The following is a 55,712-nucleotide window of genomic DNA, read 5'->3' on the forward strand; positions in this document are numbered from 1 at the left end:
TCGCGGTCGAGATAGTTCCGGGAGGCGGGGTGTACGCAGGGGCGTATTAGCCGCGAGGCAAACAAGGCATTTGCCTTGGGCGGCATTTTCCAGGGGGCGGCAAAAAAAGCCGCCCCCAAATGCCCAAGGCAAATGTCTTGTTAGCCTTGCGGCTAACAGACATGCCGGCGGGCTGCTGGGCGATCGGGCGACACTGCCTGGTGGGCGGCCGGCCGGCCGGCGAGGGAGCACTTCCCCTGAGCTGTCTGCTCAGCTCCCTCGCCAGCCGCAGAGTGAGGCTGGGAGCCGGAATATGACGTCATATTCCGGCTCCCAGCCTCACTCTGAGGCGCGCGAGGGAGCTGAGCAGACAGCTCAGGGGAAGTGCTCCCTCACCGGCCGGCCGGCCGCCCGATCGCCCAGCAGCCACTGGACCACCAGGAAGGAAGAGACACCCCCCTCCCCAGCATTCCCAAAGGTAAGGAGGCTGGGGGGGGGGGTGTTAAATAAAAAAAAAAATGTGTTAAAAATAAATTTAAAAAAAATGTGTTACAAATAAATTAAAAAAAACGTATTAAAAAAAAAATTAAAAAAATGTGTTAAAAAAAATTAAAAGAAATGTGTTAAAAAAAATAAAAAAAAAAGTGTTAATGTGGGTGGGTAAGTGTGTGTCTGTGTCTGTTGGTGTGTGTGTCTGTTAGTGTGTGTCTGTGTCTGTGTCTGTTAGTTTGTGTGTCTGTTAGTGTGTGTGTCTGTTAGTGTGTGTCTGTGTCTGTTAGTGTGTGTGTCTGTTAGTGTGTGTCTGTGTCTGTTAGTGTGTGTGTCTGTTAGTGTGTGTCTGTGTCTGTTAGTGTGTGTGTGTGTGTGTGTGTGTCAGTGTGTGTGTGTGTCAGTGTTTGTGTCTGTTAGTGTGTGTGTGTGTGTGTGTCTGTTAGTGTGTGTGTCAGTGTGTGTGTCTGTTAGTGTTTGTGTCTGTTAGTGTGTGTGTCTGTGCCTGTTAGTGTGTGTGTGTGTGTGTGTCTGTTAGTGTGTGTGTGTTTCTGTTAGCGAGTGTGTGTGTGTGTATTTAGAATGCGGGGCGGGGGGAAAGGTTGGGTGGGGTTGGCGCGGGGGTAATACAGACAAGGACCGGGGGCTGGCAGGAAGCTGTTACTTACCTTCACCGCAGCTCCTGTCAGCTCCCTTCTCTCTCCTCCGTCCGTGCAGCTCCCAGGTCAGCTCCCTCTGCAACTCTGGCGAGAGCCGCGGGGTCAGAGCTTTGCCACGGGTTACCATGGCAACGCTCCGCGCGGCCGCGAGAGTTTCAGAGGGAGCTGACCTGGGAGCTGCACACACCGGAGAAGAGAGAAGGGAGCTGACAGGAGCTGCGGTGAAGGTAAGTTACAGCTTCCTGCCAGCCCCCTCCTACACAGTCCAGTGAGTGAGAGCCCCCCTCCCTGGCCAGCTAACAAGCAGGAAGGGGGGACGAAAAAAATAAAATAAAAAAATATTGCCAGGCACAAAGTTTGTCTAGACTTATGTTTACACCGCAATGTCTTTGTTCCATTTGTTTATAGTAATTACTGTTTTTTTTTGAGAGATGGATAACTTGGATTTTATTTTTTCCCCTTCTGACCCTGTTGTAGCGGAGAGCCGATCTTGCACAGCTATTCTCCACTAGAGATCCCAGGGAGGCTCAGGAACAAGGTGATGTTAAGTCCATAGGCAAGGTTTCCAGCAGGTAAAGTAATACAGCAGTATCCCAACAGCAATCCCAATAACTGGACGACACACAGTTTCAGGAGCAGAACTAACTAGCTTTATTCCACAGTGCCTTATAAAGCCCTCTCCCATGCAAGGGAGGAGGTTCTATCAATCAATACATTGTCCAATCTGTGAACAGTAACCTCCCACACATCTCCTCCCCTCCTCTAGCATCATAATCCCCTTATAATGTACATGAATTTCCACAGTTTCTGGATGCACCCCTAAACGTAGGGGTACCCCTTTAAGAATGGTATCCCCTGGTAGCCCTGATCTGGGTGAGCAACATACTCAAAAATCACCCAGATCGGACCAGGGGTTCGGGAGTTATGACTAGGTGTAGTTTTGACCGACCGCTGGGGAAAAGTGTCCGAAAACAGTTCCATGTATTTTGGCCCTGCGGTCGGTCACAAACAGGAGAATATAAACAGGCGAATTATTGATGTTCTGTAGCCTGACGAGGATTCGGATGAATCCCCAGTTCGTGGGGTTCTTTCTACCGAATAGCGGGCCGTTCGGTAGTTTCCCCATGAAGTATTGGGAGTCTGGAGGTCTCAGCGGTGTTTGCCTAGTCAAGTGTCCGATTTCGGTTCCAGACACTCGATGGCAAAACACCGCTGTTCGGCAGTCTAAGATGGCCGCCGCCACGTGTTCGTATCCCGAATGGCGGCCACCCAGAGAACAAAGACCACACTGCACGGATAGTTAATTACCCGTTTGCAACATTGTTGCAAACGGTAATTGAAGGCACACTTTACACAAGGTGGTCTGGTTGTTCGGTAGTTTCATTCCCTTGTTTTATTCGAATGATTCTACCGAACAACCAGAGGAATACAGTAGTTTACACACATTAACTGGCAATATAAACGAATACCATTATTCCCATGAATGTTGTAGGACAGCCCAGTACCAATCCGCTACACCTGTTAGTGATTTTTAATTTTAACCCTTCGAGTGCTGGGTGTAAGTTGGGCACATCTGTGACACTCAAGTGTTAACTCTAGTTCCCCCTAACCTGAAGATCAGACTGTTGCTTATGCATGATGTATGTTATCGTGTCATGACTGGAGTTTTCCTTTGTTTTATAGTACCTGTATGTAACGGACCGTTTCAGCAGACAAGGGGTTTGTAACGGACCGTTTCACTTACAGGAGGATAAAACCCAGTTTAGGCGATAATCCCCTTTTCTAGAGACAGGCACAGCTACTGCAGAACACCAAACTCCCGATCTGGATACGAAATAACACTCCGAACTGGAACAGCTGAACAAGAAAAGCATACAATCCGCTTACACTCTTGGCAGTCAGCTTACAATCCAATTCCCCCCAAGAACGAGACGACACTTCATTTTGAGGGTTAAGCAGGAACTCTGGACTGGCTCATCCAGCCTGGCTTTTATTGAGGTTACATGCAAATAGGACACTCCCAGGGGGAGGTATAAAATCACCAATCACACATCTGGTGCAGCCCACACATTTCCTCCCCTCAGATAAACAGTTAAACCAATTATTACATACAATAAAAATACAGTTTTTTTACACACACACTGTAACTTTAAAACCATACATTCAATTTCAATAAAAGTATATATATCAATTTCGCATATTCAGACTCAGCATACATCAAACATAAACCCTTCCAAAAATCAGCCAAATCCCCCCAGTGGATCAAAAGTTAGCTGGAAGTCCTTTATGACCGACCGCAAGCACAATTTCCTGCCCAAAACAGTTCCATAGATTTGGGCTGTGCGGCCGGTCAATTTCATGCCGAAAAAACGACTAAGTCCCATTTCGAACGGAACTTAGTCTTTGGAGCTGCAAGTTCCGTATGGGAGAAGGTAAGGGTCAGCGGTGTTCGGCAAAATGTGTAGCCGATTTTAGTTCCACAGAATCTTTAGCATACACCGCTGACCGCGTTCGACTGAACAAAGATGGCCGCCGCCACGTGCAATTAACCGGCAGTAACCTCACAGCCTGGGAGGTAAATTGCCTGCACACTTTAGCTTCTGGGTGGTCCGCCTGTGTGGTACTTGGTTCAGTAAGCCCTATTTACTGAACCAAGTGGGGGAAAGCCAGGAACAAGTTATTTTACAGGTCTGGGGACATAGTCTTAAAGGGGCATTGTTCAGCAAAGTCACAATATGTCCCCAGACGGTTCTTAAAGGGCCATACACACCAATAAAAGTCCATACGTTTTCAGGGGCCATAGTCTTAAAGGGTATTGTTACCCAAAGTTTGTCCCCAGACAGTTCTTAAAGGGCCAGCAGTCGCACAATAAAATACAATATGCCCCAAATATGTCCAGGGGCCATAGTCGCAGGGCAGGAGGCTAGCAACCAGGCTTCTCCAGTTCACAGTGGCGAAGTTGGTTTCGCCACAGGGTTAAAATCCGTTTAGGCGCTATGCCCCTTTCTGAGAGACAGGCACAGCTACTGCAGAACACCAAACTCCCAAACTGGATACAAAATAGCACTCCAAACTAGAACCTCACGAATAGCTGCTAGCAGACGAACAGGAAAAGCAGACAATCAGCTTACACTCCTGGCAATCAGTCTCTATCAGCATACAGTGAATCCCCCCAAGAACGAGACAAGGCTCCGTGTTGAGGGTCAAGCAGAGGTCTGAGGTCTGGAACACCCAGCCTGCTTTTTATTACAGTTGTGCACACACAGGACACACCCAGGGGGAGGCATAAAACAACCAATCAAGTAACAGTACAACCCACACATCCCCTCCCCTCAGATAAGCAATTAACATAATTATTACATACAGTAAAAATACAGTTTCCACACATACTCGGTAACTTTAAAACCATACATCACATTCACATAAAAATACATATCCACAATCAATCCATTCAGGGGAACAAATATTAAAAAATGGCATGAATCAGACCAGGGGTTCAAAAGTTAGTAAAGTATCTTTTAAAACCCCTGTCAGCATGGCTTTCCAGTTTAGACCGGTTTTACAGAGTCTTCTCTCCTGGAGACACAATGGAGAAGTAATCCAATTACCTCCCAGTACAGAGACAGACTCCATTGAGCACATGGGGAAACAAAGACAGTAAAACACTTTAAAATACATAAGTCCCCTTTTACACATAACACACAGACATTTCACATACCCCGAGATAGCTGTGAACTGGGCGCACAAAACTACCAAATAGCGCGCAGGTCCTATTCACACAGTTCAATTGCCATGGAGCTAAAGTCTTTCCCATAGTCTTTCATTATATGAATAGGCTCCATGGCATAGCTATCTGGGGTATCACCGCTCACACAGGGCAAGTACCCAATGGCCCCACTGTATTTAAAGGGCCAGAATGAGTGACATGCACTCTGTTAGGGCCGAATACTGTTTTTAAAGGGCCCAATTTCCCAGGGACCATAATCACATGGCAAGAGGCTGGCAAGCAGTCCTCTCCAGGCCCAAGTGGTGAAGGGCACTTCGTCACACTGTATTCCTTGTATTTTTCAAAAGCTATTTTGTAAAGAGATGTATTTCTCCATTGAAAATAAACAATAAACTGAACAATCAAAATAATAATTAAATAATAAAAAAATGCCCACCCCCCATTAATGCTCTGCATCACACACACACACACACACACACACTGCACTCATATACACACTGCATTCATACACATACACACTGCATTCATACACACACACACTGCACTCATACCCACACACTGCACTCATACACACACACTGCACTCATACACACACACACACACACTGCATTCATACACACACACACTGCATTCATACACACACACACACACACACTGCATTCATACACACACACTGCATTCATTATATACACACACTGTAAATAAATATTCAATTAATATAATTTTTTTAGGATCTAATTTTATTTAGAAATTTACCAGTAGCTGCTTCATTTCCCACCCTAGTCTTATACTCGAGTCAATAAGTTTTCCCATTTGTTGGGGTAAAATTAGGGGCCTCGGCTTATATTCGGGGTCGGCTTATACTCGAGTATATACGGTACATGTTCATAAATTCTCTTGTGTAACGGATGAATAGTGCGACCCACAAATTGTAGGCCGCAGGAACAAGTTAAAAGATAAATAACGTTCTTGCTAAAACAGGTAATAAAATCCTTTATATAAAAGTCCTCATCATTATATTTTGTCCTAAATTTACGAATACCCTTAAGGGTTCTATTTTACTGCATTTACATCCTGTATATAATCCACATGAATAAAATCCTTTTTTTTATCATTTAAAAAAGATTTCTGTGTATCTACTTTGGAGTGGTTAAAACTTAAAATCTGTTTGAAACTGGGTGCCCCTCTAAAAGTGATAAAAGGTCTACTGGGGAGAATTTGACAAAGTTCATTATCTTTTTTTAAAATATGCCAATGTTTCTTTAGAATTGATTTGATCTTTTTACAGTCATTATTCCTAAATATAAGGAAAATATGGTCCTATGGTGTTCGATTTTAATCATGACTGTAAAAAGATCAAATCAATTATAAAGAAACATTGGCATATTTTAAAAAAAGATAATGAACCCAGCGGCAGGGTGAGTTATTGGGGGTGAAGACAACAGGTCTCACTTCCCAGCAGCAGTGTGCAACCCAGGGAGAGAAGAGTATTGCCCGCCATCCCCAGCGGCTGGGTGAGTTACAGGGAGTGGAGATGGTCGGTCCCTCTCCCCAGCAGCAGTGCAAGTTACTGGGAGTGGGCCAGATTAAGAGCCCAGTGGGCCTGGTTCTGACAATTATGATGGGCCTAATTACAAACTCTTATCGACCAAAAACACTAAAACAGTCCTACCTCCCAAGCGTCATGTATCTGATGGAGATGGTGCTGGAGGGAAACTCATTGGATGCAGCTATGAGAAAACACATACTCTATGCTAATCTCATGCTTTCATCTTGCAAGTAAACCCATACCCCCTAACAGCAGGGTCCAGTAAAGCAGGAAGTCTATGGACGGGGTAAAAGGGTGGGCCAATGCCGCAAATCACATAACCAGAACTGCCGAGAGCAGCGAACATACCCAAGTCCCTTAGTGTCTGTGTCCCCATGTCTCTCAGTGTCCCCATTTCACTAGGACACTAGGGGACATTGATAAAAATTGTGACACTGGGAGATATGGAGACACTGAGCTACTAGGGAACACTGGGAGACCTTGGGACACTGAGACACTTGGGGACACTGGGAGACAGAGACATGTGGACACTGGGTGACTTTGAGACACGAGAGGACACTGGGAGACATGGGGCACTGTGACACAAAGGGATATATAGGGGACACTGGTGTAGCGGACTGGACCCTGCACCAGAGTCTGCCCCAGTTTCCTGGAGGGGACTGCTTGCTCGCCTCCTGCCCAGTGATTATGGCCCCTGGGAGACAGTGCCCTTTAAGGGACTGAGTTGGGGCTTATGGACTGCTATTATACTGTACTGACCCTTTAAGAACTGTAGTTGGGCATAATGGATTGTATAATACTGTTCCTAGCCCTTTAAATACTTTGGGGAAAGATTGGTACTTTTTATATGGCACTTCGGACACAGTCGAAGCAGTCAAAGTGCCGAAGTTACTGAAGTTGTCGAAGTCGTCGAAGTGACCGGCATCGGACAAAGGACCACGTGGCGGCGGCCATTTTCACGTCGAACACCGCCGACCCTTACCATCGCCTCCACTTCGACTAAAGTCGAAGTACCGGCAACTCTTCGAACGGGACTTAGCCGTTTTTATGCAGGAAATTGACCGACCGCACAGCCCAAATCCATGGAACTGTTTTAGGCAAGAAAATGTGCTTGCGGTCGGTCATAAAATAACTTCCGTGTAACTTTTTATCTACTGGAGGGATTTGTATGATTTTTGAGATTGTTTATGTTTAAAGTATGCTGAGTCTGAATATGTATAATATTTTAATGGAGATTGGATGCATGGTTTTAGAGTTATGAATGTTGGTTAAAAAGTATGTTTTAAACTGTATGTGTAATTGGATTACCTCGCAGGCTATGGAGAGGGAATCTGTGGGATGTAACCATAGTGTGATTGGTGTATTGTAAATCCCTCCCTTGCATGGGAGAATCCTTTATAAGACAGTGTGTGAATAAATCTGGAGTTCCTGTTTTAACCCTCAAAGTGAAGTGTTGTCTCATACTTGGGGGAGGATTTATTGCATGCTGTTTCAGTTTGACTGCTAGGAGTGGAAACCTATTCGTATGGTTCCTATTCAACTGTCTACAGCATTCAGAGGCTTGAGAGGATTCATATGCTTCTCAGATTCGGTGATTGTGGTGTCTGCCAGAGTGCTTGGAGTCCTCAGGAAACGCTAGGAGCATCCTTCAACGGAGGTACCCAGTCGGGGTGCCAGGCGATCCGTTACAACTGGAGACTTGATAAAGACCTGAGTACAGGTCAAAACGTTGCGGTGTCCAATAAAACTGATTAAATCTATCACAGTGAGTGCCTGAGATTTTTTTCTTTTATACTAGGGGACACTGAGACACTTGGGGGCACCAGACGAGTTGCCAACCGTGTGGCCTACCATGCCATCCCAAACTATGCCCAGCTCTTCTGGTTGTGGGCAGATAATGGGAGTCCTTTCCCTTCATCTTTTAGGTGGTGAATTAACAAAAATTGTATATTATCATTCCATTCACTGCCAGCCAGGGCCTGGACCTCTAACTTGTTCTATTAACGTAGCCAGGCCTTTTCCTGTGATAAACACCAAGCAATGCGGTCACATAGAGATCACAGGTAATAATGTGACAGGTAAGGGGCGCCAATTATTATTAAAGGTAATATGCGCCAATTATTTTATGGTATCTATTTCCATATAATCAGTTTCTTTATTTATTGCCGGACTCCAATCGGCAGTGTTAATAAGCTGACTGTGGTGTGCCAAATCTCTGGGGTCAGTCATGACCTCAGTATTAAATAAACGATTCATTTGTCTTCCAAGCCGGGAAACAAGCTGCCCGCCTGGCTGGTATTGTGTGAAGGCTCCGACTCCTGCTCTAAATTAAAGGACAGCTGTCACCATACAAAAAATATTTTAATACAATGATCCATTCATCGGAAAGGAAAATGATTGTGTGTCAATTGAAGTATATTAAAAAAAAATATGGAAACCTCATCCTACTTTTAGGATATGACGGGATCCTACAGCCATATACATCCACCTTGTGTCAGACAGAGTTTGAATGTTAGAACTACCTCTCCTATCATCCCCTACCCAGAGTATTAACTCCTCCACCCTGGGAACTACCTCTCCCATCATCCCCTACCCAGAGTATTAACTCCTCCACCCTGGGAACTACCTCTCCCATCATCCCCTACCCAGAGTATTAACTCCTCCACCATGGGAACTACCTCTCCTATCATCCCCTACCCAGAGTATTAACTCCTCCACCCTGGGAACTACCTCTCCTATCATCCCCTACCAGAGTATTAACTCCTCCACCCTGGGAACTACCTCTCCCATCATCCCCTACCCAGAGTATTAACTCCTCCACCCTGGGAACTACCTCTCCCATCATCCCCTACCCAGAGTATTAACCAGAGTATCCCATCATCCTCTACCCAGAGTATTAACTCCTCCACCCTGGGAACTACCTCTCCCATCATCCCCTATCCAGAGTATTAACTCCTCCACCCTGGGAACTACCTCTCCCATCATCCCCTACCCAGAGTATTAACTCCTCCACCCTGGGAACTACCTCTCCCATCATCCCCTACCCAGAGTATTAACTCCTCCACCCTGGGAACTACCTCTCCCATCATCCCCTACCCAGAGTATTAACTCCTCCACCCTGGGAACTACCTCTCCCATCATCCTCTACCCAGAGTATTAACTCCTCCACCCTGGGAACTACCTCTCCCATCATCCTCTACCCAGAGTATTAACTCCTCCACCCTGGGAACTACCTCTCCCATCATCCCTTACCCAGAGTATTAAATCCTCCACCCTGGTAACTACCTCTCCCATCATCCCTCTACCTGATAACTACCTCTCCCATCATCCCCCTCCCTGATAACTACCTCTCCCATCATCCCTATCCCTGATAACTACCTCTCCCATCATCCCCCTCCCTGATAACTACCTCTCCCATCATCCCTCTCCCTGATAACTACCTCTCCCATCATCCCTCTCCCTGATAACTACCTCTCCCATCATCCCTCTCCCTGATAACTACCTCTCCCATCATCCCTCTCCCTGATAACTACCTCTCCCATCATCCCCTCCCTGATAACTACCTCTCCCATCATCCCTCTCCCTGATAACTACCTCTCCCATCATCCCTCTCCCTGATAACTACATCTCCCATCATCCCCTCCCTGATAACTACCTCTCCCATCCTCCCCTCACTGATAACTACCTCTCCCATCATCCCCCTCCCTGATAACTACCTCTCCCATCATCCTCTCCCTGATAACTACCTCTCCCATCATCCCCTCCCTGATAACTACCTCTCCCATCATCCCCCTCCCTGATAACTACCTCTCCCATCCTCCCTCCCTGATAACTACTTCTCCCATCCTCCCCTCACTGATAACTACCTCTCCCATCATCCCCCTCCCTGATAACTACCTCTCCCATCATCCCTCTCCCTGATAACTACCTCTCCCATCATCCCTCTCCCTGATAACTACCTCTCCCATCATCCCCCTCCCTGATAACTACCTCTCCCATCACCCCCTTCCCTTGTAACTACCTCTCCCATCATCCTCTCCCTGATAACTACCTCTCCCATCATCCCCTCCCTGATAACTACCTCTCCCATCATCCCCCTCCCTGATAACTACCTCTCCCATCACCCCCTCCCTGATAACTACCTCTCCCATCCTCCCCTCCCTGATAACTACCTCTCCCATCCTCCCCTCACTGATAACTACCTCTCCCATCATCCCCCTCCCTGATAACTACCTCTCCCATCATCCTCTCCCTGATAACTACCTCTCCCATCATCCCTCTCCCTGATAACTACCTCTCCCATCACCCCCCTCCCTGATAACTACCTCTCCCATCATCCCCCTCCCTGATAACTACCTCTCCCATCATCCCTCTCCCTGATAACTACCTCTCCCATCATCCCTCTCCCTGATAACTACCTCTCCCATCATCCCCCTCCCTGATAACTACCTCTCCCATCATCCCCCTCCCTTACAACTACCTCTCCCATCATCCTCTCCCTGATAACTACCTCTCCCATCATCCCCTCTCTGATAACTACCTCTCCCATCATCATCCCCCTCCCTGATAACTACCTCTCCCATCCTCCCCTCACTGATAACTACCTCTCCCATCATCCCCTCCCTGATAACTACCTCTCCCATCATCCCCCTCCCTGATAACTACCTCTCCCATCATCCTCTCCCTGATAACTACCTCTCCCATCATCCCTCTCCCTGATAACTACCTCTCCCATCATCCCCTCCCTGATAACTACCTCTCCCATCATCCTCTCCCTGATAACTACCTCTCCCATCATCCCTCTCCCTGATAACTACCTCTCCCATCATCCCCCTCCCTGATAACTACCTCTCCCATCCTCCCCTCCCTGTTAACTACTTCTCCCATCCTCCCCTCACTGATAACTACCTCTCCCATCATCCCCCTCCCTGATAACTACCTCTCCCATCATCCCTCTCCCTGATAACTACCTCTCCCATCATCCCTCTCCCTGATAACTACCTCTCCCATCATCCCCCTCCCTGATAACTACCTCTCCCATCATCCCCCTCCCTTATAACTACCTCTCCCATCATCCTCTCCCTGATAACTACCTCTCCCATCATCCCCTCCCTGATAACTACCTCTCCCATCATCCCCCTCCCTGATAACTACCTCTCCCATCATCCCCTCCCTGATAACTACCTCTCCCATCCTCCCCTCCCTGATAACTACCTCTCCCATCCTCCCCTCACTGATAACTACCTCTCCCATCATCCCCCTCCCTGATAACTACCTCTCCCATCATCCTCTCCCTGATAACTACCTCTCCCATCATCCCTCTCCCTGATAACTACCTCTCCCATCATCCCCCTCCCTGATAACTACCTCTCCCATCCTCCCCTCACTAATAACTAACTCTCCCATCATCCCCCTCCCTGATAACTACCTCTCCCATCATCCTCTCCCTGATAACTACCTCTCCCATCATCCCCCTCCCTGATAACTACCTCTCCCATCATCCCTCTCCCTGATAACTACCTCTCCCATCATCCCTCTCCCTGATAACTACCTCTCCCATCATCCCCCTCCCTGATAACTACCTCTCCCATCATCCCCCTCCCTTACAACTACCTCTCCCATCATCCTCTCCCTGATAACTACCTCTCCCATCATCCCCTCCCTGATAACTACCTCTCCCATCATCCCCCTCCCTGATAACTACCTCTCCCATCTTCCCCCTCCCTGATAACTACCTCTCCCATCCTCCCCTCACTGATAACTACCTCTCCCATCATCCCCCTCCCTGATAACTACCTCTCCCATCATCCCCCTCCCTGATAACTACCTCTCCCATCATCCTCTCCCTGATAACTACCTCTCCCATCATCCCTCTCTCTGATAACTACCTCTCCCATCATCCCCTCCCTGATAACTACCTCTCCCATCATCCTCTCCCTGATAACTACCTCTCCCATCATCCCTCTCCCTGATAACTACCTCTCCCATCATCCTCTCCCTGATAACTACCTCTCCCATCATCCCTCTCCCTGATAACTACCTCTCCCATCATCCCCCTCCCTGATAACTACCTCTCCCATCATCCCCCTCCCTGATAACTACCTCTCCCATCATCCCCCTCCCTGATAACTACCTCTCCCATCATCCTCTCCCTGATAACTACCTCTCCCATCATCCCTCTCCCTGATAACTACCTCTCCCATCATCCCCCTCCCTGATAACTACCTCTCCCATCATCCCTCTCCCTGATAACTACCTCTCCCATCATCCCCCTCCCTGATAACTACCTCTCCCATCATCCCCCTCCCTGATAACTACCTCTCCCATCATCCTCTCCCTGATAACTACCTCTCCCATCATCCCTCTCCCTGATAACTACCTCTCCCATCATCCCCCTCCCTGATAACTACCTTTCCCATCATCCCCCTCCCTGATAACTACCTCTCCCATCATCCCCCTCCCTGATAACTACCTCTCCCATCATCCCCCTCCCTGATAACTACGTCTCCCATCATCCCCTCCCTGATAACTACCTCTTCCATCATCCCCCTCCCTGATAACTACCTCTCCCATCATCCCCTCCCTGATAACTACCTCTTCCATCATCCCCCTCCCTGATAACTACCTCTCCCATCATCCCCCTCCCTGATAACTACCTCTCCCATCATCCCCTCCCTGATAACTACCTCTTCCATCATCCCCCTCCCTGATAACTACCTCTCCCATCATCCCCCTCCCTGATAACTACCTCTCCCTTCATCCCTCTCCCTGATAACTACCTCTCCCATCATCCCTCTCCCTGATAACTACCTCTCCCATCCTCCCCTCCCTGATAACTACCTCTCCCATCATCCCTATCCCTGATAACTACCTCTCCCATCATCCTCTCCCTGATAACTACCTCTCTCATCATCCCCTCCTGTTACTTCCGGTGATGACGTGGCCGGAAGTGCCGCAGTTTCCGGTAAGATGGCGGCGGTGGAGCGGGTGGGGGTCGGGAAGCCGAGCGGACACCTGGCGGCTCTGGTTCTGGCCCGGGGGGGCAGCAAGGGGATCCCCCAGAAAAACATCAAGAAATTGGCGGGAAAACCTCTGATTGGCTGGGTGCTGCGGGCCGCGGGGGACAGCGGGGTGTTCGACAGGTAACTGGGGGGTAACAAGGGGGGGGAGAGACAGGTAACTGGGGGGGCAACAAGGGGGAGAGACAGGTAACTGGGGGGTAACAAGGGGGGGGAGAGACAGGTAACTGGGGGGGCAACAAGGGGGAGAGACAGGTAACTGGGGGGCAACAAGGGGGAGAGACAGGTAACTGGGGGGCAACAAGGGGGAGAGACAGGTAACGGGGGGTGCAACAAGGGGGGAAACAGGTAACTGGGGGGGCAACAAGGGGGGAGACAGGTAACTGTGGGGCAACAAGTGGGGAGACAGGTAACTGGGGGGGCAACAAGGGGGGAGACAGGTAACTGGGGGGTAACAAGGGGGGGAGAGACAGGTAACTGGGGGGTAACAAGGGGGGGAGAGACAGGTAGGGGGGCAACAAGGGGGAGAGACAGGTAAGGGGTGGGCAACAAGGGGGGGAGACAGGTAACTGGGGGGCAACAAGGGGGAGAGACAGGTAACTGGGGGGCAACAAGGGGGAGAGACAGGTAACTGGGGGGGCAACAAGGGGGAGAGACAGGTAACGGGGGGTGCAACAAGGGGGGAGACAGGTAACTGGGGGGGCAACAAGGGGGGAGACAGGTAACTGTGGGGCAACAAGTGGGGAGACAGGTAACTGGGGGGTAACAAGGGGGAGAGACAGGTAACTGGGGGGTAACAAGGGGGGGAGAGACAGGTAGGGGGGCAACAAGGGGGAGAGACAGGTAACTGGGGGGGGCAACAAGGGGGAGAGACAGGTAACTGGGGGGGGCAACAAGGGGGAGAGACAGGTAACTGGGGGGGCAACAAGGGGGAGAGACAGGTAACTGGGGGGCAACAAGGGGGAGAGACAGGTAACTGGGGGGGGCAACAAGGGGGAGAGACAGGTAACTGGGGGGGGCAACAAGGGGGAGAGACAGGTAACTGGGGGGGGCAACAAGGGGGAGAGACAGGTAACTGGGGGGGGCAACAAGGGGGAGAGACAGGTAACTGGGGGGCAACAAGGGGGAGAGACAGGTAACTGGGGGGGGCAACAAGGGGGAGAGACAGGTAACTGGGGGGGCAACAAGGGGGAGAGACAGGTAACTGGGGGGCAACAAGGGGGAGAGACAGGTAACTGGGGGGCAACAAGGGGGAGAGACAGGTAACTGGGGGGGGCAACAAGGGGGAGAGACAGGTAACTGGGGGGGCAACAAGGGGGAGAGACAGGTAACTGGGGTGGGCAACAAGGGGGAGAGACAGGTAACTGGGGGGGGCAACAAGGGGGAGAGACAGGTAACTGGGGGGGGCAACAAGGGGGAGAGACAGGTAACTGGGGGGGCAACAAGGGGGAGAGACAGGTAACTGGGGGGGGCAACAAGGGGGAGAGACAGGTAACTGGGGGGGGCAACAAGGGGGAGAGACAGGTAACTGGGGGGGCAACAAGGGGGAGAGACAGGTAACTGGGGGGGGCAACAAGGGGGAGAGACAGGTAACTGGGGGGGGCAACAAGGGGGAGAGACAGGTAACTGGGGGGGCAACAAGGGGGAGAGACAGGTAACTGGGGGGGGCAACAAGGGGGAGAGACAGGTAACTGGGGGGGCAACAAGGGGGAGAGACAGGTAACTGGGGGGCAACAAGGGGGAGAGACAGGTAACTGGGGGGGGCAACAAGGGGGAGAGACAGGTAACTGGGGGGGGCAACAAGGGGGAGAGACAGGTAACTGGGGGGCAACAAGGGGGAGAGACAGGTAACTGGGGGGGGCAACAAGGGGGAGAGACAGGTAACTGGGGGGGGCAACAAGGGGGAGAGACAGGTAACTGGGGGGGGCAACAAGGGGGAGAGACAGGTAACTGGGGGGGGCAACAAGGGGGAGAGACAGGTAACTGGGGGGGGCAACAAGGGGGAGAGACAGGTAACTGGGGGGGCAACAAGGGGGAGAGACAGGTAACTGGGGGGGCAACAAGGGGGAGAGACAGGTAACTGGGGGGGCAACAAGGGGGAGAGACAGGTAACTGGGGGGGGCAACAAGGGGGAGAGACAGGTAACTGGGGGGGCAACAAGGGGGAGAGACAGGTAACTGGGGGGGGCAACAAGGGGGAGAGACAGGTAACTGGGGGGGGCAACAAGGGGGAGAGACAGGTAACTGGGGGGGGCAACAAGGGGGAGAGACAGGTAACTGGGGGGGGCAACAAGGGGGAGAGACAGGTAACTGGGGGGGCAACAAGGGGGAGAGACAGGTAACTGGGGGGGGCAACAAGGGGGAGAGACAGGTAACTGGGGGGGGGCAACAAGGGGGAGAGACAGGTAACTGGGGGGGGCAACAAGGGGGAGAGACAGGTAACGGGGGGGGCAACAAGGGGGAGAGACAGGTAACTGGGGGGGGCAACAAGGGGGAGAGACAGGTAACTGGGGGGGGCAACAAGGGGGAGAGACAGGTAACTGGGGGGGGCAACAAGGGGGAGAGACAGGTAACTGGGGGGGGCAACAAGGGGGAGAGACAGGTAACTGGGGGGGCAACAAGGGGGAGAGACAGGTAACTGGGGGGGGCAACAAGGGGGAGAGACAGGTAACTGGGGGGGGGCAACAAGGGGGAGAGACAGGTAACGGGGGGGCAACAAGGGGGAGAGACAGGTAACTGGGGGGGGCAACAAGGGGGAGAGACAGGTAACTGGGGGGGGCAACAAGGGGGAGAGACAGGTAACTGGGGGGGGCAACAAGGGGGAGAGACAGGTAACTGGGGGGGGCAACAAGGGGGAGAGACAGGTAACTGGGGGGGGCAACAAGGGGGAGAGACAGGTAACTGGGGGGGGCAACAAGGGGGAGAGACAGGTAACTGGGGGGGGCAACAAGGGGGAGAGACAGGTAACTGGGGGGGGCAACAAGGGGGAGAGACAGGTAACTGGGGGGGGCAACAAGGGGGAGAGACAGGTAACTGGGGGGGGCAACAAGGGGGAGAGACAGGTAACTGGGGGGGGCAACAAGGGGGAGAGACAGGTAACTGGGGGGGGCAACAAGGGGGAGAGACAGGTAACTGGGGGGGGCAACAAGGGGGAGAGACAGGTAACTGGGGGGGGCAACAAGGGGGAGAGACAGGTAACTGGGGGGGGCAACAAGGGGGAGAGACAGGTAACTGGGGGGGGCAACAAGGGGGAGAGACAGGTAACTGGGGGGGGCAACAAGGGGGAGAGACAGGTAACTGGGGGGGGCAACAAGGGGGAGAGACAGGTAACTGGGGGGGGCAACAAGGGGGAGAGACAGGTAACTGGGGGGGGCAACAAGGGGGAGAGACAGGTAACTGGGGGGGGCAACAAGGGGGAGAGACAGGTAACTGGGGGGGGCAACAAGGGGGAGAGACAGGTAACTGGGGGGGCAACAAGGGGGAGAGACAGGTAACTGGGGGGGCAACAAGGGGGAGAGACAGGTAACTGGGGGGGGCAACAAGGGGGAGAGACAGGTAACTGGGGGGGCAACAAGGGGGAGAGACAGGTAACTGGGGGGGCAACAAGGGGGAGAGACAGGTAACTGGGGGGGGCAACAAGGGGGAGAGACAGGTAACTGGGGGGGGCAACAAGGGGGAGAGACAGGTAACTGGGGGGGGGCAACAAGGGGGAGAGACAGGTAACTGGGGGGGCAACAAGGGGGAGAGACAGGTAACTGGGGGGGGGCAACAAGGGGGAGAGACAGGTAACTGGGGGGGGGCAACAAGGGGGAGAGACAGGTAACTGGGGGGGGGCAACAAGGGGGAGAGACAGGTAACTGGGGGGGGGCAACAAGGGGGAGAGACAGGTAACTGGGGGGGGCAACAAGGGGGAGAGACAGGTAACTGGGGGGGGCAACAAGGGGGAGAGACAGGTAACTGGGGGGGGCAACAAGGGGGAGAGACAGGTAACTGGGGGGGGCAACAAGGGGGAGAGACAGGTACCTGGGGGGGGAGAGAAAGGTACCGGGGGAGACGGGTACGGGGGGGGCAACAAGGGGGGGAGAGACGGGTACCGGGGGGGCAACAAGGGGGGAGAGACGGGTACCGGGGGGGCAACAAGGGGAGGAGAGACGGGTACCGGGGGGGCAACAAGGGGGGAGAGACGGGTACCGGGGGGCAACAAGGGGGAGAGACGGGTACCGGGGGGCAACAAGGGGGAGAGACGGGTACCGGGGGGCAACAAGGGGGAGAGACGGGTACCGGGGGGGGGGCAACAAGGGGGAGAGACGGGTACCGGGGGGCAACAAGGGGGAGAGACGGGTACCGGGGGGGGGCAACAAGGGGGAGAGACGGGTACCGGGGGGTCAACAAGGGGGAGAGACGGGTACCGGGGGGGGCAACAAGGGGGAGAGACGGGTACCGGGGGGGCAACAAGGGGGAGAGACGGGTACCGGGGGGGGGCAACAAGGGGGAGAGACGGGTACCGGGGGGGCAACAAGGGGGAGAGACGGGTACCGGGGGGGCAACAAGGGGCGAGAGACGGGTACCGGGGGGGCAACAAGGGGGGAGAGACGGGTACCAGGGGCAACAAGGGGGGGAGAGACGGGTACCGGGGGAGAGACGGGTACCGGGGGGGAGACGGGTACCGGGGGGGCAACAAGGGGGGGGAGACGGGTACCGGGGGGGTAACAAGGGAGGGGAGACAGGTACCGGGGGGTAACAAGGGAGGGGAGACAGGTACCGGGGGGGTAACAAGGGAGGGGAGACAGGTACCGGGGGTAACAAGGGGGGGGAGACAGGTACCGGGGGTAACAAGGGGGGGGGAGACAGGTACCGGGGGTAACAAGGGGGAGACCGGTACGGGGGGGTAACAAGGGGGGGAGACAGGTACCGGGGGGGTAACAAGGGGGGTAGACAGGTACTGGGGGGGTAACAAGGGGGGTAGACAGGTACCGGGGGGTAACAAGGGGGGGTAGACAGGTACCGGGGGGTAACAAGGGGGGGTAGACAGGTACCGGGGGGTAACAAGGGGGGGTAGACAGGTACCGGGGGGTAACAAGGGGGGGAGACAGGTACCGGGGGGTAACAAGGGGGGGAGACAGGTACCGGGGGGTATCCAGGGGGTAACACGGGGGTACCGGGGGGTATCAAGGGGGGGAGACAGGGGGTAACACGGGGGTACCGGGGGGGCAACAAGGGGGGGGAGACAGGTACCGGGGGGGCAACAAGGGGGGGAGAGACGGGTACCGGGGGGGCAACAAGGGGGGGAGAGACGGGTACGGGGGGGCAACAGGGGGGGGGAGACGGGTACGGGGGGGCAACAAGGGGGGGAGAGACGGGTACGGGGGGGCAACAAGGGGGGGAGAGACGGGTACCGGGGGGGCAACAAGGGGGGGAGATACGGGTACCGGGGGGGCAACAAGGGGGGGGAGAGACGGGTACTGGGGGGGCAACAAGGGGGGGGAGAGACGGGTACCGGGGGGGCAACAAGGGGGGGGAGACGGGTACCGGGGGGGGCAACAAGGGGGGGGAGACGGGTACCGGGGGGGGCAACAAGGGGGGGGAGACGGGTACCGGGGGGGCAACAAGGGGGGGAGACGGGTACTGGGGGGGGCAACAAGGGGGGGGTGAGACGGGTACCGGGGGGGCAACAAGGGGGGGAGACTGGTACCGGGGGGGGGCAACAAGGGGTGGGAGACTGGTACCGGGGGGCAACAAGGGGTGGGAGACTGGTACCGGGGGGCAACAAGGGGGGAGACTGGTACCGGGGGGCAACAAGGGGGGGAGACTGGTACCGGGGGGCAACAAGGGGTGGGAGACTGGTACCGGGGGGCAACAAGGGGTGGGAGACTGGTACCGGGGGGCAACAAGGGGGGAGACTGGTACCGGGGGGCAACAAGGGGGGGAGACTGGTACCGGGGGGCAACAAGGGGGGGAGACTGGTACCGGGGGGCAACAAGGGGGGGAGACTGGTACCGGGGGGCAACAAGGGGGGGAGACTGGTACCGGGGGGCAACAAGGGGGGGACGGGTACCGGGGGGGAAACAAGGGGGAGACGGGTACCGTGGGGGGCAGCAAGAGGGGGAGACTTTGGGGGGGGGGCTAACAACGGTGGGAGACAGCCACACTATTCTGGAAGTAGAGGCGGACACTGTCTCTGGATAGAGTTCTGATTTGTGTGTTTTCTTGTTTAGTGTCTGGGTTTCTACTGACAGCGATGACATTGAAAAGGTGGCTAAAGATTATGGAGCCCAGGTTCACCGTCGCAGCGCACAGGTTTCCAAAGATACTACATCCTCCCTGGAAACAATCCAGGAGTTTCTGAAATATCACCCAGGTGAGGATTCTCTAATGAGTGAACTGCTGGGCGGTCTGCATGTGGCGCTGGGCGGTCTGCATGTGGCGCTGGGCGGTCTGCATGTGGCGCTGGGCGGTCTGCATGTGGCGCTGGGCGGTCTGCATGTGGCGCTGGGCGGTCTGCATGTGGCGCTGGGCGGTCTGCATGTGGCGCTGGGCGGTCTGCATGTGGCGCTGGGCGGTCTGCATGTGGCGCTGGGCGGTCTGCATGTGGCGCTGGGCGGTCTGCATGTGGCGCTGGGCGTTGCCCGGTCTGCATGTGGCGCTGGGCGGTCTGCATGTGGCGCTGGGCGGTCTGCATGTGGCGCTGGGCGGTCTGCATGTGGCGCTGGGCGTTGCCCGGTCTGCATGTGGCGCTGGGCGGTTTGCTTGGGGCGCTGGGCGGTCTGCAGGGCGCTCATTACTCTGTCTTTTTACTTGTATTAATTGTTAGGGATGGACCAATATTGATTTTTTTAGAGCCGTTAATCTGTGAGCTTTCAGGCCGATAGCCAATAACTTACCGATATTCTGTACATTTATCGATTTGAAAAAATAAACAATTTCTACACAAATCTGTTAACTGAACATGTTTATTATTTATTTTTGTTTTCAAGAATACATGTGGTGGATGCAGTGAGAGTATTTGATTAGGGGATGCAGTGTGTGTTTGTGTAGTGTGTGTATTTAATGAATGCGGAGTTTGTGTAGGTATGTAATGTGTGTAAAACGGGCGGGGGGGGGGTCATTTTTATTTTTTTACATTTTGTTTTAGCCCCACCCCCTGTTTCTTACCTGGCCAGGGAGGGGGGATATGGCATTCCCTGGTGGTCCGGTGGCAAGGCCCTGACAGCCGCGGGACTCACGAGATTTAGACAGGGGAGCTGCTGGGAAGGTAAGTAAGAGTGTGCTGCGGGCCCATGACAACTGTCTTTGTTGTCATGCCCTGATGGCGGCCCTGGTCTGCATTATCGGTATCTTTTATAGGCCGATACCGATATTGCAGAAAATTCCGAATATCGGTCGATCCCTATTAATTGTAGCCATGGACAGCATTGTTGAATGTGTTGGCGCTTTATAAATAAAGTATAATTATATCAGAATAGCAGACTATGACTGAGTATGTCCTAGTTTTTTGCACTAACATGTCAAGTCATTCTTTATTGTTTTCTGTATTTCTCTAACTGTTTTAATTTATTTTTTATACTTTCCAAAGAGGTTGACATTGTTGGAAATATCCAGGCCACTTCGCCTTGTCTCCACCCAGAAGATCTCATGCGTGTGGTAGACATGATCCGAATAGACGGTTTTGACTCTGTGTTTTCCGTGGTGAGACATCACTTGTTTCGGTGGAAAGATGTGAAGACGACAGGTGATTAGCCTTTATTTCTGTCTTTATAGTGAGGTATGGGCTAGCTTGGGGTGATGCACTTTAACTGCTTGTTGATATTTTTTTCATGTGTATTGTCTAATTCTTCTATAACCACTAAATGATCTCCATTGAGAGCAAGCCTTGAGCAAGCCATGATTTTCCAACATAGTCTGTGTGACGAAAGTAACCTCGTCACTGGCTTTTGGAAGGGCCCGTTTGCCAGCCTCCTACCCTGTGACTATGGCCCCTGTGCCAAATCCTTGTTAGAACCACTGTGTGCCCTTTTTAAACTTGTATGTCCACACTTTGAACTTTGGAAGTGGCACTTCGTGGTGGCGGCGGTGGCCATCTTGTTTAGTCAAACGCATCCAGCAGTGTTTGGTCTTCGAGTGCATGGAAGTCAAATTGGACACTCAACGGCACGTGTTTATGGTGTCTGGTGGAGTGCTTGGATCCCTCGGTGAGCACAAGGAGCATCAATTGACGGAAGTACCCGGTCAGGGTGCCAGGAGGTTCCTCACAGTCTGTAGCTAATGTTTTAGGTGTATCCTCAGTTTCTAGAGGAATTTGTCTCCATTTTGTAAATTGACATTTCCTAAACCCATTTTTTTATGTAAATGTGATTTTCTTTCCTGAGGCACAATGTATTGTCTGTCCTGTCACTTGATTTTTTTTTCTGAACACTCCCAAGGAGGCAGTTATGCCTTCCAGGCGATGTGTACTTTCTCTCTAGTCTAAATAGAGACCCCTTTTAATGCTGTATATTTCTATCTCTCATCCACTAAACATGCAGAAAAACATAATCCAGCATATATTATTCAAACATATAATTGTCATATTTAAAACCTTGTTTGATAAACCTTTCTGCTTGCTTTAAGTGATGATCCTATTCTTTCCCTGTAACATGGCGTTGAATATACTTTCCAGGTCGGAAGTGTCTGTGTTTTTGAGAGCAGTGCTGAAGGGTAATACCTTAAAATGCAGACATGACAAGGATACTAGTACACAGCAGTCGCAATACATACAATAAAAACCAAGGAAAAACTTTACTTGCGCACTATCCCAGATCCTTGTGCATATTTAAATAACTGGAGGTTTTCGAATCACTCCAGTGACCATTAGATTGTAAGCCATGTCAAGGCAAACCTTTTAGGGGAGTCCTACACGGACAAGTCACCTTGCTTCCTTCAGCTTCCGGTGAAATAAATCTCTGACACAGACCCTAAGAGACTTGCCTTGATGTGGCAGGTGAGCTTACAATCTAATTGCCATTGGAGTGATACAAAATACCTTGCCATGCATGACTTCCATATTGTTACAGGGTGAAACCAAGGCACGATCATACTAGCTGAGAAACATGAAGAAAACCAAATGAAAGGATTTCCATACATGTATTTCAATATCTTTTACTATAAGTATAGGTGAAAAGGTTTATTTTCTTGTGCAGGTGGACTGACTGCCCCTGAAAACTTCAACACCGCATGTAGACCACGCCGGCAGGATTGGCACGGAGAGCTCTATGAAAATGGCTCCTTTTACTTTGCAACAACAGAACTTATCAAACAGGGATACCTGCAGGTTGATCATTTAGTTTATCATGTCATTTATTTAGTATAGGGTGGGTCAAAATTTAGAGTAAGGTTTGAGGCGTCAATTCCTTTTTTAATTAACTAATTTCAGTGATTTTACATCATTCTGAGCGTATATTCTCCTCAAGCTGCTGAAGTGTACGCAGTTTGTTCACATACACCCGCTCCTTCAGATATCCCCACAGGAAGTAATTGGGAGCTGAAAGGTTGGAAAAAGCTGGCAGCCAAGTCATTTGGCAATTTCTTAAAATTATCCATTCACCAAACGTTGTCTAAGGAAGTCCATTGTGGCCCTGGCTGTACGGACACGAGTCTTATCCCGTTGAATCCATATTTCACAATCTCGTTTTTCTCTATGCATAAAAATACTTTTTAAAAATAGAATTCCGCTATATTTACTCGTTCCTTGTGATATTACCCATGATGACTCTCCAAAGACTCCGTTATAATATGTACCTGCACCAAAAAATGTAACTACTAAGTTATTTATCTGTAAAACCCTACTCTGAATTTTGTCCCACCCTGTATTATGTAAGGGTAATACAATTTTAGGTCATTATTTTACATTTTTTTTGTTAGTCTTTCTTTTATTGAGATGTTCGCAAGATATACAAAGAAAATTACAATAAACCAGAATTTATTTTGTGAAATGTAAGGCAATAAGCAAGGTATGGAACCATGTCTAGGCACATAGAAGTAGCAAGTCATTATGACACAGGAGAAAAGCCAGATAAGGTGAGTACTAAAGGATCACTATAGGGTCAGGAACACAAACATGTATTCCTAACCCTATAGTGTTAAAACCACCATCTAGCCCCCCTGGATCCCTCATGCCTCCATAAATATAGCAAAATCTTACTGCATTCAAGCCTGAAGCTGTAGATCTGCATGCTGTTTGCCTCAGAAAAACAAGAAGTCTGCTGACCTCATCAGAAGTGGTAGCCTAATCCAATCACAGTGCTTCCCCATAGGATTGGCTGAAACTGACAAAGGGGCAGAGCCAGCATGATTCAAACACAGCCCTGGCCAATCAGCATCTCATAGAGATGATTTGAATCAATGAATCTCTGAGGAAGGTTCAGTGTCTGCATGCAGAGGGAGGAGATACTGAATGTTTGGATGCATTTTAGGCAGCCATGACCCAGGAAGGATCTCTAACAGCCATCTGAGGAGTGGCCAGTGAAGTTATCACTAGGCTGTAATGTAAACACTGCATTTTCTCTGAAAAGACAGTGTGTACAGCAAAAAGCCTGAAGGTAATGATTCTACTCGCCAGAACAAATTCAATAGCTAGTTGTTCTGCTGACTATAGTGTCCCTTTAAACTAATAAAGTCACAGAAGAGCATGCTAGATCACGTTGGTATGATTAAGTGAACAATTATTTTAGTAGAGTGTAATAAAATAAGACAAGAGGAACACTGTGCTAGGCATTCAAAGCTATGGATGAAGGAAGACCAAGCTTCTGCACAGATAGTGTATCCAACTATTTGAAATAAATGAGAAATCAGCTAGCTTAGAATAGAAAGACTATGATCTGTGCAGGAGTGTCGTGGGTAGGCTGTCAACCTTGAACCGACCTCCACACAATCAGAGGTTGCCTACATACTTCTTGAGGAAGAGACGTTCTGGATTACCGGACAGGTCCACGGAGCTAATAGACTGGACAGTCATCCAATACCTCTACGGGGCTTTGATCTCGGTCAAGTCAGGGAGCCTCTCAGGCCAGTGTCTGCATGAAAGCCAGTACCTTTTTGCCACAAACTCTGCAACTTTTAAAGTCTACGTTCTTCCCTTCCTGGAAAATGCGATGAGCTGTGTGTGTCACAGGTTCTGGTTCTTTTTGTATATTGTGTGGCCTTCTGCTTGCGTGGCTGCTACGTTTAGGTCCGATCACTGTTAGCTCTCAGCCCAGGTAGGTGAGGGATGGAGTCTCGCAATGCGCCTCCGAGACCTTTCCCCACTGTGTCTTTATTCCCATCCAGACTGGGTATGTTCAGCTGCTGCGGATTTAATTCCTTCTATCAGGGTGGTCCAGAAGCATGCCTCTTATTTAGCCATGTTGTAGTGGTGTGGATCCGGTAAGTCCGCATAGTTCAGTTGCAGGCCTCTAGTCGTCGGGTCATGCGTGTCGGCCATATTAGTGACAACTGCCCTTTACCGACCAGAAAATGCTTGGGGGTCCACCTAAAGAGGGATTGAGCTTACATGAGCTAGAGGGAGTGAGGTATAGTGAAACAAAGGGTATGGATCGTATTCGAGAAGTAGATTGGTAGAATAGTATTCACTGAAGACTGAAGAAAAGTGTGTTTTTCTTCTTTGTTTTTTTTGACAGTTGCAGGAGAGGAATCAGTTGAGCTATTAACTGTTTAATTGATATTGCTAACTCAACCCATTCTTGTAATGACTTTTTTCAGGGTGGGAAAATGGCTTATTACGAGATGAAACCGGAACATAGTGTGGATATTGACATTGATATCGACTGGCCAATTGCAGAGCAGCGAGTTAAGAGGTAAAACATTAAAGTGAGATGTATACATGAAAAGATGTGTAGAGAATCCTCGGTATAAGGTACTCTATAGTTTGTATGATATGTTATAAAGCATGTCCTATCTGTGACTTGGGTTAAAGGACCACTCTAGGCACCCAGACCACTTCAGCTTAATGAGGTGGTCTGGGTGCCAGGTCCTTCTAGGGTTAACCCATTTTTTCAGAAACATAGCAGTTTCAGAGAAACTGCTATGTTTATGAATGGGTTAAGCCTTCCCCCTATGTCCTCTAGTGGCTGTCTCATTGACAGCCGCTAGAGGCGCTTGCGTGCTTCTCACTGTGATTTTCACAGTGAGAGCACGCCAGCGTCCATAGGAAAGCATTATGAATGCTTTCCTATGTGACCGGCTGAATGCGCGCGCAGCTCTTGCCGCGTGTGCGCATTCAGCCGACGGGGAGGAGAAGAGGAGGATCGGAGGAGGAGAGCAGGAGGAGATCTCTCCGCCCAGCGCTGGAAAAAGGTAAGTTTTTACCCCTTTCCCCTTTCCAGAGCCGGGCTGGAGGGGGTCCCTGAGGGTGGGGGCACCCTCAGGGCACTCTAGTGCCAGGAAAACGAGTATGCTTTCCTGGCACTAGAGTGGTCCTTTAATCTGGGTTCAGTATTTCATGATTTAATTATATTTATAGTTTTATCTCTAGACACTTAATAGATTTCTAAGATTAGTCCATAAATGTGTATCTTTAAAGAAGCACTAGAGAAAAACTTGTTTGCCTGGCACTATAGGGTTATTAGGTCCCTCCCCCGCCCCTCCCTCATGGCCCCCCACCCGCCGGTTTAAAGGGGTTAAAATCCCTTCAGCCACTTACCTTAATCTGGTGCTGGTGACCTCTTTTCCCCCTGCTTATGTCCCCCATATGTGGCAAGAGCTGCGCGCTCATTCAAACCGCCCACAGGAAAGCATTACTCAATGCTTTCCTTTCAGCGTCCAGCGTCCTCTCAGTGTGACTTTCACAGTGAGAAGCGCTTCTAGCGGCTGTCGGTGAGACAGCCACTAGAGGCTGGATTAACCCTCAGTGTAAACACTGCTCTGTTTACAGTGTCAGTATATTTATATTGGCAGACATTTTGTGTTAAGACAGAAATTAAGTGTATATTGCCAGTCACACTCAGAACATAGGTGACTCCATATTTGTATTACAAGGCTAAGAAAGACACAGAATTTCTTTCTATCACTCTATTCATTCAAGTCTGAGCTAAGGAATGCGTTATTTAAACAAGATAAATGATGTCAAACAGCAGAAGGGGGATGGAATACTAACCCAGAGACAAATGTATACATAATTATATATACATATACACACTATCCACTTATAATACTATTATTATATTAATCACATATAATTAGTATCATGTTAATAATATAGATCATTCATGGATAAATACTCATGAAGAAATGTCATATCATTTAATAATATTAGTGGAATATAATTAATCTTAAACACCGCTTCACAAAAGAACCAGAGACCAATGACAGTTAACACTTAGTAATTCATTTTACTTTCTAAATCTTACAAAGTCCCATTGTAAGTAAAGGGTGAAATTAAGATTAGGAGGTGTCAATTCTAAATTACGATCGAAATTGCGGATACCCAGACTGGGGTAAAGCCTTTGAAATTGGCAGGAAATTAGTTATAGGGGCCATAACGTTAGGCCAAAATGACGTAAAACTCATCAAATCCAGTGAACCCATTATGCAAAATGGCTAATGGACCCCATGACAAGAAATTTTGGTGATGTAATTGCGCCATCTACTGACCAAAATCTAGATGATTGTAGGGAAGACGCCTTTTCAAAAGTAAGGGCAAAGGGAAGACGAGAGATTCAGACATTTAAACATTCAACTCTTTGGGACATTCACACTCTTTGAACCTCTTTGAAACATAATCTGACTTGGACTATACTCAAGGAACACTCTCCTGGACACCTACATCTTATATTCTTTTTCCAACCAACACCACTTTTATCTATTCCCATACAATCCCCATCATACTTGCATTCAAATTCCTGGGACCTATCTACAACCTAGGGTTAGCATGCCACATGTTATCCATATATATATATTGACTTGTTCTGATATAAGAGAGTGAATCGTATTTAGGAAAGTTAAAATTCGGCAAATGTAAAATCTGGCAGAATTATTCTTATTGGATGGTCCTAGGAAATGGTTAATGATCTGGTATGAACATTACTTTAATTGTACAAATACAATATAATTGGATATATTACCTCTGAGGATTGTAGCCGGCAGTGAAAGGGTAAATTCAGTGTGGTCGAACGGTCAGCCAAAGTTTTTATTGCTTTTTGCTGCACTGTTGTGTTCTGTGGAGTTTTGTCTTCTGTCTGTAAAGTGCCCGATCATAAATCTTTTAACAACTGGTCGCTTTTAGACGCTGTATTGTGTTTAAACCATTGCCATATTGTATGACTGTTATACTAAGTATTCACTGATTGTCACGCATGTTACATATTATTATTTTATTATTGTCACAAATTACATTTTTATAATTAAATTGTGATTTTAATGTGTGAAGTAAAAATCCTCGAATGAGCTTCCTCTAGGATCTAAGAGAATATCGTGCGTAATTCTCAGCTTTATATTCTCATTATTCGGGGAAACCGTGCCAAGATATCAATTTTGATATAATAACATTTATTAAATTAATTTTTGGTAATTTTTATGAAAATATTTTAATATGTATGACCCCAATAAATATCCTAAAAACAGCTGCAGGGTCATTGAGCTGAAGTGGTGTGGGTGCCTATAGTGGTCCTTTAACGAGTGAGGTGATTGATTGTAACATTTATACACCTTGCTTCCTTTTATTGATACATTTTATGGTACTCAGATATGGCATGCACACATGGTTTCCCACCACTAGAGGTCGCAATCTGCATATAGTTTGAGGATCGTCATTAAAGGGACAGTGTTTGCAGGAGCTGTGCCTCACTTCCATTTTAAAAGTATTACATAGATAATGGTATCCTGGGGTTAGGGGTAACCTGCAAATATACCATGCGGTGCAAGTATGCTGCTTTCTGAATTCTCCAACCAATTTGACATGATCATGCAGAGCATGGAGATGCTGAACGTTGGTGCTGCACACTGTTGAGAAGTCCCACTGTAGGTATACCTAGGCTGTAACGTAAACACTGCCTTTTCTCTGGAAAAAAATGTATTTGTATGAAAATGCCTTCAGGGACAGGCTATAGACACCAGAAACAATGCAATATGCTGTAGTTGTTCTGGTGACTATAGTGTCCCTTTTTAAGCTGCCGGAATTGTTGTAACTGAACCAAATGTAAAGGGATGGAGCTTCTTCACCATAACCTTTGGAGTGAACAAATATGTAGTTGTGACACTTGTTTCCCTTTCAATATAAATACATTTGATGTGAAGGAGAAAAGACCCATAGCGTTTGAGGGGTTTATTTCATCCAATTATAATCCAATAAAAATCTATATGGGATGGGGGACTACAATATCCATGTGGCGGCCACCCAGGTAGAGTACGGGTTTTGCCGCCAGAGGTGTCCTTTTCCCCCTGGTAATGGACTCTGCTGTAGCAACACTGGTTCCAGTAACGGTCACAAATAGTGTTTCCCAATAGTGGTAATCCAAAGAGTAGTAATAAGGGTGATAATAGCCCATACAGCAGTTTCCCCAAACAAACATGAGCCGAGGCTTAATGCTGGGGAGTAGAATGTCTTTAATCCGGCCATAAGGCCCACTTATATACAGAAAATGAGTACATTGTATACGCCCCCTGAATAATAATCCAGTGACAGGGTGGTCTGTCACATTGCTCCCCCCTTGTGGGACACCCGGCTTGACCTTTTTCGTTTGAAACACCCTGGGGTGTCTTCTTTAGGAAATAGTATGCCTTTGTGAAGTAATTGGAATACACAACCTATTAAAAAAATTCCAAAGTGGGGCATGGACCCAGCGTAAAAATTCTAACTTAAATAGCTGTGTCTCAAATGTGCCCCTTCAACGTTGTCATATACCTGGTAAAAGTACATACGGGGGTATTGCTGTACTCAGATGACATAGCGGAGCAACATATGATGTATTATACTGCTGTAGCACATATAAGGTTTGCAAAATATATATTACAAACTCGTTGAGTATGTCAAAAAGGCATAAAAGGTGCTTATTACCACTACACTTGGTATAAGCTAGCGGAAAAATTATTTCACGCTAAGGTTCAAAACACGTCTTTTGAAATACCCTAGGGTTTTTTCTTTAAGAAATGGTATGCCTTTATGGGGTAGCTGGAATAATTAACCTCCAAAGTGGGGTATGGGCACAGCGTAAAAATGTAAAGTTTGAAAAAACTTAAATGGCTGTGTCTCAAATGTGCCCCTTCAATGTCTGCATATACCTGGCAAAGGTACATATGGGGGTATTGCTGTGCTCAGACGACATAGCTGAGCAAGATAGGATGTATTATATAGCCGTAGCACACATAAGGTTTGCAAAATACACAGTACAAATTCACTGTGTGTCAAAAAGGCAGAAAAAAATGCTTATTACCACTACATTTGATACTAGCTAACGGAAAAATTATCCCACGTTAAGGTTCAAAATTTGCCTTTTGAAATACCCTCGGGCGTCTTCTTTAAGAAATAGTATGCCTAGTTGGAAAAAGCAGCCTGCTAACATATTTAAAAATAGAATACGGACCCATTAAAACTCTCCATGTAAATCCACACTTAAAAACCTGAACTTGTCACGTCTCTTTTACGGCACTGTAACTTCACAAAATGGTGTCTAGGTCATACATTGGGCTTATTGTTTTACTCAGAAGAGGTAACTGAGCATACTTAGGGGGAATATATGACAGTGGCACTTATCAAATGTAAGAAATACCCAGCGAAAATGCAACATGTATGCAAAAAAAATAAAAAAAAATTCTCACCACAAAATTTGAAAGAAATTGGTGAAAACATGGTGGCAAGTTAAGGTATAATCTATGCCTAATAACATACCCTGGAGTGCCTGCTTTCTCAAATGGAAGGCCTTTGTGGGGTTATTTGAACAGTCAAATGGCTATAATGCCACAAAATCAGACATATGACCATCTATGAAGATTCCAACTATAGAAACTGAAATAGCATGGTCTTCTATATGGCATTGTAGCTTCACAGAATAGGGGCAAAGGTTATACAATGGGGGTATCGTTGTACTCAGCAGATGTAGCTGAACACAATATGGGGTTCTGTACAGGGATAGCACACACTAGCTTTACGAAATACACATTACAAAAACCTTGTAATATGTGTATATGCCAAAAATAGAGAAAAAATTAAATTTTACTCCAATATTTAGCGGTGAAATGGCTACGCAAAAAGTGTCAAACTAACCTTGGGTAAATATCCTGTGATGTCTTCTTTATATAAATATATACTTTTGTGTGCCAATTTTGCTTCCTGTAATGGGTATTAAACTTCCAAGACAAACATACCAACTTCTAAAATTGTTTCACATTGAAATTTTATTTTAGACCTTGTAGTTTGTGACCTGTAACTTTCAAAATAAACTGAAATCCTACACATATTATGTACTTTGTAAATCAAGACACATAAATGAATTGATTTTGAATTAATTACTAATATTATACACACATTATTATTGCCAAAACTTGGGGGGGAAAGCATTTTTTTGTTTTTTTCCACATTATTTTGAATGTTTTTGGTAATAAATGAGAATTTATACATGTATAGGTCACTTTAAATTAAAGCCCTTTTTGTTGTCTAAAAAACGGTATATAATATGTGTTGGTACAATAAATGAGAGAGATGCAAATTGCATTTGAACACAAACCGCAAAAAATGCAAAAATTGCTTGAGTCCTTAAGGGTATGTCCAGCTTCTGAAGCTGTGTCCTTAAGGGGTTAAGCTAATGTTTTGTTGCCCATCGTGTCACTTTAAAACAAATAACCTAAAACTAAGAACATTATTTCTTATCTAAACCTTCTGATTCATTTCACCACACAGAGAGAAAGCACTCATTTACGTTAAAGTACTCTGGACCTCTAGAGCTTGCTAAAGTACTTGGTTTTTTTTCTTATTCTTTTTTTTTTTCTTAAATTAAATTCCTTTTTCATTAGAAAGCACTTTAATCAGACTGACATCCACGAGGACTAAGGCTGACTGAGATGGAGCCCACAAGCAAAATACAATGAAACTTTGTTCCTCCATAGCGCCCCCTAGAGATTGAAATGCACAATTCTAATAGTTACGAATTGCATCCTCAGTATTTTAATTTACAGGGAATGAAATAAATATTCGGTAAATAAGATGCGTGTGCATGTATAAGAGATGGCAATATAGACGATCCAAGACACTCCAGATAACATTTATATCGCGTTGAATTTAACATTATAGAGTATCAGTATCTTGTTGTAGGTTCAATATTTTAGCTATATACATCTTTATAGTCTCAAAAAGCAGAATTAAATGAGGGGTGTTGCAGAAGTCTTGTATGAGAGAGAATTGATGATAGATTGGGTAGGGTTAGGTCCGACCTGATGGCTACTTATGGTAATGAGTATTTCCTGGAATGCTATTGTTGTTATATTTCCTGTAACTCCAACCTGTACAGTTTGCAAGGGAAACGTAAGCGGACAGAGGAATAGGATCCTCAGTATTTTCTTACTGGTTTCTCACTCATTTGAGAATTTTAAGGGAATTTCAAATTTAAGGTCAAAATAGCTGAACTGGAAAGTTCTGTTAGTCACTATATTTGAATTGTATTCCAGGATTGACCGGTTTTCTAGGTAGAGGAATCGAAATGTCTTGATATTGCATAAATTCTCATGAGTTTTTGTTAAATAGTTTTAGATATAATGTTAACATTTATAAACCTCATGTCATTAACATATTATCATTGGAAAAGAGCATAGTCCACTTTTGCTCTTTAAAGTTCTGAATTTGTTTCCAAACTTGATGGCTATTCTTATTCTACAGATTTGGATATTTTGGGAAGAATAACCCCAAAGTAATAAAACTGCTTGTGTGTAACCTTGACGGTTGTCTGACCGATGGGCGGGTCTACGTAAATCAAGATCGTGAATTGATCTCCTACAATCTGCGTGACTTTGATGGGATCAAAATGTTACTGGAAAGAAATGTGGAGGTAATATTTGAGTTTAAGGGCGTTTGTTCAGCAAGTGAATTAAAGGGACACTATAAGTCACCAGAACAACTACAGCTTATTGCATTTGTTCTGGTGAGTAGAATCATTCCCTTCAGGCTTTTTGCTGTAAACACTGTCTTTTCAGAGAAAATGCAGTGTTTACATTACAGCCTAGTGATAACTTCACTGGCCACTCCTCAGATGGCTGTTAGAGATCCTTCCTGGGTCATGGCTGCCTAAAATGCATCCAAACATTCCGTATCTCCACCCTCTGCATGCAGACACTGAACTTTCCTCATAGAGATTCATTGATTCAATGTATCTCTCTGAGGAGATGCTGATTGGACAGGGCTGGAGTTTGGCACCGCCCCCACCTTTTTGACAATCTCAGCCAATCCAGTTCTGATGTCATACAAAGGGGCGGATTGGGCGGGCCTGTATTGGGGGACCTATGTGGGGGCTGGAAATAAGGTATGTTTTAACCCTTTCTAAGGGGGGGTCAAGCCACCTAAACGTTGGTGTTCCTTTAAGATTATTTTATAAACCACTGAAATGAAGTAAAAGCAGAAAAAAGAGGAGTGCAAAAAATAGAAACTTACTTTCAAATAAGTATTACGTATTTGAAGTTCTATTTATTTATTCGCCCCCACCTGTTTTTCTTGGAGGGCTTAAACACTGGTGCTGCAGCTGCATCTTCACAATCCTCTTCCCCCAATATAATGCCATGTGTATAGAACAATTATACTTGCATTCTGTGAACTTTATGGCCTGGTGTAATTGATAATTATTTGATGAATCTGTTGTAGGTTCGGCTAATCTCTGAAAGGAACCTCAGCTCCTCCCTGCTTTCTTCACTAAACCTGCCTTGCAAGATAGAGGTAAATGTTTCAAACAAACAGCAGGCTGTTGAGAGGTGGATGGCGAAGATGGGATCTTCATGGGACCAGATCTCGTACATGGGTTAGTTACATTTAAAAAAAAAAAACTTTATCATTATTTAAATCGGGCTTTTCGAGTCCCCCTTTCCCTCCCTGACGCGACTCGCTGCCTCTCCTGGTGGGACTACTGTTCCTCATTCTTATTCGTATTTTAAATTTATTTATTACTGGTATTTATAAAGCGCCAAACATATTCCGCAGCGCTGTACAATTGGGTGAAAAAGACAATACAATAAGAACAGGTAGAGGGCCCTGCCTGTGAGCTTACAATCTAAAGGTAATCTGTGGAGGTGAGACAAAAGGTAACAGAGGAATTTGTATGAGATGGCATAGAGTTAATGGTATAACTGCAGCAGCTGATGGCATGTGAAGGGAATAGGGAGGTGATTGGCTCTGATTCCAAACAGCTGGAAGGTACAAGGAACCAGGGAGGGAGGAGGGGCGGGCGGGTGGATTGAGCCGAGTAAAATTAAATGGGGCTTCTTGCGGGGGTGGATGTAAAACTTGGGGGGGGGGGAGGGGATCCGGTAGAATAGCTTCTGATTCTCGGTCTGTACCTTTAGTGCTTCTTGCAGGGGTGGATGTAAAACTGGCTTTACCATTATTAAATAGGGAAGATGCTCTGCTCTCACAAGCCCCAAATCCTGGTTTCAGAGCTCTAACAGTTTGACCACTCTGTCTCTCTTGTTGTGGCCACTTCACCCCCTTTCAATCAGTGCCCAGGATGTCCATGCTTTTCTCTTTGTTGACCATCTGGCCTTGTGTTTCTTCCAGCCATTTGTTGTACATGTTTACAGCAGTCCTCCTGCTTACAGCTACACATGTCATTTGTCTGCCAGAGTCTAAAATAATAATTACATTATTGTACCTGCTGCTAGATGATGCGCTTGCTCCACTATGTTGTGTAAATATCACTATTTTTCTGTTTGTCTTCGATACAGGATGCCAGTATTCCGACGTGGAATGCCTGAAAATGGCTGGCACCAGTGGCGTCCCAGCGGATGCATGTGTGTCGGCTAAGATGACGGATAGCTTTGTCTGTAAATACGGCGGAGGATACGGAGCCATTCTGGAGTTTGCAGAGCACATCGTCTCTCTCCTGGAAAACCTTGGAAGTCAATAATTTAGCAAAGTTCCTCTGTAGTAGCACGTAGGAAACCATTTCCATCTGACTGATCAATCCCAACGGCTGCTTTTATCTAAGCTGGGATCCAGAATAATGTGGTCCGATGTGTTTGGGTTTACCTGCAGCAAACAATCTTTCTGTCTGGATTTATATCCTGTGCTTCCCCGCTGCTCCTGCAGAGTATACGGATTATTTTGTCTACAGTTTTCAGTATGGAATAGGTAACGCTGCAGACAGACGCTCTCCTGAAAGCTGCTATATATTATTTAATCAGGCTGGTCACGCACTTGGTGAGGTGCTACACCCGCTTAGTCTATGTGGGGATAGATTCTGATTGTAAGTTACACATTTAATGGCTTGTGCAGGCCTTTTATATTGAATGGTGCAATGATTTTAAACGTTTTAACAGTTTGCTTCAAGCACTGTAACTGTTTCCGCTCACTGTATTGGGTTCTAGCGCAGAGTCTCCTGTATCCGATGGCGGTACTGATCTGAAATCACTTTCTATGAGCTAAACTGCAAGACATTCTACACGTTTCCACAAATAGCTTCTTTTATGCTAAAAACATACATTGGGCTAAAAACATACATTGGGCTAAAAACATACATTGGGCTATTGTACAAATTGAGTTCATGTTGCTTTCACATGTTAAACTCTTGGGCTGAATATTCCTAAACAGAATTTATGGAATATACATCTGCAATCCCTGACTAGGATTGGCTGAGACCCTGTACAATCCTTATTCTTTCTCTCTTTTTTCATTCCTTTTCAACCTAAGATGCCAATTCCAATCTGGAGTATTTTTAATGTTCTGAGTGATAAAAGTGAATGTTCTGTTTTCCTAATGGGAATTTTTTTAATCATGAATGATATCCCACAGGAGCTTGGGAGAACAAGCGCTTGGGAGAACAAGATATGTGGGCTGTAGGGTTTAGAGAATTCTGCAGCTTTTCCAGCAAGAATTCACTTAAAATCATCATTTAAAAAGTGAGTGACAGGCGTTTGGGTTAGTAATGATAGAAAAGCTGCAGGGTCAGCTGTGCACAGAACACCCTAATTACATGGATATCCAGAGACCATGATTTGCTTGTGATAGGAGTTAACTTGCTTTGCAAGTGATTTTGGCCTCTGCTCTGATAGTCTGAGTGGATTGTTGTGGGTAATGTTCTGTTTAATAACCCGTTGTGCGATTTAGCCATTTGTCACACATTGGTTACGTGTAGTGATGCCTTGCAGAGCTAGTTAATGCAGCCTTTGCTGGTCGTTGCACCATCTTACGTCAGATCGTATGAGCCCCCGTGGGGACACCACACACGGATTCATAGAACCATATCAACAATAATGAGCTTAAGTGTTTGCAGTGCTTAGTGTCCCTTGGCTAATATGGTATTTTATTCTTTCGTATAGAAAGGATTTATAGCCAGAGTTACTGATCATGGAATAAAACCGTTGTAAAATCGGTTTCTTAGTCCAAATACCCCTCCCCGGGGATTAATATAAAATTGTGCTATTGCTATGTTAGAACATCATATTCATTGGTAAAAAGATACTTCAAACATGGTTTTGTTTCAAGAATTTAAAGACTTTATTATAGATTGAAGGCCTGTGCAGCAGTTTGCCAATCGGTGTATATTTTATTTATATTTTAATGATAGGAGACTAATTTTGAATGTTTACCCTGCGATTCTTGTGTCTTATGTTTACATTCTTTGAGTTTCTCTGTAACAGATCATGGGACATTTAATTGTGATTTTCTTTTAATTTGCAGATTTTAGAGTATTTTTTTTGCCAACGTTTTCCGATATTTAAGGTTTCTGTTATTCTCAAAGTGCTTTAGGTAATGTGTAGAGGGTTTATGATTTCTACATTTATTTATTGTACATATTAAGTAACCAATAGGAATCCTCCTTTTGACCAAAGCCACGGAAAGTTGCGATAGCGATGAGCCACCGGTATGGTGCATCTCCTTGATCTGCGAAATGCTCATTGCAAGCTTCTACTCCGCTCTCCTGAAAGTAGAAACTATTTAGCTCCACTCAGCTGTGCAGGGCCACTTAGTGAGCACTCATCCAATGAGAGCAGTCCTGTCTCCGACTGCTTGGCTCTAGATAAGTTGAGGGTACCCAGGTAAAACCCTGATAAACGATATAAACGGGGAATAAAAGGTGTATTTTGTTTGTGACATTTTATTCTGTTTAACCCTTGGATTCCTTTCCTGTTCAGTGATGAGTTCCCTAAAAGTCAAGCACCAGGAACCTGATCCAAATCTCTTCTAACCTCTCGTCTTCATGTGTTATGAATAGGAATTTTGTTTACCATTTTTGAAATGACTTTATATTCTCATGGTGTCTGCAAGTTTACCGATGTTGTAATCAGAGTGTTATCATATCATTTTTCTATGCTTTTTATTATCCTGTCATTGATTTGATTTTTATTCAGCACATTCTATGTATTGCACATTCAATGTATGAAATTGGTGCAATAGTTGGTTGAGAGGAAATAAATTTGCTGCGGTGCTGGAAACGGTGTCTGCTCTTTATTAAATAAACTAACGTTGCGCAAAACAGGAGACAAAAAATGTTTTAGTAGCTCGAAATATAGATTTATTGACAGTCTGTAACTATTTACTATGCAATTATAAAGGACACACATTCACATCTACACGTACAATAATTGTGCATTAAATTAAGACGCTATGAAAGATGTCGTCCTAGACCAGCAATAAGAACTAAGGTACAGAGTGTTTAGATGCCTGTGGGTATAACGGCTTTGCTTTGCCACAGGACACCAGTCCGGTCACTTTCTATTTAATCTGTTCACTGTAACAAGCTTGCAGTCTGTGGGTATAACGGCTATGCTTTAACACAGGACACCAGTCAGGTCACTCTGTCTCAGAATATAACTTTGTATTTAATTTGGTCACTGTAATAAGCTTGCAGTCTGTGGGTATAACGGCTATGCTTTAACACAGGACACCAGTCAGGTCACTCTGTCTCAGAATATAACTTTGTATTTAATTTGGTCACTGTAATAAGCTTGCAGTCTGTGGGTATAACGGCTTTGCTTTGACACAGGACAACAGTCAGGTCACTCTGTCTCAGAATATAACTTTGTATTTAATTTGGTCACTGTAATAAGCTTGCAGTCTGTGGGTATAATGGCTTTGCTTTGACACAGGACAACAGTCAGGTCACTCTGTTTCAGAATATAACTTTGTATTTAATTTGGTCACTGTAATAAGCTTGCAGTCTGTGGGTATAACGTCTTTGATTTGACACAGGACACCAGTCAGATCACTTTCTATTTAATCTGTTCACTGTAACAAATTTAAACCAATGTGGATTAGTAGAGAAGTAAAACAAGAGATTAAAAATAAGAAAATGGCATCTAATTAAAGCATTTAAATCAGACAAATCAGAGGCCAACAATGCTTGCAAAAAGGCAATTAAAGTGGCTAAACTAGAAAATGAGAAATTGATAGCCAAATAATGCAAAACCAACCCCAATTATTTTATTTTTCAAGTACATAAATTTTTTATATATGTACATACATATTAATATGTATTTATGAAGATCCCATGGCAAGAGATATGCAAATGATTGCTGCAAAAAACTTGCAGATAACTTGTGATTGGATGGTTGGAGACAAGGTGCTACAGCTATTAACCCCTTAACACCGCAGCCAAATGTACAAGTTGTGAACAGAACAAAACGTAAACAAAACCTGGCATTTGCGCTATATGTCTGTCCAACCGTAATTCACCTCTTTCATATTAAATGCACCCCCCTTATTATATATCATTTTATTCAGGGGAAACAGGGCTTTCATTTAACATCAAATATTTAGGTATTGAACATAATTTAATATAAAAAATGTATTAAAAAAATGGGAGAAAATAATAATTTTTAAATTTTTTTTTTGTTCTATGTGACATTTTAACTGTGGATGTCAAAATACTGTTTGCTTTTACTGCAATACAATACACATATTTGTATTCAGCGATGTCTCGCGTGTAAAACAGTACCCCCTATGTACAGGTTTTATGGTGTTTTGGGAAGTTACAGGGTCAAATATAGCACGTTACATTTAAAATTGAAATTCGCCAGATTGGTTACACCCATAATGGCATACCATTTGCAATAGTAGACAACCCAAGGTATTGCAAATGGGGTATGTCCAGTCTTTTTTAGTAGCCATTTGGTCACAAACACTGGCCAAAGTTAGCGTTAGTATTTGTTTGTGTGTGAAAAATGCAAAAAACGCCAATTTTGGCCAGTGTTTGTGACTAAGTGGCTACTAAAAAAGTCTGGACAGGGGGGCGTGGCTAGCTGAGCTACGGAACGGTCGCACATTTACAGAGCTCCCGCTCTAGAGACAAAAAAGAGATAAAAATTCGACCATTTGAACCACGAAACTGCTTAAACCCAGACATTTACAGCTCTTGGAATACCCCCCAAAGAGTCATGGGGAAGAAACACAGAAAGCTGGCCCATGCGGAGGGACAGAGTCACCCAGACATCCGACTCTCCTTCAACAGGCCATCGCAGCAGGCCCGGCCAAATATGGCGCCTACGGAGCCACGCGGCTCTAGCGACTCCGAGCTGTCGCTGGAAGACGAGACAGCACAAGCGCCTCGAACACACAGCGGTGTATACCAGCGGGCTGATTCGGACTCCGACAGGTCCCCATCAACCAAAGGGGACCTAAAAAACCTCCTGCGGGACTTGCGAGAGGTCTGGAAGGCAGACCTGGCTGGGGTACAAGAGGAGATAGGAGGCCTAAACCGCCGCATGGGAGTGATTGAAGCCGGAGAAGAGGACAGGGGAAAGAGGCTGGACGACACCGACTCCCGGGTCAAAGCCCTCACCCAACAGGTGCAACATCTATCGAGAGCAGTGACCTCTCTAGAAGCAAGGCACCGAAGAAAGAACTTCAGGATCCGCGGTGCCCCAGAGTCAGTAGGCCAGGAAGCCCTGCTCAACTTTGCCCATGAAGTCCTGCAAGCACTTGGAGTCCAGGTAGGCGGCGAGCGGCCACCACTGGTATCGGCCTTCAGGGTCCGGAAAGCGCCTACAGCACCCGCAGATGCACCTCGGGACATTATCGTTGTCACAAGAGACACCTCAATAAAAACGGCTGTTATGGCACGATCCAGACAACTATCAAATATAGTAATTGCAAACGCCAAGTTATTGATTTTTGACGACTTACCCTTCGCAGTGCTCCTTGAACGGCGCAAGTTTGCTCACATCACCAGGATTTTACGAGACCAAGGTATCAAGTACCGGTGGGGGTTGTCGGGGACATTGGTGGTGCAGAGAGGAGAAGCGATACACACACTGTCGCCCTCCGAGGACCACACAGGGTTTCTAGAGAAACTTAATATACTGGGGCCGACCCCCTCAGAACAGCAAACGGCAGAGGCCCGGACGGCCATGAACCCTACCACGAGAGGGAAACGCGGAACCAAGCCCACCGGAGACACACAGCTCATGGGGCGGCTGGATCCCCCATAGGAACCCCTGCTTTAACGGTGCCCCGGCTAAGCCACCACCCAAGATGGGTACACCGGGACTACCGTATAAACTCACCACCAGAACTGTGTGCCCAAAAGGCATTACTCTACTCACAATCTTTGCTCAATAGTATATATGCCATATTGTCTTGTAAATATTTTATTTTATTTTAAAAATTTTTTACTTTTTATTTTTTTTTTTCTCTTCTATGTCTAACCTTTAGTTAATCGCATCCTAAGATTCAGCTGCAGACCGCAGGTCACCGGGGTCGCGGAGACACCCAGTATTATTCTCACATACCGCCACGCGGGTAAGGCAGGTTGGAAAGCCGCAACAGGGGGGTCTCATGGCGGCCGACACTAACAAAACCATAGGCTTCAGCAGCACCACCGCAGACACAAACAGACCCCATTTTAAGAGCCAACTTACACCACTTGCGACGTCTACACGTGTGGTAGTATCCCAAACACATTCAGCACCCCACAACGCATCAGATGAAAACCCACACAGGGAGCTCACAAGCTAATGGGTCGGTCCTACAAGACTGTCCGGGAGAGCGCAAGGGGGCCCCGTGGTGACCGTTTTATAATATTGTTTTTACTCTGTTAGGTTACCCAGAGTTATTTTCTGTTTAATTTGATATATTACCCACGAGACACAATAGGCTTACTGAACACTTACCTCAGACGTGCTATCTGGGAGGTGGCGACTGGGTTAATCAAGCACCCAGATAATACGCCCTATAGAGCTGCATTGCAGTAAACCAGCTCAGGATCTTGCTGGTAATGTGTTAGGTAAGGTTCAGGCCTTTAACCATGGTGGACAACAATCAGGGGAGCATAGCTGGCCTACATGTCCCTCCTCCATTACTTCTGCAGGTTCATATTCACTAGACCTGACGATCATTATGCAGGAATCTCTTGGATCATTCTGATTGAAAATGTGCATTGGACCCTAGGCGGAGCCAGCAAACCCTCATGTTTAGCTTATGTCCCCGATTAAGTTATTATTTTAATGGCAAATTATATAAACTGTGTTTTACTCATCATAGCAAATGTTTCATGATTACTGATATAACTCTTTTACTCGTATCGTACTTCCATACTTTTATAACCTGTCTCATAACAAAATGTGCAATTGTATACCGTCATAACCTTGTTTGATTACACCATCCCGCCTGTGTCTGCTGTCGTAGCACCACGGGACTGTTTGTTAAATCTATTGCACCAAAATAAAGAATTTAAAAAAAAAAAAAAAAGTCTGGACAAACCCCATTTGCAATACCTTGGGTTGTCTACTATTGCAAATGGTATGCCATCATAGGGGTAATTTTCATTCTTGGGCTACCATAGGGTCACAAAGGCAACGTAAGCAATCTGGCGAATTTTAATGTGAAAAAAATGAAACACAAGCCTTATATTTGACGCTGTAACTTTTGAAAACACCATAAAACCTGTACATGTGGGGTACTGTTGTACTCGGGAGACTTCGCTCAACACAAATATTTGTATTTCAAAACAGTAAAAAGTATTGCAGCAATAATATCGTCCGTGTAAGTGCTGTTTGTGCGTGAAAAATGCAGAAAACGTCACTTTTACTGGCGATATCATCGTTGTAATACATTTTACTGTTTTGAAACACTAATATCTGTGTTCAGCAAAGTCTCCCGAGTAAAACAGTACCCCCCATGTACAGGTTTTATGGTGTCTTGGAAAGTTATAGGGTTAAATATAGTGCTAGCAAATTAAATTCCCTATACTTTCGGCATGGGTTGTCAGGCAGGTCCCGCTAATTGTAATTAATTAGGATACCTAATTATGTAAAATTATTACATAAATATATGTGTAGAATTAATATATGTATATATATACATATGTGTATATATACGTATATATATATAATTTTTTTTAAATATTTTTATTTATACATAGGTATATATATAGTGATATATACGTATATATTTATGTATATTGATATATATATTATTTTGTTCTACGTGTATTTTGATATAAATATATATATTAATATCACAATACAGTTAGAACGAAATAACACATCTATATATTTTTTAATTATTTATTTTTAAATATTTTTTAAATTTTATTTTTTTACGTATTTACATATTTTTTTTTATATTATATATAAATATATATATAACAATAATTATATATATATTTGATCAGTATCAGTCTACGTGTAATTTGATATTTATATATATATATATATTAATATTTAAATACACGTCGTGTATGTGTAAATGTGTGTATGTGTATATATATATATATACTTAGATCATATATATATAATATATATGATCTAAGTATATCTTATTTGTAACTGTAATTTTTTTTAACTAATATTTTATTTTTTTATTTTAGGACAGGGGGGCAATGACAGTGTCAGCCAGTGATTTCACATCACTGGCTGACACAGGATCAGTGATCACAGTGACTGCCTGTCACTGTGATCACCTCCTGCAGATTGGGTAATTGACCACAGGGGGGAGTGCCTGGGTGGTACAAGCACTCCCCCCTTCCAATCTGCAGGGGGATCACTGTGCCAGTTACATGTGTCAGCCAATAGGCTGACACATGTAACACTGATCGCAGTGACAGGCTGTCACTGCGATCAGAGTGCTTTGAGATCGCAGTGACAGCCTGTCACTGCGATCTCAGACTTCGCAGATCGCGGTCACTGACCCCAGGGGGACTGCCTGGGGGGCCAGGTAATTCCCCCGACCGCGATCTGCAGAAGAGGAACGCCGCCGGCCGCATGTGTCAGCCGATTTGAAATCGGCTGACACATGCTGAATACTGGTCGCAGTGACAGCCTGTCACTGCGATCAGAGACTGCAGATCGCGGTCACCGGCCACAGGGGGGGTTGCCTGGGGGGCCAGGCATCCCCCCCGACCGCGATCTGCAGCGGACGATTAGCGCCGGCCACGTGGGCGGCCATTATGGCGAGGACGTAATATTACGCCCGCCGGCGTTTAGAGCCGGTTCCTGCAGGGCGTACTATTACGTCCTCCGGACTTAAGGGGTTAAAGAAAATTAATGTAAATAAAGCTCTGGGGCCTGACGGTATTCACCCACGAGTACTTAAGTTGCTAAGTGGAAAATAAGTGAACTTCTGTATTTAATCTTTCAAGATTCTTTTGTTTCAGGTATTGTACCGGAGGACTGGAGGAAGGTAGATGTAGTTTCTATATTTAAAAAGGGTTCAAAATCCTTACCTAGAAATTATATACCTGTGAGCTTAACTTCTGTGACTGGGAAAATATTTGAAGGGCTAATAAGGGATAATATTCAGGAATTAATTGTGAATAACTTAATTAGCATTAATCAGCATGTTTTTTTGAAACATGTCAAACTAACCTAATTGCATTCTACGAAGAAATAGAAGTATAGTTCAGGCTGTTGCAGTGGATGTGATCTACTTGGATTTTGCCAAGGCATTTGATTCGGTTCCTCACAATAGGTTAGTCTTCAAACTAAAATAAATTGGTCTAGATAAATATTCTTGTTCTTGGGTAGAACATTGGCTTAAGCATAGAGTACAACGAGTTGTCATTAATGGTAAATTTTCAGGCTGGATAAAACTGGTAAGTGGTGTCCCTCAGGGTTCTGTTCTGGGACCGCTTATATTCAACATATTTATGAATGATCTTGCAATAGACATTGAAAGCCATGTTTTAGTGTTTGCAAGCAGGGCCGCCACCAGATATTTTGGGGCCCCTAACTCAGCTCAGGGTCTGGGCCCCCTGGGGCCCGCCTCCAATCCCGCCCACAGGGTCCGCCTCCAAATCCCGCCCACAGGAATACACACAGACACAAAAACACACACTGATACAAAAGGACACAGACACACACACACACACACAAAAAAATACATACTAACAGACACACATACTGAAACAGAAATACACGCATATAGGCATACGTACTGACACACACATACTGAGACATACACACATATACAGACACACAGGCATACATAGTGACAGATAGACACATACTAACATACATACATACAGACACACATGCATGAGGACTTACACACACATACACCGACATCACATACGTACACACAGACATACATTAATTCATACTGGCATACATACATATAGACATACTGACATACTGACATACATACACAGACAGTCACAGACATTCTGACATACACACAGACATTCTGACATACATACAGACATACTAACATACACACAGACATACGTACAGACATTCTGACATACACACAGACATACGTACAGACATTCTGACATACTGACATACAGACATACGTACAGACATACTGACATACGTACAGACATACTGACATACGTACAGACATACTGACATACACACAGACATTCTGACATACACACAGACTTACTGACATACATACAGACATTCTGGCATACACACAGACATTCTGACATACGTACAGACATTCTAACATACATACAGACATTCTTACATACATACAGACATTCTAACATACACACAGACATTCTAACATACATACAGACATTCTGACATACACACAGACATACTAACATACACATAGACATACTAACATACACACAGACATACTGACATACGTACAGACATTCTAACATACACACAGACATTCTAACATACATACAGACATTCTAACATACACACAGACATTCTAACATACACACAGACATTCTAACATACATACAGACATCCTAACATACACACAGACATTCTAACATACACACAGACATTCTAACATACACACAGACATTCTAACATACATACAGACATTCTAACATACATACAGACATTCTAACATACATACAGACATTCTAACATACACACAGACATTCTAACATACACACAGACATTCTAACATACACACAGACATTCTAACATACACACAGGCAGACATTCTAACATACACACAGACATTCTAACATACACACAGACATTCTAACATACACACAGACATTCTAACATACACACAGACATTCTAACATACACACAGACATTCTAACATACACACAGACATTCTAACATACACACAGACATTCCAACATACACACAGACATTCCAACATACACACAGACATTCCAACATACACACAGACATTCCAACATACACACAGACATTCCAACATACACACAGACATTCCAACATACACACAGACATTCCAACATACACACAGACATTCCAACATACACACAGACATTCCAACATACACACAGACATTCCAACATACACACAGACATTCCAACATACACACAGACATTCCAACATACACACAGACATTCCAACATACACACAGACATTCTAACATACACACAGACATTCTAACATACACACAGACATTCTAACATACACACAGACATTCTAACATACACACAGACATTCTAACATACACACAGACATTCTAACATACACACAGACATTCTATCATACACACAGACATTCTATCATACACACAGACATTCTATCATACACACAGACATTCCAACATACACACAGACATTCTAACATACATACAGACATTCTGACATACACACAGACATACATACACAAATACAGCTAATTTTTCTTACCTTTTTTTGCAGGTGGAAGGCTGTGGCTGATGGGAGTCGGCGTGGCTCCTGCGGGCTGCAGGCCTGTCCTTCTTGCCTCCCGCGCGGTGCTGAGGGGAGGGGAGGGGAGGGAGCTGGGAGGAAGTGACGGCCACTTCCTCCCAGTAGTACTTTGCGGTTGGGATTTTTTTTTAAGGGGCCCGGTCGCGCTATTGCACGGCCGCAGCGCTGACCGGGCCCCTGAAGATACAGGGCCCATGGGGTGGCCCTAAGTGAGTGGGCCACCCGATGGGCCCCATCAGCATGCGCTACACGTGGGGCCCGGGCGGCCGGGCCCCCCAGGGCCGCCGGGCCCGTGACAACCGTTATGGTTGTCACCCCCTGATGGCGGCCCTGTTTGCAAGTGACACAAAACTTTGTAAAGTTATAAAATGTGAGCAGGATATTGCTTTGCTGCGTGGTAATTTAGATTGGGGGACTGGGCACTCAAATGGCAGATGAAATTTAACGTAGAGAAATGCAAAGTTATGCACTTCGGGGTTAAGAATGCACAAGCAACTTACACCCTAAATGGTAGTGAACTAGGGATAACCACACACGAGAAGGAATTGGGAATTGTTATAGATAACAAATTAGACAGCAATATGCAATGTCAATCTGCAGTTGCTAAGGCCAGTAAGGTTTTGTCATGTATAAATAGGGGCATAAATTCTCGGGATGAAAATATAATAATGCCTCTTTATAAATCGCTGGTAAGACCACACCTTGAATATGCTGTGCAATTTTGGGCACCTGTTCTAAAGAAGGATATCATGGCACTAGAAAAAGTGCAGAGACGAGCTACAAGATTGATAAAAGGAATGGAGCATTTTAGTTACAAAGAAAGGTTAAAAAAATGTTTTGCCTGCTTTTGGATCAACAGCAAAAACATATGTGAGGAAGGCTGAACTTGATGGACGCAAGTCTCTTTTCAGCTACGTAACTATATAATAATCTTGCAGTCTGTGGAAAGGTATTATTTATAATCGCTCGATACATGGGAATCGTGTCCTGTAAACTCTGAGCTGATTGAAATCTGAGTTGTAATATTTAGAGCGATATTGTCGAGTTTTGACTTTAACAAAATTTAACAAATGTTCTATTTCAGCCTAAACTGTTCTATTCAGATTTACATTTGCGGCAGTTTGGAGGTTTGTGAATAAACATTACCGTGTCCTTCCCGTTCTCACTGCAGGTTTATTGTATTCTGATAAAATAAGTCCTGAGTGTTAATAATGACATCAGATACTGTACAATTACACTGTGTTCATAATCCTCACCTGTCCGGTTATTGCCTGTTGTTGGAGAGCGGATTTGTGCAGATTAAGTGAGATTTTCTATATGTAACTTAAAGGGAAACTGTCTTACTTATCCCTATGTTTAACAAGTGTATTGATGAGACCTGAGGAATAGAATGAAATGTAGAAACCCACATCTCTTGATCCTGTAACTGGACACCTCCATCTTAGCTCCCTGTCAATCATTATTATAAGTTCCGCCCTTTGCAATTGGCAGTCAGCCTAGAGAGAGGAGGAGAAATGAAACAATGTTTCAGTCATCTCTCTTCATTTGCAATGTGTGCCCTGGCTGTGCCTTGTCTCAAGGGATTATAACATTTGCTAAAACTTTTAAATTTAAAAGAAATTAGAGAATCTATTGATAAAATGGTTTACACTAGTTATAGGTGATTTTTATACAAACAAAATATGTGATCACAACCCCAGTGAGAAACAGTGATAATATACAAAAAACGGAGCTTCCCTGTATAAGGTGAAGTTTCCTGGAAAAGATCCCCAAAGACTTCCTCTTGTCTTCAGCATACATACAAAATAGAGTAGGGGATTATCTGCTAAACACAGATAAAATGGAAAAACATAGCGTTTAACTGTGTGGGAAAAATAAGGACAGAGGCGGCTCTAGACTTTATGAGGCCTTAGGCGAAACGTAAACATGAGGCCCCACTAACAAAAAAGTGTCACATATACACATTGATGCACTGTCTACCTGTGTATGTGCCTGAGAGTGTGTCTGACAGAGAGTATCATTGTGTGTGTGAATGTATGTCTCTGTGAGCATGTTTGCGTTTTTGTCTGGGACCCTGTGTATGGGGTAGCTGCTTGAAGTGTGTTGTGTGTATGGGGGGGGGTGATGGTGAGAGGCGGGTGATGGTGAAAGGGGGGTAATGTGAGAGGCGGGTGATGGTGAAAGGGGGGTGATGGTGAGAGGGAGCGGGGGGATGATGGTGAGAGGGAGCGGGGGGTGTGATGGTGAGAGGGAGCGGGGGGTGTGATGGTGAGAGGGAGCGGGGGGTGTGATGGTGAGAGGGAGCGGGGGGTGTGATGGTGAGAGGGAGCGGGGGGTGTGATGGTGAGAGGGAGCGGGGGGTTGATGGTGAGAGGGAGCGGGGGGTTGATGGTGAGAGGGAGCGGGGGGTGATGGTAATGTGACAGGGAGCGGGGGGGTGATGGTAATGTGAGAGTGAGGGGGGGTAATGTAAAAGTGAGGGGGTAATGTAAGAGTGAGGGGGTAATGTGAGAGTGAAGGGGGGTAATGTGAGAGTGAGGGGGTAATGTGAGAGTGAGGGGGGTAATGTGAGAGTGAGGGGGTAATGTGAGAGTGAGGGGGGTAATGTGAGAGTGAGGGGGGTAATGTGAGAGTGAGAGGGGGGTAATGTGAGAGTGAGGGTAATGTGAGAGTGAGGGGGCATAATGTGAGAGTGAGGGGGCATAATGTGTGAGTGAGGGGGCATAATGTGAGAGTGAGGGGGCATAATGTGAGAGTGAGGGGGCATAATGTGAGAGTGGGGGGCTAATGTGAGAGTGGGGGGCTAATGTGAGAGTGGGGGGGCTAATGTGAGAGTGGGGGGGGGCTAATGAGAGAGTGAGGGGGGTAATGTGAGAGTGAGGGGGGTAATGTGAGAGTGAGGGGGTAATGTGAGAGTGAGGGGGGAATGTGAGAGTGAGAGGGGGTAATGTGAGAGTGAGAGGGGGTAATGTGAGAGTGAGAGGGGGTAATGTGAGAAGGAGGGGGTGATGGTGAGTGGGGTGAGGCTGAGGGTGGTGACGGAGGGTTATGCTGAGGGTGGTGGGGGTGAGGCTGAGGGTGGTGAGGGGGGTGATGCTGAGGGTGGTGGGGGGAGTGATGCTGAGGGTGGTGGTGATGAGGAGGGTGGTGGGGGATGGTGGTGATGATGAGGGTGGTGGGGGATGGTGGTGATGATGAGGGTGGTGGGGGATGGTGGTGAGGCTGAGGGTGGTGGGGGATGAAGCCGAGGGTGGTGGGGGGTAAAGCTGAGGGTGGTGGGGGGTAAAGCTGAGGGTGGTGGGGGGTAAAGCTGAGGGTGGTGGGGGGTAAAGCTGAGGGTGGTGGGGGGTGATGGTGGTAGGGGGTGAGGCTGAGGGTGGTGATGGTTGTGGGGGGTGAGGCTGAGGGTGGTGGGGGGTGATGGGGAGGGTGGGGAGGGGTGATGGTGGGGGGTGAGGCTGAGGGTGGTGGGGGGTGATGGTGGTGGGGGGTGAGGGTGGTGTGTGATGGTGGTGGGGGTGAGGCTGAGGGTGGTGGGGGTGATGGTGAGAGTGGTGGGGGTGATGGTGAGAGTGGTGGGGGGTGATGGTGGGGGGGTGAGGCTGAGGGTGGTGGGGGTGAGGCTGAGGGTGGTGGGGGTGAGGCTGAGGGTGGTGGGGATGATGGTGAGAGTGGTGGGGGGTGATGGTGGGGGGGTGAGGCTGAGGGTGGGGGTGAGGCTGAGGGTGGTGGGGGTGAGGCTGAGGGTGGTGGGGGTGATGGTGGTGGGGGGTGAGGCTGAGGGTGGTGGGGGGTGATGGTGAGGGTGGGGAGGGGTGATGGTGGTGGGGGGTGAGGCTGAGGGTGCTGGGGGGTGATGGTGAGAGTGGTGGGGGGTGATGGTGAGGGTGGGGAGGGGTGATGGTGGGGGGTGAGGCTGAGGATGGTGGGGGTGAGGCTGAGGGTGGTGGGGGTGAGGCTGAGGGTGGTGGGGGTGAGGCTGAGGGTGGTGGGGGTGAGGCTGAGGGTGGTGGGGGTGATGGTGAGAGTGGTGGGGGGTGATGGTGGGGGGGCGAGGCTGAGGGTGGGGGTGAGGCTGAGGGTGGTGGGGGTGATGGTGGTGGGGGGTGAGGCTGAGGGTGGTGGGGGGTGATGGTGAGGGTGGGGAGGGGTGATGGTGGTGGGGGGTGAGGCTGAGGTGCTGGGGGGTGATGGTGAGAGTGGTGGGGGGTGATGGTGAGGGTGGGGAGGGGTGATGGTGGGGGGTGAGGCTGAGGGTGGTGGGGGTGAGGCTGAGGGTGGTGGGGGGTGATGGTGAGAGTGGTGGGGGGTGATGGTGGGGGGGGTGAGGCTGAGGGGGGTGAGGCTGAGGGTGGTGGGGGTGATGGTGGTGGGGGGTGAGGCTGAGGGTGGTGGGGGGTAATGGTGAGGGTGGGGAGGGGTGATGGTGGTGGGGGGTGAGGCTGAGGGTGCTGGGGGGTGATGGTGAGAGTGGTGGGGGGTGATGGTGAGGGTGGGGAGGGGTGATGGTGGGGGGTGAGGCTGAGGATGGTGGGGGTGAGGCTGAGGGTGAGGGTGGTGGGGGTGGTGGGGGGTGATGGTGAGAGTGGTGGGGGTGATGGTGGGGGGGTGAGGCTGAGGGTGGGTGAAGCTGAGGGTGGTGGGGGTGAGGCTGAGGGTGGTGATGGTGGTGGGGGGTGAGGCTGAGGGTGGTGGGGGGTGATGCTGTGGGTGAGGCTGAGTGTGGTGGGGGTGATGGGGAGGGAGAGCCTACCTTTCCCTGGTGGTCCAGTGGGTTCCCTGGTGGTCCGGTGGTCACTGCTTCCGGTCTGCAGCTCCGCATAGCTGCAGACCATGTAATCTCGCGAGATTTCAGAGCGTTGCCGCGGTAACCCGCGGCAACGCTCTGATTGGCCAATTCTCGCGAGTCACATGGTCTGCAGCTCTGCACACTGCGGAGCTGCAGACCAGTGTCTGCGGTGGCTGGCCGGGCAGCCAGGAGGGGCCTCGCACCCGGCGGCATACCGGGCAAGCCGCCGGGCCCCCTCCTGGTGTCAGGTCCTCGGTCAGTGACCGAGGACCTGACACACTCTGCCAACAGGCGGTTTAGGCGGCCGCGAGGCCCCCGCCAGCGCGAGGCCTTAGGCGGCCGCCTAAACCGCCTAATTAGAGAGCCGCCTCTGAATAAGGATGTATAATAAGCAATTGGCCACTCACAAATTTTCAGATGTAAAAAAGCCTTGAGTGTAATCTTTTTCCTCCAGATTTTCTATGTTCATCCTCACACTCCCATCAGTAGTTTAGAGATATTTGCTCCAAAAGAGAAAATATATACAGAAAAATAAGGTGCAAATCCAGAGTGTAGTAAAAAAGATTTAATAACTTACATGTATATTTAAAACAATCAGCATATCACCACTGGGCGTCCTACGCGTTTCGTCCTAAAATAGGACTTCCTCAGGGACTTGGTGCATCAAATGACAGCAGAAAGACAAATATTTGTCTTTCTGCTGTCATTTGATGCACCAAGTCCCTGAGGAAGTCCTATTTTAGGACGAAACGCGTAGGACGCCCAGTGGTGATATGCTGATTGTTTTAAATATACATGTAAGTTATTAAATCTTTTTTACTACACTCTGGATTTGCACCTTATTTTTCTGTATATATTTTCTCTTTTGGAGCAAATATCTCTAAACTACTGATGGGAGTGTGAGGATGAACATAGAAAATCTGGAGGAAAAAGATTACACTCAAGGCTTTTTTACATCTGAAAATTTGTGAGTGGCCAATTGCTTATTATACATCCTTATTTTTCCCACACAGTTAAACGCTATGTTTTTCCATTTTATCTGTGTTTAGCAGATAATCCCCTACTCTATTTTATAGGTGATTTTTTGTTGTTTATTAAATGGGATAAATTCCAGAGAAATTTAAATTTCACTATAAGCACAATAACAACTTTAACTTAATAAAGCAGTTTTGGTGTATAAATCAGGCCCCTGCAATCTCACTGCTTAATTCTCTGCCATTTAGGATGTAAACGACTTGTTGTTTATGCAGCCCAAGTCACACCTCCCCTGGCTGTGACTCAGTCTTCTTACACACTGACTGTAAGGAGAGATCTAATGTTTAAACTTGCTTCACATTGTGATGCTTGAATTAGATTTTTTTTTTTATCTCTGTGCTAATATCCTTTTAGACCCTGCAGGAGCCCCCTTTATATGATTTAAAGTTCAATTTACAGAGCAGGAGATACACTTCTAAAGCAGGCTAACGTCTTTTTGAAACCATTTCTTTTCATGCAGGCTGTGTCAGTCACATGCAGGGGAGGTGTGGCTAGGGCTGCATAAACAGAAATAAAAGTGATTTAACTCCTAAATGGCAGAGAATTGATAAATTAGACTGCAGGGGCAATATCTATACACCCTAACTGCTTCATTGAGATAAAGTGGTTCTGGTGCCTATAGTGTCTCTTTATGCTGTGTCTTGAGCCATCTCATTCAAGTTGTAAAAACCCTGTTCCTGTAAATTAAGACATAGTGACATTATTGGTTGATGCTAGTTTATTAGCATCTAACGAGCTGCTAAGTTCTGCTTCCCAGAATGGTCATTTATGATTTGTGTTTGTATGTGTGTGTGTGTGTATGTATATATATATATATATATATATATATGTATTAAGGCCGTTTGGCCTGTATTTGTGGGAGGGGCTTAAATTAATTCACTCCCCTATATAAGGGACACCCCTTACCTGACTCATATCACTTGAGGTCAGCATCAGAATGATTTCCACTTCCGGGTCATCCAGACGCCATTTTACCTGATTACTCCATGAGGTTTTTTAAGCAGAGCTGTGTCAGGAATCCAGCCACAGGCTTTTCCGGCCTACCACCTTCTTTCTTCAATCCATCACCGTGGATGGTGTCCAAGTGACTCACAAACCGTAAGCCGACCTACCCGTTACGCCAGGCATCAGTCCCACGGCACCATGCACGGGTCAGGTCCTCACTTTACGGCTGCATTTTGTCTAAGTCTGTTCTAAAACCATTGCAAGTTCATGCATATCATTTGTTTAAACCCCCTACCGGCCATTCAGTGTACTACAGGCTTTTCAGACATTATTGCATTTCATGTACAAACCATCGAACCACTGCATTTTCGCCTACACACTGACCCCTACCGGTCATTCAGTGTACTACAGGCTTCTCAGACATTATTGCATTTCATGTAAAAACCAACCAACCACTGCATTTTTCACCTACACACTGACCCCTATCGGTCATTTGGTGTACTACAGGCATCTTAGATGTTTTTTGCATTTTCATGTACAAACCAATAAACCACTGCTTTTTCACCTACACACTGACCCCTACCGTTTTTTGGTATACTACAGGCTTCTTAGACATTATCGCATTTCATGTACAAATCAACGAACCACTGCATTTGCGCCTACATACTGACCCCTACTGATCATTTGGTGTACTACATGCTTCTCAGACATTATTGCATTTCATGTACAAATCAACAAACAACTGCATTTTCGCCTACACACTGACCCCTACTGGTCTTTTGGTGTACTACAGGCTTCTCAGACATTATTGCATTTCATGTACAAACTAACAAACCACTGCATTTTTCACCTACACACTGACCCCTATCAGTCATTCGGTGTACTACAGGCTTCTAGGACGTTTTTGCTTTTCATGTACAAAACAATAAACCACTGCATTTTCACCTACACACTGACCCCTACCAGTCATTCAGTGTACTACAGGCTTCTCAGACATTATTGCATTTCATGTACAAACTAACAAACCACTGCATTTTTCACCTACACACTGACCCCTATCAGTCATTCGGTGTACTACAGGCTTCTAGGACGGTTTTGCTTTTCATGTACAAAACAATAAACCACTGCATTTTCACCTACACACTGACCCCTACCAGTCATTCAGTGTACTACAGGCTTCTCAGACATTATTGCATTTCATGTACAAACCAACTAAACACGGCATTTTCGCCTACATGCTGACCCCTACCGGTCAATCGGTATACTACAGGCTTCTCAGACTTTATTTCACTTCAAAAGCAAACAAACTAACTACAGCATTTTCGCCTTTATACTGACTCCTATCTGTCAAACGGTAGGATTAACCCCTTAAGGACATATGACATGTGTGACATGTAATGATCCCCTTTTATTCCAGAAGTTTGGTCCTTAAGGGGTTAAAGGGTATTTTAACATACAATCAGCATTTCTGACCCCTACTGGTCAACAGCAAAACTGTCTTCACATGTCATATACAATTTACCAGCCAATATAAATTACACATAAGATTGTTTTAAACATAACCATAAATTAAACTCCAGCACGGGCTCAACTTCAGGTTTAATTCACAATAATTTACATTTCACATAAAGACCAACAGTGGTTCTATAAACACTGCCACCTACAGGTCTGTCAAGTACGTTGACAATTTTCATGGGGTTTTACAAACACCAAAACACTGACACCTATAGGTCAACAGACAAACAACATTTCACATACCAATCAGTATCCAACTACACTGCCACCTATAGGGCACTCGGCAGATCTCCAGTGCACTTGCATTTTGCAACACCATGTTCACTGACCCCTACCATTCAATAAGACATACAACAATTCACATAGCAAGCACTATATCAACATCTGGTATAAATACATATATTATTACACAGTAGCAGACGCATCTGTATATACGTCACTGGTAATATAGTTCACATACATTTTTCACAGCACGCTGCTCACACAACAGACTTTCCCCTAGCAAGGGGACATACAACTTACAAGGTGGGTACAGACCACATTTTCACTTGTACATACGGCACTTAATGGGTTAAGATTTAACCAGTATGGCTACGATGTTTAATATTTACACATCACGGCACTTTACTTTTCACATATACTGTACGTATTAAGATAAGCTTGGTCTATGCCACATTTCCTTATGCCATACGGTTTTATCCATTCAGGTTACAGTTACTACTAAAAACTTATATGGATTGTCAGGTTCAATACCATACTACAGGGTGCATACACCTGCTCACGTAGTTATTCGTCTCTTACCTTCCCTGGAATAGTAATAGTGTACTGGCAATTAGGGTTCTAGGGCCCAATAGGTATTACCCCCTTTTTTCTCTGCATTATGCTTCGGTTAGTGGTCCCGCAAGGCCAACATCCCGCCTCACACTCGGAGGCATACACCCCTCGGGCCACTCATGAGCTAGCCGCCTCGCATTGTATCATAGAGAGGGCCTCACCTGTCACTCCCCTTCCTATTTTCTGGTTACTGTCACCGAGAGGCCAACATCCTGCCACAACATTCAGTGGCCACAAAAAATCCCCTCGCGCCAAGCATAGATAGAGCCTCTCAAGCCACTTGGCAACTAGCAGGGCCTCACCAGTCACCAAAAAACACCAAGCCTAATCATTTCGCCTTACGGCTTAGCTAGAAAGCCAGTACAAGAACCCTGGGTACAAATAATAATTGCAATCTTTATTGTTATTTAAGTATTTCTCCAAAAGATGGTGAAGAATCACCTCTTCCTAGCACCCCGGCTAGAATTGATACACCTTCAAACAGAGGAGATGTTGCTAGTCCAGCAGCAATCAGATCCTGGACGATCCCACACATTACCACCGACCTAAGGAGGTGACAAATCCCCTACCCTGCTACAGCAAGGAAAGCAGAGTTATTCAAACTCCTCCATACATCAACGGACAACACGGAGGCAGGGGAAGGCCCAGCTACATCAACTCAGGTGACACCCAGGCTATGCTAGCCTCACTCATAAACTCATGAGCCAAAAAAATAAAAATAAAACATTTATGATAGACTGGCAATCTCGAGTTGGTCACCACAGCCCTCACAAGGCTGGGCCTCACGCTACTCTACAACCAGCACCAACCGAAACTCGGTTACCTGGTACAATCAATTCTTATGACACACAAGTCGTTAACCCTGCACGTATGATCCCAGCACATTGGGGAAGCAAGGCATATATATGTATCGGTGATGGTCAGATCCAGGGATTCCAGGTAAATCGGGAACTGACCATC

At 46.6% G+C, this 55,712-nt stretch overlaps 1 protein-coding gene across 1 annotated transcript; it reads left to right on the forward strand.

The window, feature by feature from the left end:
- Positions 1-13,347: 13,347 nt before the first annotated feature.
- CMAS (cytidine monophosphate N-acetylneuraminic acid synthetase) lies at positions 13,348-35,063 on the forward strand. The gene is made up of 8 exons (XM_063446658.1): positions 13,348-13,545; positions 19,637-19,779; positions 20,995-21,150; positions 22,598-22,728; positions 25,155-25,249; positions 32,257-32,425; positions 33,232-33,385; positions 34,305-35,063. Exons 1-8 carry the CDS (start codon positions 13,373-13,375, stop codon positions 34,484-34,486), a joined length of 1,203 nt encoding a protein of 400 aa, XP_063302728.1. The 5' UTR covers positions 13,348-13,372; the 3' UTR covers positions 34,487-35,063.
- Positions 35,064-55,712: the final 20,649 nt, after the last annotated feature.

This window comes from Pelobates fuscus, chromosome 3, assembly GCF_036172605.1.
Source record: "Pelobates fuscus isolate aPelFus1 chromosome 3, aPelFus1.pri, whole genome shotgun sequence".
Taxonomy (NCBI): Eukaryota; Metazoa; Chordata; class Amphibia; order Anura; family Pelobatidae; genus Pelobates; species Pelobates fuscus.

Coding starts and splice junctions, on each gene's coding strand:
- CMAS (XM_063446658.1), top strand. CDS start 13,373: ATGGCGGCGGTGGAGCGGGTGGGGGTCGGGAAGCCGAGCGGACACCTG. Junction 21,151..22,597: donor GAAAGATGTGAAGACGACAG/GTGATTAGCCTT, acceptor TTTCTTGTGCAG/GTGGACTGACTGCCCCTGAA. Junction 22,729..25,154: donor TCAAACAGGGATACCTGCAG/GTTGATCATTTA, acceptor GACTTTTTTCAG/GGTGGGAAAATGGCTTATTA.